The 61,405-nt window shown below is 41.3% G+C and overlaps 3 protein-coding genes and 1 long non-coding RNA gene across 8 annotated transcripts; 3 read left to right on the forward strand and 1 right to left on the reverse strand.

The window, feature by feature from the left end:
* The first annotated feature begins 26,834 nt into the window (after positions 1-26,834).
* trib3 (tribbles pseudokinase 3) lies at positions 26,835-33,826 on the forward strand. Its single transcript, XM_063910352.1, has 4 exons — positions 26,835-27,352; positions 30,521-30,799; positions 31,487-31,779; positions 31,931-33,826. The coding sequence occupies exons 2-4, from the start codon at positions 30,521-30,523 to the stop codon at positions 32,418-32,420; spliced, it is 1,062 nt and encodes a 353-aa protein (XP_063766422.1). The 5' UTR covers positions 26,835-27,352; the 3' UTR covers positions 32,421-33,826.
* Positions 29,553-46,824, reverse strand: atrip (ATR interacting protein). 5 transcript variants are annotated; one of them, XM_063910349.1, is made up of 20 exons: positions 46,535-46,824; positions 46,085-46,133; positions 44,927-45,267; positions 44,586-44,612; positions 44,066-44,148; positions 43,195-43,365; positions 42,995-43,107; positions 41,476-41,621; positions 41,284-41,382; positions 40,966-41,071; positions 40,146-40,310; positions 39,432-39,687; positions 39,190-39,243; positions 38,764-38,945; positions 36,256-36,392; positions 36,030-36,121; positions 35,460-35,543; positions 35,309-35,369; positions 34,965-35,186; positions 29,553-34,562 (listed from the first exon to the last, which is right to left on the reverse strand). In XM_063910349.1, exons 3-20 carry the CDS (start codon positions 45,264-45,266, stop codon positions 34,495-34,497), a joined length of 2,406 nt encoding a protein of 801 aa, XP_063766419.1. In that variant the 5' UTR covers position 45,267; positions 46,085-46,133; positions 46,535-46,824; the 3' UTR covers positions 29,553-34,494. The 5 variants fall into 5 exon arrangements, 4 of the variants coding, with proteins under 4 accessions (XP_063766419.1, XP_063766420.1, XP_063766418.1 ...); XR_010168173.1 differs by lacking the exon at positions 46,085-46,133 and having other exon boundaries at positions 29,554-31,808; positions 34,365-34,562; XM_063910350.1 differs by lacking the exon at positions 46,085-46,133 and having other exon boundaries at positions 41,284-41,379.
* Positions 35,180-40,461, forward strand: LOC134882571 (uncharacterized). The gene is made up of 2 exons (XR_010168174.1): positions 35,180-35,220; positions 36,036-40,461. It is a non-coding gene; the product is annotated as an uncharacterized LOC134882571 (long non-coding RNA).
* A 5,102-nt stretch (positions 46,825-51,926) lies between the features above and the next one.
* Positions 51,927-61,399, forward strand: LOC134883187 (uncharacterized). Its single transcript, XM_063911443.1, has 6 exons — positions 51,927-52,087; positions 54,743-54,966; positions 55,361-55,463; positions 55,663-55,767; positions 56,283-56,797; positions 57,419-61,399. Exons 1-6 carry the CDS (start codon positions 52,046-52,048, stop codon positions 58,899-58,901), a joined length of 2,472 nt encoding a protein of 823 aa, XP_063767513.1. The 5' UTR covers positions 51,927-52,045; the 3' UTR covers positions 58,902-61,399.
* Positions 61,400-61,405: the final 6 nt, after the last annotated feature.

Genomic DNA, 61,405 nt, shown 5'->3' on the forward strand with positions numbered 1-61,405 from the left:
GTTGGTTTAGAAAGGAATCTTAACACTAACACATTTTTGCACAATTGTATGCACAATAGTACTTTAACTTTCCAAAGTATTTTCATTTATGCTACTTTATACTCCTACCCCATCAAATATTGTACTTTTCTCTCAACAAATTCAGTTACTAATAATTTTGCAGTTATTATTAAAACCCAAAACAATACGAACAAAAAATGTATAATAAATTATTATTAGCTAAAGATAAGACTTAACTACACCTCAAACGTGAACTAGCTAACAGTGAAAACCTTTAAAATGAGCTTAATCTACATCAAAGGGTCGAACATATTAAAGCATCAATGGTTACAATTCAATGTAATGTAATTTACACAACTCTAAAGTGTTTCTATAAGTATTATTCTAATGCAAATACTAAGTAAAACTTTAATTGCACAATTATATTTTTATTGAAACAGATTCTTTACACATTTAGGTAAACTACATTTACTTTGAGTCAAGGATCTGAGTACTTCTGCAGTCATTGGGTTCAGGAGTCTGATCATTATTTTAGTGGTTCATTTTTAACTCACTGAAAATTAAATTAGCATCAAGTTCAAAATGCACATTTATGAGGCTTTTATATGACATTTTTAGGTTTATGAAATGACATTTGGACTGCACCATCTGAGGAACCTTTCTGTAATTTGAGCTTTAAAAATTCTCGTCAATGTAGTCATTCATAGTCAGCTTCTAACTTTTAGAAAGAAGGGTGCAATGTTTGCTGACTGGTAACGTTGCCTGCAATATAACCTCAACACCCGTTTTGTTGCATGTAGTGATAGAAGAAAGATAAAGATCTTTTATTGAATTATAAAGTACTTATACCTACATTTTGAAAATACTTTGTTGCAAGTAGAAGTCCTGCATTTAAAGTCTCACTTAAGTAGGTGTGCAAGTGTAACCAAATAAAGGTACTAAAACATAAAAGTACCAGCCGAGTGGGCTGTTTAGTCTTTGCACTATTAGATGCTATTATATTATATCTTTATCAATTAATATGAATGATGCAGTAAGATGCTTTTTATTATTGTAGCTGGCTGCATTGGAGCTATTTTAATATTAACTTACATCGATGGGTGGTTTCATATATCGCATTAAATCCTCCATGAAGTATAGTATTAGAGTAATTGTACTGAGTTACTTTCCACGGTTGGTTGCGTGTCATAACCCTAACTCTCTCTCTTTTAGACTGTCATCTGTCAAAGAAAAAATACCAAATTGCCCAAAACATAATCGAAAAACAAAAGTTTCTACTCAGGTAAAATGTACCTAGAACTCACTGTTCAGTAAAATAAAGGATTGAAAGTCTACTTGTTTGAACCTCTAGTATTAAATGTCTAATATAAATTAATGTGTAGCACGTTTGCATCAGTTAGGTTCAATTAGTCGATGTGAACGCTGTTAACTATGTCAAGCCCGAGCTCAGCCTCTGGATTCAGCCAATCAGAGCAGGGCTGTTCAGTTTAACTAACAGCAACTCGTCGGTCGGTTCTGTATTAATTGAAACTCCACGTCGAGTCTCATGACCTCGTACACACCTCACATGCTGCTGCTCTGATCCGCTAATGAGGCTCATGTGGGTCTGATGGACCAGACCCAACACTGCAACCAGAGAGACAGGAAGTGCCCCCCCCTGCAGGAAGACCAAACTGTTAGTCCCTCAGCACACCTTCCCCTGCAGAGGACACACAAACCAAGATCACGCATCAAAAATACGAAATTGAAAAAATCTATCTGAATGTAAATAGATGGTTAGGACGTTGGACCAGTGGTGGAATGTAATCAAGTACTTACTCAAGTACTGTACTCAAGTAAATTGCTGAGTAGTTGTACTTAACCTGAGTATTTTCATTTTATGCTCCATTATAAAAGATTTTAAAAGCTAATATTTCACTATTTACTCCTTTACTTTTATCGGTTCTACTTTTGTTATTTGTACTGAGTATTAGTATATTAGTATATTTTGATGCCTATACTTTTGTAGGAAATATTTTGAATGCAGGATTTCTATGTGTAAATTAGTATTTTTACAATTATGGCTACTTGTACTTTAGTAAAAGATCAGAGTACTTCGATCAATACTATTAATGACACATTAAGAATTTAGTACTCTACCCGAGTATTTCCATTTTATGCTACTTTATACTTCTACTCTATTACATAAAAATCTTTCAAAAACGAAGGAAAAAGATGAACTTAGAAGATCCAAAAGTTCACATGACACTGATTAATCACTGATGACGATAACTCTGTCTGTCTCCATTCTTAGTTTAGTCTCTTGTGTTTCAGTTTGGCTCGTGCCACTGTATGTGTGTGTGTGTGTGTGTGTGTGTGTGTGTGTGTGTGTGTAAGAGGAACCATGTGGAAGCTAGTTAGCAGGTTAATGAACAGAGCACAGCTGGTGGTTAGAGATATGTCGTGTAATATTGAGGACAAAATCTGGAATTTTACATGAGTAAATATCTATATAAATTTGAATATAATACATATATTTTCAAATAGTTTGAAGACATAATATAATTTAAAAAAACCGCCAGTGGGCTTTAACCACAGTATGACTCTACAGATTGGTCTAACATTAAACCAGATGGAAAAATCTCACCAAATATTGGATGTGTTTTAAACAAAATTTGGTACAGACACTCCCTGTTACCTGAGGCTAAACCCAGATGACTTTTGAGATCCTCAAAATGTTCTTATGGTGCCAACATCAGTGTTACCATTTTTTAAGTTAAATCTTGACAAACATTAAAGTGATTGTGGTGAAGTCTAGTACATGCTCCCCTCAGGATGAACTGTAATTACTTATCTGAACCCAAACCAAATTATAAATGATAGCACTGTCACATCAGTAAAAATGGAGGCACAGAGAAAAATATCTCATCCTGATACCGGTGTCGTCTTAGTTTAAAAGTCAACCAAAACATTGAATCGTAACTAAAACAACAGTGAGTTTTAGACAAAATTGGTTCTTTATGGAGCCTGTCAACCTAAATAAGTAATGATTTATTTCACCATGTTCAATTAAATAATTGGCACCTTCATTGACCATCAAAAAGGTCTTACGTTGGGAGCGGGATCATTTTCCACCTCAGGGAAAGTTTATTTTAAAATTAAAGTAATTCTTTATCTGACGTTTTTTTCAACAGAAATTGGATTAGCTTTAAAAAGAAAAAAAAGGCAAGACAGTAACTACTGCTGTTCAAGAGCTAAGCAGATAAATGTGTGTCATTTGACTTTAACGTGTCACATGTTGAATTTTCTGATATATTCCAGTTTGAGTTTCCTCTTCCGTGTGTGTTTAATGCTCAGCTGAACGCTCAACATTACTGCGTTCCTTCACCTCAGCTGAAATGTGAAAAATGTGACCATGGCCATTTAAATGTCTTTCGGATATTTAGCATTCCTACTCATATGTCTGTCGTATCCTGCACATGTTTCACTGCGGCAGCCTCGATGGGATGAGGCAAGGAGACATCCGAGTGGTATGTTTCTACAAATCAGGTATCTTGAACACAAAACATTCATTGGAGCTGACACTTTTCATAAGTAAATACAAAAACAATCATAATATAGTATTTAGGAAACGCAATACTTTAAGACCTGTGCATGGATTATTTATCTATTCATCTACAGAATTGTTTTATAAAGTTGACATTTAACTGAGATTACCTTCTTTCCCCCTGCAATACATTTATCCACATGTCATGCAGACCAACACTAATCAGAGGGGCACTGCTGTGCACCATGTGAGGGAAAGGTGGAACGACCTGCCTATCGGAAAGGACACAGGAAGTCAGTTTAATACCGAACACGGTTTGTGTCTGGTGTTTTTGGACGCTGGAAGTGATGAGAGGGTTTGATTGCAGAGGTTTTGCTTCTTCCTTAAACATTATTGGCATTTAAAAAATGGTTTTGAACTAATCACTTTTCTATCCAGACTTGGGGAGTAACGCCTTACATGTAACTACATTTTTACAGGACACAAAAAGGTAACTTTACTCCCTTACAGTTTCTTAAAAAAAAGAACAAAAAGTACTAAACATAAACATAAACTATTGGATTTTATGTAAATTGACTTTATAGAACTATTATTACACATAATAAAGATTGTAGAGTGGTTTTACAGTCACAAAAAATGCAAAAAGTAACACAGTACATTTACTCAAGTATAGTACTTCAGTACAATTTTAAAGTACTTGTACTGTACTGAGTATTCTCAGTTTATGCTACTTTATAGTAAAACTCCACCACAATTCAGAAGCCAATATTGTACTTTTTACTCCACTACATTTATTTGGCAGCTTTTATTTACTAGTTACTTTTTAGATTATACACAATATACATCAATTATTAAATACACTTTGACATATATTCATAGGTTAAGATATCGAGCAGCAGTATACACTGTAAAGTATTTAAATTAGCTCGCTGTGATAAAAACACATCAATAATCAGAATAGTAACCTAGTAACTCAATATACAGTATATACTGTATACGATTCAGAAGTGGGCAATTATGCGAGTACTTTTACCAGACATGTGGACTTGAGTCACATGACTTGGAGTCGAGTCAGACTCGAGTCATGATTTTAATGACTTCAGACTTGACTGGATCAAATTCGGCATGACTTGCGACTCGACTTGGACTTGATTACTATTAACTCGAGACTTGACTCGGACTTTGCCTGTTTTACTTGTAATGACTTGACATGTCTCGAGTCAAAAACTAAATGTCCCGATCATGGACATCCTTCCCTGCAATGCGAACTTGCGAAGCCCCGAAGACTGTAAAGTGCGAGAGCCGGCAGGCAAGCGCGAGCGATGCAATCATGTGGCGGCTTTTGGCCTTTTGGATTGGATCAGGGACTTAACCAACGTAATTGGCTAATCCCCGGTCTCCCCTCATTAATATTTACGATTTTCCCGGATTTCACCTACGGAAAATATGCAATGTGCCGCGGAAGGGAAGCCTAGTCGAGAGCTGTCCGTCCGGTCTGCATGATCTCTCTCCCTTTCTCTTTCCCGATGTGAACCGTAAAAAAACTGCCCCTATTTTTCTCTCTGCTGTTTTTGTAATGTAGTTTTGGAATGCAGATTGATCATTGTTTATTGAAATATTAAGTCTCATTGTAATTAAAGGAAAATGTTTACGTACTGTAACATGCTCAAGCACTGCTTCAAGATATCCAGCTCATATGCCTCACTGGTCAAGGCGCTACTAACTTTATGGTGACATTGGTGCCTTCCCTGCTAATACAATTCAAACCCAATATTCACTCTCACTTCTTCTCTAAGATACTTTGAAGGTCTTAGGGCGCATGTGTATATCGTAAAAGATTTCAAAACAGAAACATTGAACATATTTCTATCTGTACTATATAATCAGACTGTAGATTAGATTGATATGTTAAAATTATGATCGATAGTCTAATAATTGCAATATTAAGTGAAGAGTACATGATGACTTGTTCAGGACTTGAAAAAGATTGAGACTTGGACTGGACTTGGCTTTGATGTGACTCGGACTTGCACTCGACTCGCCCTTCTCTGTCTTTACTTGGGACTTGACTTGGACTTGACTGCTAAGACTTGGGACTGACTTGTGACTTGACTGCTAAGACTTAGGACTGACTTGTGACTTGACTGCTAAGACTTAGGACTGACTTGTGACTTGCCAAACAGTGACTTGGTCCCACCTCTGACTTTTACTAGCATTTCTTATGTACTGTGTAAGTTGTTGTCAATAGTGTTGTACTTGTTGAATTTGAATGCAGGACTTTAACATGTAACAAAGCACTTTTAAAATGTAGTATTGATACTTGTATTTAAGCAAAAAATATGAATAATTCTTCCACCACTGAAAAAATGACACCCTGCAGGTGAGTCATTTTTATGGAACTTCCTAAAAATAAATCACCTCAAAAATCTCTGCGTGCCTGCAGCTTCTCCAATCATGTCTACAGACTTGTGACCAGCAGCTCATGATCACAAGTTTGGATGCCGGCCGCGGACTGGATTTCATTAAAGTGAGCTTGTGTGTGTGTGTGTGTGTGTGTGTGTGTGTGTGTGTGTGTGTGAGAGAGAGAAACAGGGACATTGTGGCCAAAGGTGCAAAACGGGCATGATTGCAAGTGAAGACATTGTTGTAAAATTAGGACATTTGGTTGAGTGGGGACACTTGATTGGCTCAGTCAGTAGGGACTTGGACTGGGAGCTGTAGGGTTGCAAGTCCCTAAACAGAACTAAAATGGGTGTGGACTGCTCCCAGATTACCTGCTGGGCCGGACCCTTATGAAATGTGTTTTGGAAATTGTTGTCATCAAGTGAGGACTTTTTAGTAATATCTGGTTTCTGTATACAGGGACCAGATTGCCCCGAAGCAGTTTAGAGAGAGACAGAGCGCAGAGCTGATGAACTGGTAGTGTGTCTCCCTCTGGTGGATGAAAGTGGCTCTTCTTCATATCTCACTGTGTCCTGTTCAATAAGACACACATAGAGAACTTTAAACTCACGGCTGCAGATCAGAGTTTATATAAATCTGATGAAAGATGAATCACCTGGGCTGTGGCATCATCAGCAGAGTGTGTGATCCGACTGAAGTCCTTCACTTCTGCACTATTTAAGTGTCATTCATCACCAAAGTGTGTGTTATTGCCGATTGTGTGTGTGTTGCATCATGCGGACATTCAAAACACACACACACACACACACACACACACACACACACACACACACACACACACACACACACACACACACACACACACACACACACACACACACACACACACACACACACACACACACGACAGGTTTTATTACAGCAAAACACTGAAGTAATTCATTGATTGTTCTCACACTGAAATTAAACGCATTTATGCTGTGGGAACTCTACAGTGCTCTGTTAAAAATCAGCTCCTTTATGCAAATGAGCTTAAAACTGTATATTTTTCTGCGGTAAAAAGTAATTAGCAAGTGCAAATATTTGTTTAATACTTCTAAATAATGCATAGCAGCAGAAGGAAGCAGATGCCTCTCAGCCCCAGGCTTTTCTCAACACTTCTGAGACAATTGTGGGTGTGACTCCTTTTAAAACACTTGCCAGGAACATGCTGCTACAGATCATTAAACACCATCATCAATCAATCAATCAACTTTATTTATAAAGCCCTTTAAAAACAGCCGCAGCTGAAACAAAGTGCTGCACATGGATTTAAACACGTAGCACAAAACACAAAAACAATATAAAAATAACAATAAAAAATCAATCACAATATCAAAACAACAAGACCAATGAAACACAGTCTCATGCTGGGTTAAAAGCCAAGGAATAGAAATGGGTTTTAAGACAAGTTTTAAAAATGGGCAGCGAAGGGGCTTGTCTAATGTGCAATGGGAGGTCATTCCACAGATTAGGACCGGCAGCGGAAAAAGCTCTGTCCCCTCTGAGCTTCCGTTTAAGCCTTGGTACCTCCAGGAGCAGCTGATCAGATGACCTGAGGCACCGGGCAGGAATGTAAGGATGGAGCAGCTCAGAGAGGTAAGACGGGGCGAGACCATTTAAAGATTTAAAAACAAATAAAAGAATCTTAAAATGGACTCTAAAATGCACAGGCAGCCAGTGGAGGGAGGCTAAAATGGGAGTAATGTGCTCCCTTTTACTTGTTCCAGTTAGGAGGCGAGCGGCAGCATTTTGGACTAACTGGAGACATGCGAGGGAGGACTGGCTGACTCCAAGATAAAGTGCATTACAGTAATCCAGCCGAGATGTAATGAAGGCGATTACTGTTTCAAAGTGCTTATGTGCAAGGAAGGGCTTCACCTTTGCCAGCTGCCTACGATAAAAAAAGCTGGACTTCACTATTGCACAAATTTGCCGGTCTGGTTTAAAGTCACTGTCCATCTTAAAACCCAAGTTTGTGACTGTTGGCTTCCTGTAGTGCTCCAAGGGGCCCAAGTCAACAGGAGGGGGTTCACAAGAGCCACTGAGACCGAACACCACCACTTCTGTTCATGTTCATGGACATCCAGGCTTTAATGTCTTCAAGACATAACAGAAGTTGTTTCAGAGAGAAAGCATCTTTCTTCTTCAGTGGCACATAGATCTCGCTGTCATCAGCGTAACAATGAAAAGAGATACCATGCTTTCTCAGGATTGAACCCAGGGGCAGCAGGTACAATGACAAAAGCAGTGGCCCTAAAACTGAACCCTGTGGAACCCCATATGACAGCGGAGCAGGGCGGGACTCAGAACCACCAAGGCTTACGCACATGGTTCTGTCTGCCAGATAGGACTTGAACCAGTCCAGGGCGGTACCAGAAATGCCCAGTAGGTGCTGCAACCGAGGCACTAAGATGTTGTAGTCCACAGTATCAAAAGCCGCAGTTAAGTCCAGGAGGACAAGAATCGCATAGTCTCCAGAGTCATTTGCCAGGACGATGACATTAAAAACTCTTAATAAGGCTGACTCTGTGCTATGCAGTGTTTTAAAACCGGACTGGAAGACCTCCAGGACATCATGCTCATCCAGAAATGATTTTAGTAAAAGTTGTGCTCTGTGGAGCACAGCTTTTCTCCCCTTCGGTGGCAGCTGCACCCTGTAGACAACTTCCCCCACCCTCTCCAGTACTCTGCAGGGACCCATCCACTGGCTTTCAAGCTTTGGGCACCGGCCCTTTTTCCGTTGGGGGCTGTAAACCCAGACCAGCTCCCCAGCCTTGAAGTGCTGCCCTTTTGTCATGGTGTCGTAGTTCCGTTTCTGTCTCACGCCAGCACTTAGCTGCTGGCCTCGGGCAAAAGCGTGAGCTGAATCGAGGCGGTCCTGAAGTCTCCTGGCATACTCAGGCCCAGGCGGAGTGTCCAGGGAATCCGGCGGCTGACCAAACGCCAGAACGGCAGGGGTGCGGAGCTCCCTCCCTAGCATGAGGGGGGCAGGTAAACAGTCCGTGGACTCCTGAACTGCAGAGCGACATGCCATGAGCACCAGGGGCAGATGATCGTCCCAGTCACGCTGGTGCTGAGACGTGAGGATGGCCAGCTGCTGGCCCATGGTGCTATGAAATCTCTCGACTAATCCGTCACTCTGAGACCGCAAGGGGGAGGTGCGAGTTTTGTGCTTGTCCAGTTGTGAGCACATGGAGGCAAACACCCGGTTCCTCTCCTGGTCACTATGCAGGGTCTCCGGCACTCCAAACCGGCTGAACATGCCCCCAACCAGGGCATCTGCGACTGTTTCTGCCTCCTGATCAGGGACGGCATACGCCTCTGGCCATTTAGTGAAATAGTCTAAGGCGGTGAGGACGTAGCGGTTACCCCTGTTTGACCGAGGAAGAGGCCCCGACACATCAACTGCTACTCTCTCCATCGGGACCCCAACGGGAAACTGTTGAAGTGGCGCATGGGAACGACCAGGGGGGCCCTTACGAGCCATACAGGGGTCACAGCGGCGACAATAGTCTTCAACATCCCTCCTGCACTGCCCCCAGTAGCAACTCTGGCGAAGAGTCTTTGTGACGCCAAAGTGTCCAGAACCTGTCGTTCGACGCATGGCTTTGAGCACAGCCTCTTGCAGACCCTTTGGGACCACCACCTGCCACCTCTTTTCCCCCGTTGCTGGTTCCTTCCATGCACGCTGCAGTATGCCCTGGGACAGACGCAGAGCCTCAAAGTGAGACCACAGCCCCTTGGTTGCTTTGGAGAACACTGCCACTTCCTCCCACGGTGGTCGCTGCTGCGCCTCCACCCACTGCAGTGCAGGCTGTAGGTCTGTGTCCAGCTCTTGCTGTTGCTTCCACTCTGCCAAGTCCACTCTTTGGAGCTCCCAGCAAATTAACTGTTCCACTTGTTCCACTCGCGTCCATGTCCAGGGCGAATGGCAGGCTGGGGTCGGCTGGAGCGAGAACTGGGTCTCGCTCAAAGCGCGCCGAAGGCTGTCAAATGCTCCTTGACATTGTTCAGTCCAAACCAAGTCACTGTCCTTCTGTAGCAGCTGGAACAGGGGTGCAGCAGTGCAAGCGAAACCCCGTACAAACCTCCTATAGTACAAGGCCAGGCCCAAGAAACTCTTCAGCTGCTTCTGGTTCAGAGTATTGGGCCAGTCCGCGACCGCCTGCACCTTCTCTTACAGGGTGCAGATGCCTTCGCCCCCACTTTGTGCCCCAGTCTGAACACAGGTGCCAGCCACTGGTCTTCTTTGGGACCATGACTACAGCTGCGGCCCACAGACCGTCGGAGGGCTCGATGATGTCTGCCTTCAGCATGCTCTGCACTGCATCGTCACAAGCCTGCTGACGGGCCAGGGGGAGGCGGCGAAGACAACACTTGATCGATTTCGTGTTCGACTAGATGAGTGCGGCCAACCTCCTCCTCACTCATGGCGAAAGTGCCGTGGAACTCTAGCAGCAGCTGCTGCAATTTCTCCTGCTGCTCTGGATTAAGACCGCTACAGTTCTTCCTCCACACCTCCAATACTGCAGACTGATCCTCATCCACCCCTGTCCAGGGAAACTGTTGAAGAGCTGGGGCTGGGTTGGGAAGAGCTGGGGCTGGGTGGGAGAGAGCTGGGGCTGGGTGGGGGAGAGCTGGGACAGGGAGAGCTGGGGCTGGGTCGGGGAGAGCTGGGGCGGTGTGGCACAGACTGGGGGGGACAGGTGAGGAGTTGCCCTGAGTGGCGGTCACCAGGGATAAGGGCAAGGGAGGGGGATTGGTTAAAGCAGTTTGTAGGGTACTCACTGGGTGTGTTGGGGGCCTCCCAGGAGGCTCAGTGTGGTTGTTGATGCGGGTCATAGTGATCACAGGCCCCCCGTGGAAACTCACTGTGCCTGTTTGTAGATCCAGGTTGCAGTCTGTTGCCTTCAAAAAGTCCAAACCCAGAATACACGGTCCTGCACTGCTGCTATCCACACCGGGTGACGCACTGTAACTCCCCCCACAGACACCGTCAGCATGCCTTTGCCTTTCATAGGTGCCACCTCTCCCATGACTGTGCGCAGACGCACCGCAGTTGGCTCCAACTGAGTTCCAATGGGCAACACATCTGCTCCCACCAGGGTTACTGTCGAGCCTGTATCCACCAGTGCAGTGCAAGGCAACCCTTCCACAGTGACAGGGACATAACAGGAATCCCCACCATCAGCGCGGCCAACCGCGATGACAGGCTCCAAGCATGTGCTGTCATCTGCTTCAGGAGGGAGTAGAGCCTGACTCCCCTGGCTGTGCTGTGGGGCTCCTTCCACGTATGTCGTGACAGTGAAAATAAGGGTGTGGTTTGGTTGGGGGGTTTTGGGGCCTGGTTCCGCATCTTCCCCTCTATGCGGACCCCGAGTCGCTTCCCTGGGCCCTGTGTGTCTTGGGGCAGTCTTTGCCCAAATGTCCTGGCTGACCACACCCCCAACAGGCCCTGGTACTTGGTCTGCGTGTTGGCTGCAGGGACACCGCCCTTATCAGTTCTGTCATTTCAGCAACCCACAAAGGCCTCTCCTCCTCTAGGCAGCTCCTCACAGCAGGTTGACCCTCCGCTTCACCATTCCTATACCTGGACCCGCAAGTCAGCAGGGAGGAGGGCCCTGATGAATTGGTCCCACGCCAGCTCACTCTGCACTCCGGCGCTATGTGCGCTATACGCCCGCCGCGCCAGGCTCTCCACGTCGTTAGCCAACGGCCGCAGCGCCTCGTCAGACTTCCTTCAGTGGTTTACCAGTCCTCAGGGCTAAGCAGTAGCAGGCATGACAGAGCCTTGTCTGTGAGGCACATAGCCAACTGTAGTGCTTTAGTCTCTATTGACCATCCGCAAGCATGTTCTAACAGTAGTGATGTTACGTACTGCGTCGAGGATTCGGAGCGTGTGTCGAGAAATCCAGGAAGTTTTTGGTGAAGCTTGTATCGAGGCTTGTATCTTGTAAATGTGCAATCTGTCCGTCTCAAATGCAGTAGAAATGACACTCATACATTTTCTGGGACCACTATGTTGTGTTTGCATATTTTCCACAGTCTCTGGCACTACACAGGGATTAAAGCAAAAAAAAATCCTGAGCCTGAACTTTTTAGACTCATGCAAACATGTGACAATGTAGTCTACATTGTCACAAGTAGACCGGTTCCAGGCACATGCTGTGTCTGTGCAGGCCAAGCCTGAGAACACTCTTGCTGTTGCATCGTGAATTTTGTACAGTAGTCCTGCTGTATGGCTACAACACTTCCCTCGGCCAGCCATGCAGTCACACACTGCTTCGAGAATTTTGCCATCTTCTCTCTGTATGGTTACTGACACATTATGGTACGAGTTCACTGCCTGTGAAAACCTCACGACACCTTTCAATCTGATGATCTCATCTGCGATGGCATGTAGTATCTGGCCAATCCATCCGGAGCTCATGTAATTCTGACCTTCAATCAGTGCCCTGTAGTTTGCGTTCTGAAGCTCATCGCATGCCAGACGATTAATAAAATAATCCTGAATACCTGTAAGAACATGTATTTTACTGCTACAACTGGTCGTGGTTAATAGCTATTTGCAACGTGTAAAGCTTGTGAACATATTAGCAACACAGCTAGTAATGATAGCTAGGTTTTATTGTTGTCATCAATTAATACATTATGTTGTCAATACATTACCTTTATCGGTAAGATTTGGCCACTGCTATGTCATACAATATGTATCGCACATACACAACTTTGTAGTGAAGAAGTCTCTTGACATGACCCCTGTGCTATGTGATATTCGGGCCAAGGCAAGAAAACTGGTGGGATATTTCAGGAGCAGCACCAGGGTTTCCCGCAGCACTTTACAGCTTAGGCGGCCGCCTAAGCAACGCACGCCTGCCGCCTTAATTAAGGTCTTCCAAAAAAAATAAAAAATACGAGCGATATTCGCCGTGTAACTCTGTCCTGTTTTCTCTCACCCCCCCCCCCCCCGACCTTTCTTACTACTGAATAGTAATAATGCTATGTTTATGTTACAGCTACTTTGACATTTAATTACATCTTTATTTTTTGTTTTTAAGGAGAAGCTTGTATCAGTGCAACAGCAATTGGGAAGGCCCACATTCAAGCTCCTGCAGGAAGTGGAGACACGCTGGAACAGCATATTCCACATGCTGCAACGCCTGGTCAACCTCAGAGAACCAGTTGAGGCGGCAGTAGCGAGTTTGAACACAGAAATCACTGCACTGACCTCTGATGAGTTCACCACCATAAGTGGGTGCCTCTCTCTTCTGTCTTCATTCAATGATGCCACCATTGAGCTTTCGGAAGAGAAAAAGGTTTCTAGTTCAAAGGTTGTACCACTGCTCAAAATGCTGGAGCAAATGCTGCAGGAGGAGATGGATAAAACCGTAGTAGCAGTGACCAAAGAAATAGGAAGACATCTGTTAAGGCAGCTAAGAGAGGCTCCACACACTCCAATCAATGAGCATCAAGTCATTGGCAACACTTCAGGACTCCAGGTTCAAACTGATTGGATTTTTTAGCCCCCTAAAAGCTGCAGAAGCCACAAAAAGGCTTGTCATTGAGTGTTGTGCATTGATCAGATCACCTGAAGCCGTGCAGCCTCAAGACCAACCATCAACATCTCAACCTGCTGAACAAGAATCCCCAGGTAATTTGATTAATTTTAAAGCAATTTGAGGTAATTACTACATCCACCGACACTCTCTGTGTATATTTTTCAGGAAACAAACTCTGGCATAAATTGGATCAGAGTTTAAGGATGTCCAGGAACAACAAGAATGCAACAGTCGAAGTCCAGCGGTACCTGTCCGAACCAAATATCGGACGCTTGGAGGACCCTCTGGACTACAGGCAGAGACAAAAACATGTCTACCCACACTTGTATAAACTCGCAGACACTTTTTTGGCACACCTGCTTCCTCAGTCCCGTGTGAAAGGGTATTTTCAAAGGCGGGAGAAGTTGTCTCCAAAAAGGAGAAATCGCCTTAGTCACACAAGCATATTCACTGCCTTCTGGCAAGTTAAACCATTTTTGTCTAATTTTCTTTTGTCTTTATAGAAGGCAGCAGACATGTACATTTATTATAAAGATACTATATTGATCCATTTATTGTATTATTATATGTTTTAAACCTGTTGTGTGCAAATTAACCTTTTAGTGAACCGATTTGCAGGAAAGCTTCAAAGATTCAAAAGGGTTCATCTCGCCAACACTAGCTAACAGGTCAAATTGGGCCTGGAAAGCCTCCCAGTCCGACCTACCCGAGTACTTGGGTGTTTTCCCCGTGCGACTGCTGGATGCTGGGCTCCGCCATTGTTGTTTACATCCGGCGGGGCAGTGGCGCGAAACGCCGCTGAGGCAGGAGACATCCCTGCGTCCTCTAGCCATCCTCATCGCTGACTCTCTCAGGCGCTCTTTCGCCTCCCGTGCAATGTGTAAGAAATAATAATCAATGGTATGTGTACTATAACACTGTCTTATTCTGAAAACCGTTTTACTTTGAAACTGTTTATTTTGTAACCGGATGTTGGTTTTAGCCTCAGATAGCATATAGCTAATATTGTATTGTATATTGAGTAGAGGGAGAAGGACGCGTGGAGTTACATAATAAACACACCGCCTCTACCTCTCACTCATTGATGCTGCAATAATACTATTGCGTGTTTAATAACTGATAAACCTTAGAAGGATTGCATAATAGAATATCGTAGGCGAGAGCTTCAGGACATCACTAACAAGATGGCGACAGTGACGTCATAAGAGGACCCGCCCCCGACGACGTCAGCCTATAAAAGAATACGGAGAACCCCACGTGACAAGCGGCCAACAGGATCCAGCCCCCGCTACCAACCAATGAGAGCAGTGACCGGAGCACGTCTTATTTTGAAGTGGTTTATTTTATGGCCGGAAAGGGGTGGTTCTATTCGCCTTATTCACCTGGCGGCCATTTTGAAACTCGAACGAGGCTGAGGGGTACACAAACCCGGAAGTTTGACTCCGACGCATACGATCTATGGAAGATTCAGCAGCACCAGCAATGGAAACTCCAGTGTGGACCACCAACCTTTCTTGTTTGCCAGAATTAACAATTCAAAATGTGGAGCAGTGGGCCAGTACCGACTGCTCCACACACACACACATACACTGAGTGTGCAGTGAACCTTCCTCAACCCTGGATACACTGCTCCAAGAACTGAGCAACTCTTATCTTATGAATGTTAATACTTAGCTTACCTTATCACTTACCTGATAGTTATACTGTCATTATACTATCATTGTCAACAAGCAATAGCAACATGCACCTAGCGCTGTCTGGCTTTGCTAATTTGAAACAAGATAATACTGTATTTGAGTAGATATCAATGAGGCTTATGTGATATTACATCAACTAGAGATAACATGTTAATGAGATAAAATCAACATGTTATTTTCAGTCAGACAGGGAAAGGTAGGCCTACATCGTTGATAAAACTCATAATGAACATTTAGCAAGCTGGTTTAAACTGTGGCACTGCTCTGCGAACTGAGCAGTTTGCCCACTTAGCACTATGATACCTGTATGTTGTACGGTGACTCATTTTTCCGCACCGAGGGAAAAGACCTAGCCCTCACAAATATGTGTGTTGGGCTCCTATTAACTGTCGATTAAATACATGTTAAGTTTTAAATAAAATCAAACATAGTACAGTCAACAACTAGCTACTACCCCTAGCTGCTACACGCTAGCAGAAACTGAGGTAAATTAGCGTCCATTCTTACCTTCAATGTCGTGGATAAAACCTTCGATCCAGTTACTGTATCCTTTAATTAACACCGCCCGGGGGATGTTGCAGTCGGTACTGGCCCACTGCTCCACATTTTGAATTGTTAATTCTGGCAAACAAGAAAGGTTGGTGGTCCACACTGGAGTTTCCATTGCTGGTGCTGCTGAATCTTCCATAGATCGTATGCGTCGGAGTCAAACTTTTTCAGTTTCAAAATGGCCGCCAGGTGAATAAGGCGAATAAAGCATGTTTGTATTGTGTAATCGAGCTCTCTTTTGTTCCGGACCGCCAGACAGTAACTACTGATGAGCTCCACTCATTCAGCGGCCTGTGGACGCGTGTACCGGACTATTGAGCCACAGCTGTGAAACTTTTGTAAAACCTACCGCTGCATCCTTTTATTAAATACTCCTTTTAAAACTTACAAGAGGAGCTTCACTTCGTTTCTTTTGAATCGACTCCTGGGCTTCGAATCAAAGAACATTTCCCACACTAAAAATCTCGAACTCCCTAATCATGTCCTTCGACCACCCGCATGCTCCATCCTCCTCTCCGTCACTCCTTTCTTGCTTCACTTCCATCCTGCCGAACTGCTCCATGTCCGCCAGCTCACCGGCGACGCAGTTATGAGCTCCCGTAAGGATGGACGTCTTCCGTCCGAAAAAAGTCACTTCTGACGCCAATGTAATGTTCCACAAAGAGGCAGAGGCAGGACTGAAGTGTTGGGTTATTTTAATTAACTGATTGTCACCAACAGACCGTTTCTCAACTCCAGGACACGGGTTTCAATGACAAACTTCATTACCCAAAAACACATACACAAGGTCAACGTCACACATACCAGCCATCCCCCCTGCTCAGTCAATCACAGCCCCGCACACCACCAACCAGACTGTGCAGCTCTGTGATTGACTGAGAGACAGGGGACGGCTGACTGACCCACACAGCAACCTACAACCAGATCGCTACAGTATTTTTTAATCAATCACACCGCTTTTCAACACTAGAAAATGACTGACATGTTTTTGTAGTGGCTGATAAAATCAAGAAAATTATGTGTGCGAGGATTTTTAACTTTTGTGGGATGGGAGGACATAAAGAAAGCGTGGGAGAGAAAGTTTAGGATTTTAGCCTTTACAGACCATTTACATGCACTAAAACCTATACTGTATAACGCACTACAGGAAAGGGGAAACCCTAAAAGCATAAAAGGGCCCCTTAAAAATATTGAGATGATTCAGAAATTCGGAACTTGATCAGACTGAAGAATAAAGGTTGAAAATATTTCATTATTTGATATTTTTATTCTCTATAAAACCTTCCAAATGTATTTATTTATAATAATTTACAACATTTAGATCTAGTTTTGGAAATCACGCACAATGTTTTCTAAATCCCACAGAGGAAACATAACATTATATTATATATTTATTTTATTTTTGATGGTAGTGACGTTTAAATGTGTTTATTTAGTAAAATATACTGGAATAAACATATTAAATATCCCACTTTTATTGTATATGTCAGACATTTAAAAACCAACACAAATCCCCAGAGAATTACAGAATACATATCAGTGTCCTCAAAGCCCTGTGTTTATATAATTATTTATTCATTACGACTGAATGAGTTTAATCATTCAGTGTTTACGGTTGAATAAATAAATAGAAAATAGAGAAAATTAATACATAACAAAAACAAAAACATGTCTTTGATTTCATCGGAGTTCACTTCCTTGCATCAATGTTAGAAACTGTAATGTGTGTGGACGTGAAGACGGCTGCCGCTGTTAATGCAACTGTTACGGATGTGACATCATGGCAGTATGAGGTCAACACACACACACACACACACACACACACACACACACACACACACACACACACACACACACACACACACACACACACACACACACACACACACACACACACACACACACACAGAAACAAGTCAACACTCTGTAACTCTTCTGCAATCAGAGGATGACTTCATCTTTCAACCAGCCCCAGAAAGTGTGTGTGTGTGTTTGTGTGTGTGTGTGTTGGTCAGCATTGCGTGTTGATTGCACCTCGTTACGGCAGAAAGCAGCCGGATGGGGATGGAGGGAGAGTGTGTGTGTGTGTGTTTGTTTGTTTTGTTTGTTTCATTCGGAGATGGGCGAAAGTTGTGTGTGTGTGTGTGTGTGTGTGTGTTTGTGTTGTGTTTGTGTAGGGTATTGCCTCAAGTTGCATTTGATGGTTGCACAGGAGAGCAATGAAACCAAGGCTACACACACACACACACACACACACACACACACACACACACACACACACACACACACACACACACACACACACACACACACTCTCTTTGAAGTGTTAAATAAGAATGTACATTGGATCTTTCTACTATATTTACATTGTTTACGTTTTAAGTTTTCTTTTCTCTTATTTTGATAATGAAAACTTTTTTTATCGCCAATGATCCTTGAGAATTTAAAGATTTTAGCAATAATTGACATGCACATTATGTGTCCCAGTTTGTTTCCTGTTGCAGTAAATGTAAATGACAGAAAGTGTCCAGCAATCCGCTGAAAGTTCAAGGAATGGTCCAAGTTTAGGATTAAGATTTAACCAGAAAATTATAAAAGTTAAAAAAACAAAATAAAGGTAAGAAAACCAACCAACCAACCAACCAACCAAACAAACAAACAAACAAACAAACAAACAAACGTTAAAACTAGCGGTCAGGCCAGGAGGCTAACTTGTCTTGGCAAAGACTGTCGCTGTTGTTTTAAGAAACAGAGAAGTCTATTTCTACCTGGATTAACTACCGGGTTATTTTAAATGAATGAAACTATTTACATGTTGGATATTCGACAGAAGTCAGAGGACGGTTAGTTCACATCTGTGGGTTTAACTTAAATGTATCCTTTGAATTACACAAAACCAATTAGTTACCATTAGTTACCAGTTAGTTGACGTCAACATGTACTGTATATATTTTCATTTTGAGTTCAGTTTTATTTTCCATTTTGAGATGTTTCTACCTTGTATTTTCTACTCTTTTTATTTCTACATTATGTGCAATGCCTTGCTTGAACATGCTGCTGTGACGAAAACATTTCCTAAATTGGGATCAATAAAGTAAAACGTATCTTATTTTATCTTCAATGCCTTTGTGCTAAATTATCTTTCAATCAAACCATTCCTGATACTATAATACATCTATAAAATGTGGCAGACCTCAGGACCGAAGTGTCATGAATTGGCTTTCCAAAAATAATTTAACTGAAGATAAATTGTGTTAATAGCTACCATGTCATGTGATCTACAGTATTGACTCCCACTGTATAAGACATGCCTCTTTTTATAGATTTAAAGCGTTTCTTTCTATTTTATATAAAAAGTGTTTCGATATTTTTGCAGTTTTTCTTTGAAAACTCTTGGACTGTATCAATAACTTGCACCTTATGTGACCGTTTTACTCTAGATCCAAGCAGCGTTGAATTACTACACTGGTTAAGAAGGACAGGAAGTAAACTTGTATTTATTTAAAACTCTTGGATTTGTTTTCCATTATTTCTATTTCATGCAACCTTATGACTCATAATCAAAGTAGCCTAACTGGATGAGTAGGATACACTTTTTATGAGAATTGTCATCAAAATTTTACCTTTTTTTTCATTGAAAAGATTTTCATGTTATGTGACAGTTGAGCCCAAACCAGTTGAACGTTGTATTTATACACTGGACGTATAAACCTCTTTTTGATTAACTTCAGTCCTTCTTCTGTTTTATACGAGTAATGTTGTGAAAATGTTTTATGTTTTCTTCAAAAAGTCTTAATTCCTTTCAATAGCTTCCATAAATTTGACCATTTAAGTCCAAAACAATTTCACATTGTATTTCTACACAGGACAAGTAGTAGTTTTTTTCCAACTTCAATCCACTACTTTAAAGAGATTATTTAGAGTTGGTTTATGGTAATAAGCAGTAGAGACGATTGATGACATTCCCAAAGAAGAAAAACAACTTTTTTCACACCCATGTCTGTGTGTGAGTGAGGGAGTCTGTATGTGTGTGTGTGTGTGTGTGTGTGTGTGTGTGTGTGTGTGTGTGTGTGTGTGTGTGTGTGTGTGTGTGTGTGTGTGTGTGTGTGTGACATCAGGTAGCTTTTCTGCTTCTGAGTTGACTATTGTAATGGACCTTAAAGGAAACTGTACCACTCCTTCTCACACACACACACACACACACACACACACACACACACACACACACACACACACACACACACACACACACACACACACACACACACACACACACACACACACACACACACACACACACACACACACACACACACACTTCTATTTCATTGTTCTATACTGTGCCAAACAAGGCTTGTGAGGAAAAAACAAAAACTCACTTTTGACCTCAAAGGAAGGAAGGGTGAAATATCATCGATCTATCAAGTTATAAGGTAGGCTGTGGTGCAGTGGGCTAGTGCACTGATCTTCTAACCCGTGGCGAGTAGGCTCGAGTCCCTCTGCATGTATTGAATAAGTCGCTTTTGATAATAGCGTGTAAGAAGTGACATGTAATGTATAGATTGAAATCAAATTTTGTACAGATATTCATGAGGGTGCATCACTATAGCAGCACATGCAAAATCAAAGAAACTCCTTAGAGAGTAAAAATATAATATGGATTGTAATTCACTCACACTATATACTCTGATAAACACGGCCATTGGAGACAAAAAAAATGTATTGATGCACCTCCTAAATTGACATATCCTTCACTACTCCATGTTTAATAGACTGTCAGTTGTTGGCTTTAAAGCAAGCAGTGAAGTGAGATTTCAGACACAGACATTTCAGATCTAGAAAATATGAGGCATTGCATTATGGGAATTTTTTCTGAGAATATTGGATGTCGTGTTGCAGCACAGGCAGTATGAGAAAAACAAAGTTTTTGTTGCTCCCCCTGAGGTTTCTTTCACTTTTTTTTTTATGGGGGAAGTCAAATACTCTAAAGATTGTAACATGGGTCTTTATAAATAAAATTGGAATTGAACATTTAAAATGTGAGTATTTTAAAAACAAACAAAATATGTGAGGATCTGGAAAACTGTAAATGTAGGTAAGTTGTTGCGAGTTGGTTACCTTCTAAAAATAAACAACGTATTCTTATCAAATAATTCTATAAAAAAGATGAAATGCTAAACATCAGCTGTTTTTATATCATTAATTACATTTTTATTATAACTTCATTGTAGTTATTATAATAATAACAGTATTTTGAGATCAAGGTCTTTCAGTTTTCTGTAACGGACAAGGCTAGAAGGTCAAAGGTCAAACTCCTGATAACATTCATCCAAACTCACACAGAAATCCATACATACACACACACACACACATCACAGTGGATGGAGTCATCATGCTACCAGCAGACATTACTGGTGGTTTCATCACAGAGACAATCCCAGGCTGGCCTCGCTGTATGTGTGTGTGTTTAAAGAGATGTAACCCCATCACACACACACACACACACACACACACACACACACACACACACACACACACACACACACACACACACACACACACACACACACACACACACACACACACACACACACACACACACACACACACACACACACACACACACACACACACACACACACACACACATTATTTAAGGGTTTTCTTATCTCAGTTTTGCATCATCCCTGGTGACCTCTGTGTGTGTTTGTGTGTGTGTGTGTGTGTTCTATTAAAAGGTGGGATTACAGTTTTATGAGATGAGAGCATCACGAAAAAAAATCCATCACATCTATAACAACATTAACTATATTTTTTTCCTCCAGCGTAGCACAATCCTTTAAATTCGTTATTTGATTGACAGAAATGTTGTAGAAAAATGTGATCTATATTAAAGTTCTCTAACGCTAGCAGCTCTGTGGGGCTGTACTGGGATATCAATCCTCACATGCCTACATGCTGATGTGCCTCAGGTGCAATGTTCACCATCTGGTTTAACATGCTAATTAACAGTAAACACAGAACAGCTGCGAACCAAGAAAAAAGAGCAGTGTTTTGATTTGTTTGCTAAAAAGGAGTATAAACCATGCATCACTCACAATGTTTTGGGCTAATAACTGATAACCTGATAACCTGACTGCAAGCATCAGAGAAACAGACGGCGGGTAGAAATCAATGCAATCAGCTTTTGAAAGTATATCAGTTTGCTGACCTTCAGCTTCAGATCAGACAGAACTGAAGCTGCTGTTTTCCTAACTCTGTTTTCAGATGGAGTTTTATTCTTCATCGGCAGGCAGCTCTGGACCTCATCCCCCCCCCTAAAAAAGTAAAATAATATTTAAGAACAGCTATTCAAGTCATTTCATTAATACTGAATAATGTCGCAAATCACAAACTTGCCTCCAGGGGTTTTCAAATCTGCAGAGCATATGACACCCTGACAGTGAACCCTCACCTCAGATAAAGAAAAACTTCCCCCCCTATAAAACGGAGACACTTGAAATAGATGTCCTGTACAGTGACCAACATATTAATATTACAACATACGCCAAGTAACAACACGATAACGGGAATGTGAACAAATATAAATAAAGAAGGCCCCTAGCAGGATGTCAAGGGGACTCTCCATTTCTTTTAGACCCTAAAATGTACCCTTAAAATGACGGAGAATGTCCAATATGAAAAAAAAACCCTCTTGTTCAGAAATATATACTCTCCCTGCAAAAACCACAACAACATAAAGCTAATTATATGACAGCAAAATGGCATATGTTGTAGCAGTAACTGCAAACTGCTGTAAGAGGAGTGACACACAGATGAGAACAGCTTTGCTTCATGAAAGAACAGCTATTTATTTACATGCAGTCTATTCGTTTTTAGCTTATAGCATTGATCATCCTCCGTGTCGCAGTAAATCTCTTTGTCAGTGTGACATGTTGAAATTTAATTTAAAAGTAATTTCTTTTTGTAATTGTTGTGCCATGGACTTTAAGGTGCAGGCTTCAAATAAGCTTTGTGGGTGTTCTGCCTCTTCCTGCACTGTATATCATTTGACATCTGCAAGTTTGTGTATTTTCAAATTTTGCAAAACGTTAAATAAACTATAGGATTTAGAGAATATGAGTCGGGCCTTTAGGTTTCTTTGCTGCATGTCATGTAATCCCCCCTCCTAGATCTAAAATGTCAAATTAAAAACGTGAAAATAGCCCCCATTTTACTGTTAGCTGATTTAGGCTACATTTAGCAAAGACCACCAAGTGGCAACGATCGATACACTTGAGGATATCTCATTTAAGTGTGTCTTAAAGGTCAGCCACTTTCAAGATGCCCTGAAGCCAAATACAGAGAGAGAAGCTGAGGGAACAGACAGCAGGTCTCAGTATACGCACGCACACACGCGCACGCGCGCGCGCGCGCACACGCACACACACACACACACACACACACACACACACACACACACACACACACACACACACACACACACACACACACACACACACACACACACACACACACACACACACACACACACAGTTCAAAACGTAAATATCACAGAGCACAGGTGTCACAATGCTGATAGTCAAGAGAACAAGGACAGAGTGAGGAGCAGAGTGTGTGTGTGCCTGTGTGTGTGCGTGTGTGCGTGTGTGTGTAGTGAGAGATTGTTGGTCTTGGAATGTGTGTGTTCCCGGGTCGGGCCGTAGTTGAGTCAGACACTTGGCCTCTGATTTCATCACGTCGGTTATGAAAGAGACAGTACAATTTAACACACACACTTACACAAATATACACACACACACACACACACACACACACACACACACACCCTTCTGTTTCTTCAATATTTCATCATGTGGCATAAAAACACACTAACCATGCAGAGATAACCTGCTGTGTGTGTATGTGTGTGAGTCTTTGCCTGTGTGTTGTGTGTTGTGTGTGTGTATGTGCATGAGTCTGTGCGCCTGTGTGTTGTGTGTGTGTGTGTATGTGCGTGTGCCTGTGTGTTGTGTGTGGTGTGTGTGTGTGTGTGTGTGTGTGTGTGTAAGAAGGTCAGTCAGGGTTTTCTACCTGTCGCTTGGAATCTTTCCTTTGAAAGCAAAGCTGACTACACACACCGATACAAAAACACGGGTCAAAGGTCACAGAGGAAATCTACATAATTAAGATAAGAGGTTACTTCCTGTGGAGCAGCAGGCATCTGTCACCGCTTCCTGCTGGGATAATCGACATGCCACACGTGTTGTTAACATGTGAAGAGTCAGTCTCTGATCTTTCCTCCTCAGTGAACTGACACTTAACTACACTGTAACAAGTACACGGTAGTTAGTCTTTGAAAAAAGACTTCAGTTTGAGATCATTTGAGAGTTGTTTGTGAGCGGTGAAGAGATACTTCCTGTCAATTACATGTACGTTTGCAGGTATAGAAAGTATTATTTACTTTTCATATCTGCAAACTTACATGTAATTCATTGCAATTTTGCCGGCTGCTGAAATTTTGTGTGCGTCTTTTCGAAATCGGTCTAAACAGTTTAGCTAAAAAGCAAGTTTTTCTTATAATGCTATGGTTTGCTTTTGGGCACATATGACTGTTTTTCCTTATATTCCAGTGAAGAATTAGAGCATGATATGAGTAATATGTAACTCACAAGAAGCACAACTAAGTATTTGATAGTTGATTGATATATTTGGGCTAAAAGGGCATCTCCTCTTTATTTATTGAAATGCACCCAATGTGTGCACTGTCTGTTACATGCAGATCAGGTATGTATACAGAGGTGGAAAAAGTACTCAGTTCTTGTACCTAAGTAAAAGTAGAAGTACCGGAGTGTAGGAATACTCATTTCAATAAAGTAGAAGCACTCATTATCCAAATTGGTCCATTTCAGGATAATATACAGTATATGATATGTTTTATAATTATCGATCATTAAAGTGTTCTCAAAGCTGGTAAAGGTGTTGCTGGTGTAAATGACTTTGTATACTGCAGGGTAGCTGCTGAATTTACTCCAGGTGGAAGTGAAGTCTGATGTGTTGATTATATTTCACTTCATTAATCCAAATCTGTAAAGTACCTAAAGGTATTAAATACATGTAGTGAAGTGAAAGTACAACATTTACTTCTGAATTGTAGTGGAGTAGAAGTACAAAGCAGCAACAAATGGAAATACTCCAGTACCTCAAAAATGTACTTAGGTACAGTACTTGAGTAAATCTACTTAGTTACTTTACAACACGGTATGTATATGTACAGTAAACTGTATACACACAGTATATATATATTAACATATAATAAGCATACATTAACAGGGTTCCCACACCTTCTCAAACACTAAAATCAAAGACTTTAAAAGGTCTCCCTGAATCAAAATCAGGGAAACCAACTTGAAATAGTTTGATACAAAGACCTTTAAAGAAAGGCTTGAATCTTTGCGCAAAATAATATTTTATTTTACAAAATATAAACATATAGGCACATTCAATGGCCCATGCCTAGTGTCAAGAAATGTTTAGGCCTTCATTTCATCCTCAAATTTACAAACATCCAAGAACTTTCGAAGGACCTGAGAACCATGTTTTAAAATGATATTAGGACTATGTGTCAACAGTTCTCTCTGCAATGATTTTTATTAGAGCAATATTGCAGGGGTGATAAAATGTGTCGGCTTTTAAAAAATTATAGAATTATAAATAAGTTACAATATCCCATTCTCATGACACAGCTGATATAACTTAATCTATTCCAGGGAGGCAGGTGAGAAGAGACGGGGTTCAGAGAAAGGTGATGCGTGCTAACAGACTATATTTAAAGAACGAGCCACGCCTCAATGTGGATCACACTCCTGTTGAGCCTCCAACAGCAGACTGCGGACAGATTAGGGTCAAAGGTCAGCAGGTGGCTGCAGCTCTGCCGGTCACTGGTCGAGTTTTGCAATCAAACAAGACTGGGATCTGTCAATTACTTTCCTTTGCACATTACTAAAACTATTTAGCACCCTTTTGCAAAATGCAACCAGTTACCATTACTTTTAATAGTATAACTGGAGATTATTGGTAATAAATTAGAAAGTCAACCTAACTTTATTTCTCTTCCACCTTTTAAACACAATCATTTCTTGAGTCGAGAAACAACCCCAAATTGTCTATCTTTCATTAATAGAATGTTCACAAAAAACAGAAGGAAAACATGTAAAACTAGTATTTCATCAAGAAACGATAATATATCAAACGGAAATAACAGATTCCTGGTACAGCTGAATATAAAAGTTGAGCTAGGTAGTTTTAACAGTGGTTGTATGCAAAATTGGCAATTGTCCTGTTTGTGACGCAATAGAAACATTTGTTTGTTGACAAAATCTTTTGAGCATTGTTCAATGAGTATCGGGATAATTCTAATTTAAAAAAATTATTTATTGTCTTTGCAATTGTTTTGGTCAGGATAATCGTGACAAACAATCACATACCCCATGCCCAGTATGTTTGAAAAATAATAATGATTTGAACTGCAGGTTTATTATAGTAACAAGAGTATGTATACAGTGTGTGTTTTACACTTTCACTCAGTGAATGTAACAGAGCACACTTACTCAGGTACAACACGTATTTTTACATTATGCTACTTTTACTCCACTTTATATTACACAATTCATGATACAGTATTATAGCTTAAGCTAGCCAGTGGTATATAAAGTAATAATAATAAAAACATATTGTGAAGTGATAAAATGCACTAAATGCATATGGAACCAATTATAATACAAACATTGATATGCATAATTCTGAAATGGGCTTTACCGCATAACGAGTACTTTCACTTTTGGTATTTCAAGTAGGGTTAAAACAGAGTATTCTAATTGTAATACTTTTACTTGTTACTCATTTTTAAACGTAAGAAATGTTGTATTGCTTAAGCTAAACATCAGAGTACTTCCTCCACCGGAGGCTATCGCTATGTAGAGATACATCACGAAACAGCTCGTGCGGAGTCTCCTGTCTGTTTTCTGACGACTGATCCGCTCAGGATTGCACCATCGAGGCTCCGCCCCGGTGGATGAAACAAACACACCCGGGGACCAAGCGAGTCCTCAGTCCTGCTGAAAGTTCTGGAGAACAGGCTCAGAGCCGACCAGAGTCCCGGAAGTCCAGACAGGATATAAAAGGGAGCAACACACGGACATTACTTTAATTTAAACTCCCAAAGACGGACAGGGGACTCGGGTTTGTTCGGTTCAGCTCCGGATATATAGATAAACAAAACAGAACTTTTCAGTTACAAAAAGCTGTTTCGGTGGTTTTCCTGCAGCTTTTCTGTTTAGCCACGGTCTGTTTATTACTTTCATTCCGACCGAAAAAGAAACTCAACAGCTGACTGACGACACGTTGAGCAACCGGGACAATAATAATACCGAAACAAAGACGTCACCACGGACACTCCGCTCTCCTACTGTAGCAGTTTAAATTCAGAGCAAAACCTTTTTGTTTTTATTTCTTCAACCGCTTCTGCTCCATAGACAGACTGCTGCTTTGAGTCTCCTGGCTTCCTGTTTACCTGCAGCCCCTCTCTAAAGCACAAGGTAAGATAAAGAAAGAGATAATTTACTTAAGTGAAAGTAAAAGTACACAAATGTTGTGTCAAACCACCTATTGTTAATCGCATAGGATAACACTGTCAGCAAAATGTAAACATATGACATATCAAGTGTATGTCGTTCATTCAAGTCACATTACATCAGCCAAATGTACCGAAGGTAGGCTACTCATTGTGCAGATTTAGCTATATCTGAGTGTAACACTAATATTATCCATTATTTTTACTGATGCATTACAAGTAAACAACATCATTATAGTTTACCGGGTGCAGATGGAGCCTACTTTAACAATATAATTCACTTTCTTAGTAGTTAATCTATAAAATGATTACATCCAATGTGGCTGGGCTATATCAGATGCATTACAGTACAGTGATGCAATATTTTGAACTATGAAATAGTTTGTATGGTTTACTTTTACACACTTCATATCCACATGGCGGATGATTCTTTATCAAAAACGTCATTGTGTAAGTATAAGTGAGAGCAATATTGATAGAGGTATTTGCTCAAAACTATTTTGGATATCTTATTTTTCTCCATATCCCCCAGCCCTTATAATCTTAAAGTTCATGATGTTTGTTTATCTATCAGTTGAATGCCGTAGGTAATAATGTGAATTTTACTTTGATATTTGGTCAAGGTGTACATGTTAGCAGAAGATGCACTAAAGTAGAAATACCTGAAAATTGTACTTAAATGCAGTCCTTGAATAAACACATTGAAACTGTTTTACACCTCTGACAGAGCAGAGTTTATGAATTGTTGCATCCGTGTGTATGGAGATTATTGTTGTTGAGAGCTCAGTAGCTGTTTTGCTTTTTGGACTTTTCATCCATGTTAAACACAAATGTATTAAAGTGATTCAGACTCAGATATGAAAGATAGCTATTGACAGATTAGGAGGAAACAGTGTGAGCCCTTGTACATTTTAAGATGAGTATGAAGTGGCGTAAGGGAGCAGATTTCCTTCTGGAGAAATGAGACCAATCAGGACATGGGACAGAGAGTAGACATCAGACTGTCTACGCTGAGATGAATAAAAGAGTAAAACTTGTCAATAAGGCACAAGTCAGAAAGAAAATTAAATACAGACTAGTAGAGTTCAGTACATCAAATAAAGGCCAAAGCAAACAGCCCGGTTCTCTTCCACCAGTAACAAAACCTAATTTAAAACCCCATAAACTCCCTGTTTAGCTACTCCATTAATCTACATAAGGACACTTGTTATTTAACTTGATATATTATTATCATTTTTAGCTGCCTTTAATGTAACTTTGTATGCTTAACTCCAAGGCCTGACAAAAAGGTGAGTCAACGGGCAAATGAAAGTGTTGGGCTCAAATAGTTTTAACAAATATGAGCCTGACAGGAATGAAATAGTACCGAAACCAAATAATATATACATTTCTTAATTGTTCCTTCTATAAAATGCCCAGTTTTTAAAAGTTAAAAGTGAAGCCTTTAGATGTCTTGTTTTGTCAGTCCAAAAATATGTGACCTTTAATATGATTTGAAACATAAAAAGGCAAAAAACCTCCACATTTGAGAGGCTGAAAGCAGCATACTTTGCCACTTTTGCATTAAATGATTGATCAAATTCGTAGGTGGTTATTTCGGCTATCTTATCATTGCAGCTCTAGAGTAAACGTTCTTTTGTGAAGCAGACAGTAAAGACTACATGTTTACATTTACATGACATACTTCAGCGGAGAGCGTTGTGAATCATGGCTCTAGCACCGGTGCCGTTAAACTTTTAATGGAGTTGTAGTTTTGTCTCACTCTTTAAACTCAGTCTCTATAATAAAGGAGCTAGTGGCCCAACAAAATGTTTAAAATAAACCGCAATGGATGCTGATTTGTCTCAGAATATGTAGATTAAAGCTGAGAAATGTGCTTTATTGTATTCAGAAAGACAGATTACACAATGAGCTGCGTTTAGTAGAACCTGGTATCTGTCGTTTATTATTAACAGTCAGATTTTTGATTGTGAAACTGCAGCTGACTAGATTAGATATCACACAGCAGAGATTCACAGTGTGTTTCGGTGTGTGCGTGTGTCAGGGATGACGTTGCCACGGTGACGCTGTGACTCAGGGTGTTTCACCAGAGTGAAAGCAGCATTGGCCAACAGCAGGTTACAACACAGCATCACCACGGCGACCACAGGCTCTGACAAGCTTGATATAAAAACACTCAACGTGCGTTAGTGTGTGTGTATGTGTGTGGTAGGTGTTGACTGTATTTAAAGTGTGTTTAAACCATAAACTGTTGTGCTCTGATGCAACAATCTGAAAGCTGAAGCGTCTGTCAGCTTACAGGACGTTTCATCATGAAGCCTATAGACACGTTAGCAGGGTAACATGTGAGCCGCAGAGACTCGCAACACACCCAGATGTGAGATAATATAATCTAATAAAACCCATTTCTACTGTACGTAGAGATATAGCTGAGGAGGGTTGTGTGTGTGGGGGGGGGGCTCATCAGTGATGTGACCAGCAGAGGGGGCTAAGTAGTGCTTGGAGTTCCAGTTTCTTCTAGAACTATTCTGGAAATAGGACCAACTATTACCACACGTCCATTATTCAATTTATAATACTTAAGCAGTTTTACTGAATTCCTTGCTGCATTTGTGTAATTATCAGTTACATCGTTTCATTATTTTTATTTTTTCATTGTAAACTTTATTTTATTCTTGCTTTGATGTTTTTTGTATGATGCTCTGATTTAATTCTTTGGTTTTATTGTTTTTTTTTGCTGTTTTGAACCAATTTGTAATTATGTCTTTAAAAGGGTGTTAATCTAGATAACAAAGTAACTATCAAATACACAAGATCATTCCTAAAAAACACCTGAGCTTTACAATATAGGAAAACCGGAATCTTAAGCAGCTCTAATTAATACTTTTTATGATAAAAATTAAAAAATGGAAATGATGCGACTGTGAAACAGGTGCATAGATTCATAATGCATTTAAAGAAGTATTTATAATGTTTCAATAGCCCCAAAACATTAATTAATCCAACCTGCCTTACATTTGAATTCACTTTTTTCACTCATGTCACTTTTGTTTTTAAACACCTCCTCTTCAGCGTTACATCAAAAGATGTAAGTTGTAATTGACCTGATGTCTTTTGTCTCCTCCAATCACAGATGAGCATGGGCGTGACTGCAGCCAGTTCTCAGCGCTGTCTGAAGAGACTGTTGGATGAGCCCCAGGACAATTCACCGAAATGGAAAGCAGCTCGTCTGGATCCGACCCCTCCGGCCAACGGACTCTCGCAGTGCTTCAGGCCCAGAAGCCCCTCGCCCAAGCCCCACCAGAGCCAATCGCCATCCAGAGTCGGATCCTACATCCTGTTTGAACGCTGCGAGGGCGAGAAAACTTACCGGGCCGAGCACGCGCACACAAAACAGCAATACACCTGCCAGGTACAGCCTCCACTGATACTGGAAAAAATACTTCCAATACTGCTTATACTGTAAGACATACTGGTGAAAATACTATAGATTCTGCCAAAATTACAGCTTATCCTTCTATAAAAAATGTGATACTACATCAAATATAACTCTTTATGAAAAAATATTATTGATACGGTTTATATCTTTGCATGAACACTGTTTATAGTGGTAAACATAGCACAGTTACTTCAAACTTTAAAGCTTATAATAAAGAAAAAATGCTTATATTGTTTATACTGCAAAAATATTTGTATGCTCGTATTAAAGTCATTTAAACATATTTTGTAGTATTTTCAGCTTTAGTGTTGGCAGTATATAATGTCAAGGCTACATTATATACTGCCAACACTAAAGCTAAAACTGCTGAAAATACTACAACATATGTTTAAATTACTTTAATTTACGACATGTGCTGATACTGCTGAAAATACTGCTTATGAAACGACTGATATTGCTAAAATAAATACCCATAGTTTTGGAAACACCAATATTCTTGAACCGGCAAAGAATTGCTTTTGAAACACTTTTTGGAAATAATGCTGATACTGCTAGTGACATTGTAAATACTGTTGAAAATACTCATGATATTGTAAAATTATTCCACAAGGAAATTTCCAACTGTATTCATGTTATCTAACCTGAATATCATGGTTACAGGTGCTTCCTCTGCGTGGTTACCAGGGACGGTTGGCTGCTTACTCCCGCATAGGTGACCATGACAACATCTGCAGCCTGCAGGACGTAGTGATTGGCGAGGACAGCGTGTACGTCTTTCTTCCCCGTCACCACGGTGACATGCACGCGTACGTGCGAAGCAGGAAGCATGTCGGCGAGGAGGAGGCGGGGCATCTGTTCGCTCAGATGCTGAGCGCCGTGACGCACTGTCACCAGCACGGCGTTGTCCTGACAGACCTGAAGCTCCGCAGGTTCGTCTTCACCGACAAATACAGGTGAGACTGACGGACTGAAAGTAACGACACTGCTGACATCAGTAGTATCAGCAGTATTATAACAAGCAGCAACATCATAATGGTATCATTAAATGTGTGTAATACATCTACTGATGATGTATAAATTGAAAGTTTGATTTTCTTTCTGCAGGACACGTGTTGCTCTTCTCGGCCTCGATGACTGCGTCCTCCTCCAGGGGAACCATGTTGATGACTCTCTGACGGACAGACACGGCTGCCCCGCCTACGTCAGCCCCGAGCTACTGACCAATAGGCGCAAGTCTTATTCCGGCCGCGCCGCAGACACCTGGAGCCTGGGCGTGTCTCTGTACACCATGCTGATTGGACGATACCCATTTCAGGACACACAACCTGCCGCGCTGTTTGCTAAGATCCGCCACGGGGCCTTCAGCCTGCCTGATTGGCTCTCACCCCGAGCAAAGTGTCTGATTGGCTGCATGCTGAGGAAGTCGCCCGCAGAGAGACTGACGGCGTCGGAGCTGCTGATGCACCCGTGGCTGAACAATCCGCGCACACCACATCACAAAACGCAAAAGACTCATCACAGCTCACACAAAACACCACAGGCTAAACAAGAGGACGATGACCAGGTGGTCCCAACATGGACGGAAAAACACTAACACACGTTTGTACTTCTATACTTGTGAGGACCCAAAATAATTTAATTCAAGTCCACAGAGTTTCAAAAAAGTATTATTGTTTGCATCGATGCCATAAAGAAAGCCTACAGATAGCTTCTTATTTAGCAAGTTCTTCAGACCTCTCAGGAAAAAGTGTATTTGAATATATTCTGCTCAGAGTGATGTAGTCAAGACACATTGCTTTGTGTTTTTACATTTCACTGAGGTTGTTCCACCGTACGCCAAATCCGCCCAGGGTAACTGTGGATACACACATTGGAAAATAAAAACACCATCCTCTTATGGTTTTGGTGTTGCAATTGTTGAAGCATGTCCTTTTCTGTGGTAAATCAAGTATTCATTTACACAGGAACTTGAAAGAGACAGACAGGATTGCATAATTAAAGGAAGGATTATTATTGGGAAACCAATCTAAAATGCTGATAGTGTCATTCTTCTACAGCCCTCACATTCTGCAATGAAGGAACATTTATTTAATCATAAATGTATTCCATAACTTGTCTATTGCCACTAAGTCAATTAGCCCCAACCCTTGGGGGACCTTAACCCGATATTAAGTATAAGAAAAAACAAAGAAAAAAAAAGCCAGTCAAAAATTGAAGTAGTCCTCACAAAGATAGACATACAAGAACACACACACACACACCCCTGGGTTACTTGACCAGACTCACGTGTGCCTTCCTCAACAAGCGACTTCTAAAGAACAGAAATGCCCAGTTCCCTGAAACAATGTAAAGTTGACATTAATGTTGGGACAGCAACTTCCTCTCAGTGTTTACACTTCCTGTTTGCTCCCTAGAATTATAAGACAAGGATCGATCCGTTTGAAAATCAGCAGACATCTGTCTGAAAAACAGAAATACCCAGAGAAACTTAAAAAGTTTAGATTGAGCTTAAGTCTGTCTTTAAATGAACAACTCGTCCCTTTCTTTTCTGCTGATCCTAGTGTAATGGAAGCTATTTTTTCATGATTAAACCTCCATTCACACTCCATTGATTTCTCTTTTTGGGGTGCCAATAAAACTGGTTATCCAAAATAAAAATAACTAACTATTTCCTGGATGTCATATATATTCACCTCAGAAAAAATAGCAGGATTATTCTGGGACACTGAAAGTGTCTCTGGATCGACCAGCATCCCAAAATAACAGTGCTGATGTGTGTCAACGGAAGGGTATAATGACATCTCAGAATGAAGGATTGATTATAAGCACTGTGTGTTCAATCATAATATGAAAATAGCGATGTTGTAATCTTAAAAAAAAACAATTCCCAACTCTCAAGTCTTTGACAGACCGACCATGCAACCAGCCAATAGGATGCCTTCTTCTGAATGTGTCACACCTCAGTTCCAGAGAAAAAATAAAAGATGTTTCACCAACTGATTTGCCTCTCACTAGTTTGTGTTTACGGAAACATTTTAGTACACAACCAGCAAAACACACAGCCAGCACAAAGCAGGTCTGTATTTTCCTTTTGTTATTAGAATGTTTGGGATGTAGAGACCTGTGTCTATCTAACTTTGTGGCAACATGAGCACAAGGGTCTCAAGATACATACCGATATAAAAGTGATACTGATAATATCGTCTTAACTTGTAGCCAAAAAGCAAGACTCTCTTTTTAAAAATAGAGTAAGATTACAGATTGTATGTGATAGGCTATGGGACGGGACATCTCTAAGTTGCTGACCAATCACAACAGAGCTGGCCAGCTATCCAATCAGAGCACAAAGGGCTCTGGTTTCAGACGGAGGCTGAAAATAGGTGCAGCAGCACAGGCAGTATGAGAAAAATAAAGAGCTTTTTGAACATTAAAGCATGTGAACATCAAGTCATAGTAGAGGCACTAAATATAAATCTGAAAACAAGCGGGATATGGCCCCTTCAAGGAATGAAACATGAAGCTGTGATGTTTTTCTCACCTTCATGTTTTATTGTTAAATCTTCTGAATTTTCTCTAGTCCTTTCCAACACCCGCTTTAGTCTCTGTTCTGTCCGGGAAATATCCAATCAACACTCAGGAAAGTGTCCCTCGTCAATGGCAGCAGCCAATCAGGAGTCAGTGTCCATGTCATCAGCGTCGTCACCCTCTGAGCGGCAGATCTCTTCCAGCGCCAGCTCTGACAGGAAACAGGAAGTGCAAGAAAAAGAATAAGTGTTTATTTCAGAATTTGCAACAAGTTCTGATTGGCTGAAATGTAGACATCTGAAAGATATTTATTTGAGTTGAATTGAATAAGAGAGGCAAACATGTCACTCATTAGACTACATTTATCAATCTAATATCATAAAAACAGCATAAAATTAAACTATTTTTGACATTAAAACCATGTTTACAACAAGCAACAACGATTATGAAGAGAAATAGGGGAAGAGACTAAACTGACCTGAAGGAGTGGATAAAGTATCAGCCATCATGTGACAGACACGCATCAAGTTTAGTTTCCATGTCAATGTCATCATGAAATCAGTGTTAATAGATCAGTGTGTGTGTGTGTGTGTGTGTGTGTGTGTGTGTGTACCCTCGCTCTCCCTCAGCACGGGGATCCTCCTCAGCGTGTCCCGTACAGCGGGGATCACCTGGTCATACATGTGCAGCAGCGGCCTGCAGCTCTCGGAGAAGCTGCCGTGATGCAGCAGCAGCCAGTGCAGCAGCAGCAGACACTCTCTGAGCAGGGAAGCCGCCGGGCCGCACCACCATGGCAACGAGGGGGCGGGGCACTGTGGTGGGGGCAGGGCCAAGCCTGAAGGAACAACGAAAAAAACAAACTATCAACGGTAATCAATGATTTTTAAGACACATTGATGGGTGTTATAAATTGTTTTAGGGAGGAGGTGAAATAAAAAAGTCTGAAATGTGACTGACCTGTTGAACCATGTAGATCCAACCACTGACGATGGAAGACAATCACCACTGTCTGGACCAACTGAGAGAGAGCGAGATTAGAGGATTGTGTAAAAAGTTGCAACATTTAGTGTTCTATCTAAAAACAGAGCAGAGGAACAGACAGTCTTACCTCGGTGTAACATTGACAGGTGCTGTGATGGTTGGTCCAGCTCTCTGCTCTCTGGGTCATCAGTTGGCTCAGCAAACAAACCACCTGACACAAAGACAACCAGGGCCCAAACAATTAAGGTCACAATACAGCAGCCAAAATGTAAAGAAATAACATTGAATTGTCAACAACGTATGCCTTCAATGTTTAATTGCACACTGTGGAGAAATACCCTAGTAGGAGGGTTTGTGTTTTGGACGGAACTTCATATTTGCATTGTACAGCGTTGAGTTTGTCATTTTACTTATTGTAGATAAAGGTTGCTTAAAAAAAATAATAACATACACGGTTTCGTAAGTACAGACAAGTTCTTTTAGCACCCCCATGGTCTTTTCCCATTTAGACATGTAGTGGCATTGAAGCCACAAGGACACACACGACTCGTTGAGATTAAGAACAGAAAATGTAGTTTAGATGTAGTCGGATCACAAAAAAGCAATAAGACCAAGTCCAGTCGTCAACTATTATACGATGCAGAAGTCACTACAACTCTGCAGTATGTGTGTGTGTGTGTGTGTGTGTGTGTGTTACCTGCAGGTCCAACAGAATCCAGTCTGTGTGTGTAGCCTGGTTGTCCGGTCTTGTTCTGATAAACTGGAACAACTTCAGGAAAATGCACGGGTCTAAAGAAATCAACAAAAATCAGAACAGTGCTGCAGTCACATCGTGTGGAGCAGGAACCCAAACAATGCAGAGAACATTTGAAGCAAAATAACCTGATTACAAACATCAAAGAGAGGTAATTGTGGAGACTCACCGTGCTGCGAGCAGAGCTGCTGGGCCAGTGTGCGCTGGTCGTACATGGACTTGAGGACGGACACACTCCCCGACACTGTTTGCAACCTGCAGTCTGCTGACAAACACACACACACCACCTGCAACACACACTGCAACCTGAGAGAGAAACACAGAGACACATTTATTTTTTATATAGTTTTTATGTAAACTAATACATAGTCATAAGCAGAGTGGGACTTTCACGGCGGCCATGACGGCGATGGCCTTCATTGCCCCTCGGTCTGGCCGTGATGCCCCGAAAATAATTGTACGTCCTACAGCCACCATGGCCGTTGTGCCCTGATACTGTTAAAATCTCCAAGTTGCTTTAAAAGTGTCAGAGCGGTGGTCTGGGCCCTGAAATGCATTAGTCCTTGTAGCTTGGATTGGTTCCGCACACCTCACATGTCATCATCGCCTCATTCAGTCATCATTGCAGCGTCTCGCTATATGACTACAAGGAGGCCTCGTGTCTCTTTTTGTCCGTGAGTTTATTCACTTCTGAGACAGGTTACTGTCGTCCGGAACCACGGCAAAACAACAAAGAAGTACGTTAATTATTGCACACACATATACCGTTAGCTCTCCCATAGCATTCCCCCGTCTCTCTCTCTCTCTCTGTGGGAACCTCCCTTCTCCTCACCCAGTGGCATTTTTATATGTACAAAACTGGTGGGGCACGAACAACTTAGATATATAAAGGCTTTCTGTACCTTAATACATGGAGTAAAGAGCGCTATCACAAAGCAAAACTTAACAATAACAACGACCGTGATGCCACAGACACTCGTCACCGTGGTTACAATAGCAATCATCCATCGATACATAAACTGTACTTCCGCTCATCAAAGCTCCAGTAGATGGTCAACTTCTTTCATTTTCTGTTTGTATTATTTACCGCTGGTGATGTAGTCTAAGCCCTCTCATCTCCTCTGCATAACTGCACTTTTCGCACACACACTTACAGCCAATCAGCTCTGACTTATGAGATGACGTTTCAGTGGGGCAGCGAGCGCTTTGCTCCAGTTCTGATTTGTTTTTTGCCGCACACATTGAATGAAAAACTACTCTATTCAATGCGCAGTGTAGTAAAAAAGTGATTTGTTTTCCATGTCATTCATGTGTTTTTATTATCAGAAAGTTAAGTTGTTTATTTGTAAGCTCAAAATCCTAATTTTTCCCGAAATGGCCTTTGTGCCCTGGCATGTGGCCTTTGTGCCCTAAAAAAATTTGTGACACAAAAGGCCAAATGGCTTTGCCCCTGAAATGACGAAATTCCAAGCCTGGTCATAAGTCAACACAGAATTGGACTCATTCCTGGAGTAAGAAATAAACAAGTGGCTCCTTTTTAATTCTGATCTCATGGTCAGACGGAATAATTCATATTTTATCAGTTATTTATACGCTCCGTTTTGATTGTAAATCACTGAGGATGGTTTTCGCTCAGATATTGCATCACGGACAGTCAGTGGAAAAAATGCAAAAACCACACACTCCCTGCTCAGGCACTCCTCTTTCTCCAGTGGTAGTCCTCCAAGGTGTGTGTTGCATCATGTGTTTTTTGTGTGTGCAAGCGTGTGTGTCTGTAATGTAACTAGAGGATTGTGGAAAAAGAAGGTGTGCTATAAAGAGTTTCACAATGCTAGAAGCTCTCGCAAAATGAAGACGAAAACTCTGAAAATCTAGCAAACTTGTAAATCCATCATCAAGTGACAACTCATCATCATGATATTGATCTTCATGATGACTCTTATCCTTGACTCAAGATTTGGATCCCTACCAAGACCACAGTTAACATATTCTGTTCATTTTCAGCTTCATATTTGTATTTAGTGTCTCTACTGGGACATGTCTCCATGCTTTAATGTTGAAAAAGGTCTTTATTTTTCTCATACTGCCTGTACTGCAGCACCTCTTTTCACCCTCTGTCTGAAACCAGAGCCCAGTCTGTTCTGATTGGTTAGCTGGTCGGCTCTGTTGTGATTGCTCAACTGCTTAGAGATGTCCCGCTTCTTAGCCAATCATGTACAATGTGTTGGAGCTCTAGCCAATAAAAGTGCAAGTTGTACATAGTGATTTCATTATGCTATGGATGAAACCCCCCAAAATCTCAATAGGACCTCTTTAATTGAATCTTTTAGTTAGGGCTGGGTGAATAATCAAATATATTATGCAATTATTATTTTGGATTCCAACTAAAATCCAAACAAGATAACGAGATCAAGCAATTATTGTGACGCATTCCATTTCGCCATGATGCTCTTGTTTTGTATTGCGTCAGAAATCCAGCACACCTCTTTCCACTATTGCGGTGCACTTTCACCCAGGCCTGACACCAAAAACTTCCACTCAGCCATGCTGTTGCACGTTCAGTTCAGCGTGCCAAGATGACGGAGCGAGAGACGGTGGTTAACAAGAAAAGACTAAGCAATTCAGCTGTTTGGAAACCTTTTGTTTCCAAGGATTGTGTGTTTGATCGGGTGTGTACCTGTCAGCATGTGTGTGTGGCGTCCTCTCGATAAGCACGCGCAGAGTCTTCATGGCATTGAGGACGAGCTCCTCATTCTGCGAGGCGCCTTCACTGCCTTGCCCGGCTTCACACAGTCGCAACAGTGACTCCAGCAAAGCATTCTGGGAGCACAAACCCACACCTGCAGTAGAGGGTTCAGGCTAAGAACAGAGGGGGTAAAAGAAAATATCATTAAAGGTTTTATGTGATGGGAAAACAATCTCTGTTAATCATAATAACATAATGATGATAATCCTTCTAGAAGCCTCCTGGAAGTTATATATATATATATATATATCATAAAGTTGAAATGTTCTAAATGAATGAATGAATGAATTAGTACAATATAAACCATATCTGAAAGTGGAAAGGTGTGTGTGTTCATCAGTGTGTTCCTGTTTGTACCTTTATGTCTGGAACTCGGCTCTGACTCTCCTTTGACAGCACAGCCTCCACCACCTGGAGATGAGAAGTAACTGTTGTCATCTATACTGCAACTTTAAAAGGGGAAAACCATTCATACTGGGTCGAGAAAGCCTACATCAGAAAAAAATAAACTACAGATGCATCACCTGTGTGATTTCAATGTTATTAAAATAGTGTCTGCAGGTTCATTACAGGTGTTGTTGTTGTTGTTGTTTCATCACCTCGTCACTGTGGGCCAGCAGCAGGTTGAGTAGCCTCAGAGCAGCCAAACCAGTGTCCTCCACACTGAAACCAGTGGAACCAGCCTCCTCCAGTCTCCCCAGTCCAGCTGCAATGCCTGCAGGGAGTGAGCTGACAGCAGTGGAGCTCGAGCTGTCGCTCCCAGCGGGGGTGGAGCGCAGCGAGTCCAGAGCCTGACAGAGCCGAGACAGGTGGAGGTCCAACAGAGGGAGGACGAGCACAGCTCCAGGACACGACCTGCATAGACAAACACACAGAGTAATTTAGATCAAACTAAATATAGAGTTTTGCTTGGATTAATGATGGTTTCCCAAGTCCCAATGAGAGTCTGCATTACTGGATCTTACACAGTAAACATCTAAATGATTGCATCTTAAAAAACTTAAAAATAAAAGGTGTAATCAAACATGTTTTTTTATGTAAATAGTGAACCCTTTTTTTTATAAATGTTGTTGACTTGTCAATGAAACACTCACTGGATCAACTGTTTTATATTTTCTTGGGGGATTCTGTAAGTATCTACATTAACATAAAGCTGTTAACTAAAGTGATTTCAGTGCTGCTGTGACGTTTGGCCACAGGAGGGTGCTGTTGTCCACAGAAATGTTTATCTTTAATGTGTTTCGTTGTTGTGGATTCTTCAGTGAGGAGCAGTTAGTGCAGTTCATCAGAGCAGCTGCAGTGTCTCGGTCTACCTTTTGTTTGTGCTGCTGGCTGCTGGTCGGTTCTGGCTCAGCATGTTGAGTCCAGTTACAGCCAGACTCTGGACCGGGCTCAGAGCCGCTCTGGGGGCTCCGCCTACACCGACATTAATGCTGGCTGCAGGAGCAGAGTGGAGCAGAAAACCTGAAGACAGCCCGCTGAAATCACAGAACACCACATAACAGCACATTAGCTGCTATTTTAAAACCGTCATGTGCCTTGGAGCTGCGAATACTAATAGTCCTACAACCACAGATTAAACTGCTGGATTAAATTCCTTTTATTAAAATTAAAGTTATTTACATTCAAGTTTTGTGTCTGAAGATTTGCATTTCAGTTGATTTGGTGCCCCCAAGTGGCAGTTGAGGGGAGTTGATGGCATTAAGTAACTTCAAAACGAGCCTCTATAAAAACATTAGATTAACATTTGTGTGTGTTTTTATTGTCATAGAGGAAGGTTTTTTACCAGTAAATAATTGTGCTTTAAATCTCACAGCATGATGTTTACTTTTAACTTTATTAAACCTGAGAGACTTCTCATGAGCATTACAGCCGTGTATGGCTCAAGTGTAGCTGGGGGTTAAATGCCTTGCTTGAGAGGCATGTTGGTAGTGCTAATGAGAGGGGGAGATAGCTATTCTTTTTCACTACCTGACCCACATTTATTTTCCCACTACAGATATTGAACAACTATGTTTTTTTTGTTTTTAATACTCCAGCAAATACCTTCCTGTAACCCCCACAGTGCTCTGTTTTACATATGAGACTGCATTAGTGCCAACATTGTCATGGCAACAGGTGCTGAGTGTTTACCTGGATTTTAGATGGATGTCAGGCAGACTCATAGACAGCAGGTGAGACAGGCCGAGGCTGCTGGGAGACAGAGGCTGCTGCAGCAACAACCCAAGCAGCACACCTCCTGGAGGACAACACACACAAAAAACACACACAAGCTTTAACTATTGACTTTCAGTCTTTAAAAAAGTGGCTCTTAGGAAAACATGACCTATTATCTCTTAATTTGTTTAGGCAGACTGGCTTAAAAAATAAATGGTTGAGAAAACCAAGGGAAGTCTGTGTAAATCTCAAAGGTCTTTCCACTGACTCTCATGAGCAGCGCTGCAGACTGACCTCTGTGCTGCAGGTGTGCAGGTCTGTCGGACAGGAAGGGGTCTGGACGAGACACTTCTTGTCTGTCACCAGATCTGCCGCTGGATGACCCTCTGTCTACTGAAAACACACATTCACACACCTTAATCAAATGTCGGTTTACATTAACACATCCGCTTTAACACCAACTGTCGTCCTCCACATGTGACCCACCGTCTCTCCGTGTCTTCACTGGTGTCACTTTGGATGGAACATGGGCTCCAAATGTCTCCTTGGTGATAAATCCATTTCCTGTTGGGGAGGAGGCACTGCCGCAGCTCCCATGATGCAACTGGGCGAGACTGCTTAGTACTTTAGGACTGAGGAGAGATTTGAGGTTTAGCTAGTCAGACTCACTGTACGTAGTAGCAACTGTGTATCCCTACATGAAAGGAAACCAACAACCTACAAGCTAAAAACCTATACGGTGATAGTGATTAGACTAAGATGGGGTTTGTTTACTGGCTTCTTCAGTAAATAGTTGTAAAAAAGTGTGTTTAAGGACATGTTTAGAACATTTGCTGTCTATAAGATTCAACTTCAAGCATGGCTTTGACCCATACGTCATGAGAAGCCCCATTTTCTTTTTCAGTATAGTGGCATTTCATTGTTAAAATATGTCTTCTAAATGTTTTATCTGGCGTTTTGTTTTGTGGGGATGAAGCTATTTAAATTCAAGGTCTAATGTAAATGCTCCCCAAAAAATAATTCCCTGCAGACCACTGCGGGCTGGTGAAAACGATGTTAGGCGGGGATGTGGAAGATGTTGACCAAGCAAGACTAGGGGGGAGTTTTTTTTAACTAATTGTGTTATTAATAACGCGTGCATACTTAGCAATGTTTTATATTTGCTGTTGTAATAATGTAAATGTCCTGGGACATTTAAATTGTTTTCTGATTCTGTGTATAATAATTAGTGTTGGGTATCGTTTGGAGTGGTGGTGTGGTTAACTATTAATCAAAACTTCCAAAAACCTTGTCCTGGACATAGTTTATGTATTACTGTACTGTATAACCTGTACAAACTGGGACTGTATAAACTGTTTAAACCGGGACCAAAGTCCGAAGTCTTTAGAAGTACTTGCACAAGCAGCCATATTCATCAAATACTGTTACGCTACCTCAAAGTATTCACGCACAGACTCCCTTGGGCGCTGACTTGGTCTCCCTTTGCTATCAGATGATTGGCTGAAATTGGCTATGTTTTACTTGCATAGTTTTCAGGTAGCAACGGTCAGCGATTGGTTGGCTGCTGCACTTTTCTGAGCGCCCCAGCGAGAGAGGGTAATGAAAAATACCACAACAGGGGTTTAGATTCTTTACATTACAAATGATTGTACATTTAAAATCATACATTCGGAGGATATTCAGTAACGTTTCATTTAAAAAACTTTTTTTTTTTTAATTTGAAATACACTTTCCACCGGGGAGGCAGGGGGGGAGGAGGCGCCCTAAAACCCACTATTGACCAGCCGCCCGTGCTGCAGACACAGTTTGAGAGCGCAGTCGCTGCATACTGAATATCTGTATTTTATAAAACTTCACAACCTCTATGAGTTCATTTATATTAATGTGATGCATTCAAATGTTTTGTTGTACAAGATAACCCAGAGCCAAAGACGTTCAGTTTATAATGATATATAACAGAGAAACATATTTATAATATTAGATTATATCCTTGGTGATGACTAACCTGTTTCTAGGCAGTGGAGAGGCCGTCTTGATTTTGTCTGAGCTCAGCAGTTTAGTCTTCATCTCGATCATCTCGGCTTCTTTGAACTGCAGCTCTGACTGCAGAGACTGAACCTGAACACAGAGAGCATGTCTTTACCATGTTATTCTGAGAGCACATGTACACTGTGATGAACCTGTGGGTGTGTTTCAGCTCCTTACCTTCTTGTTGAGCTCCTTCTCCCTGTTCTCATGCTCTTTCTCTTTCTTGGCCTCCAGCAGGATCTGGTTCTGTCTCTGGGCCTCCTTCTCCTGCTGAGTTCCTCTCAGAGAGTCCCGCAGGACCCGGATCTCCCCGTTCTTCATCACAATCTCATCCTCCACCTCCTTCAGCTAATAACATACAAAGTCACCAGGACGTGTTTAACAGAGACTGTTTTCAGCTGCTACAGGTACGTTTCTATATTTGATATCAACAGTGTCCTTCTAGGTGTGGACATCAAACAGCACCATTTTAGGTCCAGACTGAGATGTGCAACACCGACAATCAAACACTGGCAAGTAAAAAAAGGTAACATACATATGATTATTTAGAAGCTTTCATGTGAAATTGGAATGCGTTGTTTGTTAAATTCAACTCCCATTAATTATATAGACTTATAGACTGGGCTTTTGTTTCTCAGATGTGAAGTGTGTCATTTACATAAAAAAAAACCTCTTAACAAGTGGCCTGGTCTCTATCAACATTAGCATGCAAGGCAATTTAAAAAAAGGGAAAATCATGTTTTTAGAATACATTTACTAATAAATTAAGTAAGAAAAAATACCAGTCTTAAGTTTATGGTGTCAATGATATAAAACCACTTCAAGTTATTCTTATTTCACTTATTTTTTGCTCTCGTAATACTTTGTATTTCAACTGTTTTACATCAAAATGTGAACAGTTTGATCTCATCTTAAACACCCTGCTTAACAAAAAATATGAGGTTGCAGACAATGTATAACTGAAAGTGTATTTATGCTTTAATCTCATGGGTGAATGCAATATTAAATAGATTTTTTTTTAATTAATTGAGAAGTTAGCGAAACTCACCTTCCTCTTTAGCTCCGCGTGCTGAGACTCCAGCAGATTGCTGGAGTCTTCTCTCTCTGACCCAAACCGCTGCAACCTGTTACCTGAACAAACAAAAACAACACAGGTTTGTCAACACATTCAACACAAAATAATGCAGAAATAAGAACAAGGAACCAGTTGAGAGCATAAAAGTTTACTGTAACAGCACACATCAACTGACCATGCCGTCATTTCTTTTTTTGAGCAAGCTATTTCCCTTCAACTATGGGTTCATTATACTCACTCATTTTCATTTAAGGTGATTATTTTTTTTACCTCAAACATTCCAGTCTACACCTTTATTCAAGCATGAATCCACATATGTTCTCTTTCACATCCCTTAACAATGATGCAACAGTCTGTGGTCAATGAAGTTGTTTGGACAGGGTTACTCCAAACAACTTCAGACCTTTATTCTTCGTCTTTTTAAAGGGAATTCTAGAAAAGCGATTTTGTGTTAAGAACAAAATTCTCTCATTTCATTCAAATGTTTACATACTTTGGGATGTACGTCGGTCAATTATACCTTCAAAAAGACACAAAAGATTAATCAGCAGGTATTCAAATATGTATGTTTCACAGCCAAACTGACTCACACGCGTTGTTCTTTTCTTACTGTGATAAAGAAGAAATATAACAGGATCTAGGAGATTCACACTTTGAGACATTTGGTAGTGTTTTCAAATATTTAAATCACTGTCTTGGCAGATTTGATGCCAACAGAGGAATATATATATATATATATATATATATAATATTCTCCTCTAGTGGTTATTTTCACCACTGCTTTCGAAACAAAAAACACAATCCCTTCAGTAATCAGTTGCTCTCTAAACTCACCGAGGGGCTCTCTGCCTGGTGTCCCAGAATTCCCTTTGTTGCTGCTGCTGCTGAAGCCAAATGTGTTCTCTCTGCTCTGATTGGTTGTGGCTCTGCTTAAAGTTCTGCTCTGCCCTGCTGACGGCTGACAGGTGGATCCGCGCGCCAGCTCCATCGGTTTAGTTCCTGCTTTAGACCCAGGTGCAGGGGCAGGGTTCGATGTAATGGCCTGTGAGGCGAGGATGTCAATCTCATTAAAGTCGTCCTGGGTGAAGTCTTCGTCATCTCCAAACGGGTCGTCAAAGCCCATTGGTGTCACTACATCCGGGCCGCGGAGGCGCTTGGTGGGGGGGCAGTTCATGCTTTGGTAGAAGAAAAGGAAGGGAAGGAGGAATTATCAACAGCAAACAACTGCAGTGTAGCATCAAACCTGTCAGAGCAGGAAACCACCTCTAATAAACTTAGAATCCTCTGAGGGATGACACTTCCTACACTCAAAAGAAGAACCAGAGCTGCTTCAATGTGACAAACTTTGGGAAGTATATAAAGTCCCACAAGAGTAACCGTGTGGCAATGGTAAGAACAGAATTTCTTGTATTGTTAGGTCATTCATTAATGTCCAAAAATGTTATGACTTGCCCTCGTCATTTTTTTCAGAGCTGCAGAAATCTCTTGTATCATTGAGGAACGTTAAAGAGCCAACGGATCTCTTCAGCCAAAGGAAATTGAAGGTATTAATTTGGTTGCTTGCACAAATGGGTGATCATCCTGGGTTATCCATCATATTTATTTATTTATTGTTTATTTGGTAGGGACAAATAAAATATACATTGACAGACTGAAAACAGCTATCCGATGCAAGTATCATAGTGTTTATAGCGAACGCTAGTTTGCAACGCTCGTCCCTAGAAGGGCTTTTATGGAACTAGAAAATTACAACAGTGAGGTAAAATAGAGTTGAACAGAATACAGCAAGATACAATAATGCATACATTAAAAAACGTTAAAACTAGACATGGGTACATGTTTGTTGTTGGATTAACCATGATTTGGTAGCTCTCTTAAAAGTGGTGAAGTTAGCAGCAGATTTCAAGTGATCAGGTAGCAAGTTCCAGGACTCTGTTCCTTCCACAGAAAAAGTTGTCTGCGCAAAAGATCTTTTGCAGAATGGGACCTTACAGTTGCCACTAGAAGCTGCTCTGGTGGATCTGCCGCAGCTCTGTAATCTCTGGATGTATTTGCAGAGAGAGAGGAGCAAATCCATTTACACATTTAAACACAAGCTTTACATAATGAAAGTCAATACAATTAGCAAAACTTAAAATGTTGTATTTCCTTAAAATGCGGCAATGCAAGTATCTAGCCTCTGCATGTTGATTTTAATTGGAGTTAACTTAAACCAGAAGTTAAAGCCTGGAGGTAAGGACATCCATCTTAACATTGATGAGGAGTTTAGTGCTCTACAGGAATGTAAACATTTTATATTTTAGATAAAATTACAGCAGCGATATGGTCCAACTTTGCAAAGACCAAACAGACTGCGTATTTCCTAGCTAATTTAACATTCCATGAATAAGTTCAGTGTTTTTTTATGTGTGTTACGTTAGTTCATTTGGGTTATCCCGTTACCTTGTCTCCTGGTGGTGTTGCTGTCGCTCCTGTTAGCCGCTAAAAAGTGAATGCTGAATGCCTAGCATTAGCTGTGATTCAATAGAAACGTTTACCTGCTAAGCTAACACAGCTCCCTCCGTTACATTATTAGTTAAATGTCAGTTAACACTTTATAAAAACGACGTTGGAGGTGTTGCTTCAAACAGTGCTTCAGCACTAAATAAAAAGGTTAACTTGGTTAAACGGTAGCCAGCAGCTAAACAATAAATAGTTGTCAGGATGAGATAAAAGTGTCTTGTTCCGCCCGCTCCGGTGCCGCTGACAATCTGACCAATCAGAGAGCGGCTATGATAGTCCGACCAATCATAGGCAACCATGCGCGGAGCTGGTTGCTGTACAGGTCCCTGTTGCAGACAAACTGTACTAAACGCGCAATAGACAGGAATGAGCCAAGTCGTTTAGCTGAGAGGAGAGGAGCTAGGTGTGGAATTTTGACGCTTTAATAAAAAAAATGAATTAAAGAAACAATATTTATTAGATTAAACAGGATACCCAAATGAAATGATTGTGACACTGTAAGGCATAAGTGCATGGTCTGTACAGTGATTTCAGGATTTTATCAAATTTTGGTTTTGGAGTAGATGAATCTCTTCTTTGCATATATCCAACCAGGGAAATTTAGTTGCCACCAGGTGTAAAAACACATTTAACCAAAAACAACCTTGAATTCAACAATCTAGACAGATGGCACTGACAAACAGTACTAATCTGAGTTTACCTCAAATGTAAATAATGCAGAAAATACTACATGCATAAAGTGCTTAGGTTCCGAAAGCAAATCTGCAAATTCAGGCTGGTAACCTCCATTCAAAAAAACAAACGTGGTATCTTTTTGTAGGAGCTCAAACTCCCTCTGAAGGGGTTGATCAGGACATACCAATAACACTGGGGCATCCCTTAAGGACCAAAGCCTTGTGCTATATTTAGGCACTCTGACGCAGGACAATATACAACACCCTGGCAGTTATGTTATAACATTTCTATTAGCGTTAATCAAAAAAAGAAATAGAAAGGAAATAGTACAGAGAGGACTTGCCTTCTCTAAAACAGTAGCAGGACATCGCTGAAGATAAGATATTAACATACACAAATATTCGGAAGATCAGAATAACAGCCTTTCTTGGAAAAACTTTGAATAGTGGACTTTTTATAAAACCCAGCACAAAGATACTACTAGAACTACAAGGAATAATGTGTACCAAATGTGATATACTTCACTGACAGACGTTTGTTTTTTCAGTATTAACAAAATGAAAAGCAATACAAATAAGTAAATAAATAAATAAAACATTCTATATCTTATAATAACAATCAGAAATGTATCTGATCTTATCACAAAAGATTGGAGAAGGGGAAAGACCTTTCAAACTGATTCAGAGGCAAGAAACACAAATAAATTCAGATATTGCAAAAAAAAAGACAGAAATATAAACTATACAATCCTCACAATATTTCCATTTTTAAGAACTGTACATGTTTTGGCAGATATAATGACCAAGGGATGTGCAGAAGTGTGAAGGTCAGGGAATATTTGCAATGTACAGAGCCAAGCCTACTCACAAAACAACGGAAGCATATTTAGTCAACTAATTAACACGTATATGTTGTTTAATCAGTGCAGAAAACACATAGTAATATTAAAATGTTTTTTTTACAGGGGCTAGTGTCTGTGACTATTTATTGGCCAGGTGCGGTACCTTCTTGGGATCTCTGCTGGTTGCCTGGCAACCTCCTCCAACCTCCAAAACTCCTATTTCCTCCTTTTTCTTAGCATATTTTGTGTTTGTACTCGACAGCATCACGTTCAGATACTCCATAACCACGAGCCCCATACAATTGTTGGAAAAGTGAGGATCACATTTCCCTGTGTCCCCAATAAAAATCACGTTGCCTTTATTTTATTAAAAAGATAAGGAAGATAATTAATTAATTATGCTCTTATATCATCTGTCATGTAATCTGTTTTTATCCATGTGTCACTTGAAAAGGCTGATGGATGTTTATATAAATCTCTGTATGTTCTCTTCCGATATAGAAACGTCTTGTGGCGTCTCAGCAACAGCAAGACTGCTTTCCATTTTTAGACACAGACAGGTCTGTGTGTCGCAGCTGATGCTCTACAGTGTGTGTGTGTGTGTGTGTGTGTGTGTGTGTGTGTGTGTGTGTGTGTGTGTGTGTGTGTGTGTGTGTGTGTGTGTGTGTGTAACACTGACACATGCTCACTCTCTCTCCGCCTCCGTACTTCAGAACAGAAATGGCAGATGCACCCATCATCATCGGCAGCAGCAGGAAGATATCATGAACATCTGCAGCACCACAGTATCACCGCTGTCCCTCACAGTGGCAGGTCTGCTCTGCACGTCTTAGATAAGATAATTCATTGAATGAGCAACACACACATATTTGGCAGGCAGGTTGGTTGCCATAACGACAAAACAGTCAAAGCAGGGTCACTGAGTGAATCAGATGAAATGAAGCCTACATGCAGTACATGTGTTACTGCAGAGCATTGGAGCGGCTGTAAAACTCTCCTGGTTCTGACTGTCCTCTCCTGCAGTATCCTCTCAAGAGGCCCTGTAGAAGGATTCTGACCGCTGTCCAATCAGAGTGTGCGCTGTGTTCACACTGAGGTGGGCAGGATGTCCCCTGTGATGTGATACTCACAGACAGATATGAACCTTTCTGCATTAGAAGTCACCAAGTAAAAACACATCAAGATGAACACAACAGTTTAAACTCCCTACCTCAATCAGCCATTTCCTAAGCCCTGCCCTCCTTCGTTACTGTTGCTATGACTGTAACAGACAGTCAGAGAGACAGACAGAGAGAAAAAGGTAGTGAGTTAAAACCTTTTATGTGTGTTTTCTGGTCAGAATATGAATGTTGTTGTAAACCCCTTTCACCCAAGTGGACAGACCTAAACCAATGAAAATGTGCTACTTCATTGTGTTTAATGTTTTTATTACAATTAATTTCCTTTCTTTGTGCTTTAGCGATGAGGGTTAAGATTATATAGTTATTAAAGTGATGTAAGAAGGCCGAACAATATATGCATTTCAACTTCATGCTGCAAACTTTATTATAAATGTATGGTATTTAGAGTTCTGCAGTTTTGACAAAACCACCATGTTTAATTTGTCAACATGTTAAAGAGGACATGATGCTCATTTTCAGGTTCATATTTGTATTTTGTGCCTCTACAGTGACATGTTTACATGCTTTAATGTTCAAAAAGGTCTACATTTTTCTCAAATTGCCATGGCTGCAGCATAGTCTTACTCTGATAGGTTAGCTGGCCGGCTCTTTTGTGATTGGTCAACCACTTTGAGATTTGTCAGGAATGTCCTGCCCCTTAGCCTATCCTGTAAAATGTGTTGAAGAGCTAGCCAATAGAATTTTGAGAGTTTCATATCTATGTTACGGAATCACTGTTCTGAATATGGAATCTCACTAAAACACACAAATCAGAGCACATCACCTCCATCCCTTCACTCACTCCACTGGCTCCCTGTAACCCACTGGATCACCTACAAAGTACTCATAATGGTCTAAAAAGCCACCAACAAGACTGGCCCCACTTACCTCCAGGAACTGCTTACAGAACAACAATAAAAGTCTTCACACAAATGCAGGTCTGGCAGCTCCAATCTCCTTGTCCTGTTCCACGGACAAAGCTGGCCAACATGGGAGACCGTACTTCTCGTCCTCGGGTCCACGCCTGTGGAATCAGCTCTCAGGCAGGGGGGGATTGTGCGGGACTGAAACTACCTCTGGTGTGAACTTTGGGATTTTAGCCTTTGCAGACCATTTACATGCAAAAAACCTTTACAACACTACAGGAACAGGAAAACTCCAAAAAGGAAAATAGGGCAAACACCAAAACACAAAAGCCATCACCATGGGTTTTGCAGGTGGATGGGTTTTGTCTCCAGCTGACATTTGCTGTGTTTCCAGTTGATTAATCTAAAATGAGAACCCTGGAATAAGGTTTTAAATATTTACATGCGTGACATAAATGTCGACCGACCTTGAGGAAAATTGAATGAGCCTACAGTTGACATGTGAACCATATTGTACATTAGTGTTTCATGTTGACAATAGATGATATGCTGAATGTGTAAACATTCTGTCAAGTTGCACAATAAGAAGCACATTTAACTGAAGCACAAAAAAAAGTATAAACAAAATGAGCTTCACTGTTTTATAGTGTCTTATTGCAGACTCATTAGCAAAAAGTGCTTTGGAATAAGTCATTAACACCTGCTATAATTCCTACAAAGCATCACATTCTTTATCACTTTAGTTGCAAATGTAACGGTTTATACCATCTGACAGTTTTTTACTGGCAAAAATGCAAAAGAGCAGTGGTGTACAGCGGCCTGCGGCATTCAGCTGCAAACTGCGGCCAGAAAATACCATCACGTTAACAGTACTGTGACGACTTTTGACCTGTTATTATACATTTCTTTCTGCGTTAAACACATGAACATACCTACCGGCTACAGAGAAATGTTATCATTTTAGCAGGCTGCACTTGCTGCCTGGTAATTATTTTGCCTAAAGCTTTCTTTGCTCATTGCTAGTCAATTTTAGGTGAAAGTCATGTTTTCAATTCAAACAGTTATCTGGTCTAGTTAAGGTGATGAAAACAATGGATCTAGACTATAATACCAGTGTGAAAACACCCTTATATAGTATCAAGGCACCACAGGTCTGTCTAGATCACAGACTATCCTCAGGTCCCTTTCAGTGATCACTTTTTTGTGTACTGAAGTTCTCCCTAATACTGACCACAATCTGAAGGAGAAGACTTCTGCTAGACATGAAGGACTACATTTCCCAGTGACCCTTGCGCAGCATCTGCCGGAGGATCCTAGGGGATAGCTGTAAGATGGATGGTGTGTTTCCTCTGTTACTGTGTGTATCGATGCAGCACAGGCTCCCCTCCTGCACACGTCGAGGCTTCATGAGGAGTTTCAGTCAGGGAGGAAGACATCCAGAGGGACACCACTGCCTCTGATTGGCTGATGACCCTTAGCATGCCACCAATCAGGCACCATCCTCACCGTGTGACTGCGTGTGTTTCCCTCACCATCTCTGAACGTCAGCCTGCGCATATTTTTATGTTTGCAGAGCCGAATGCTTGCATGAGTGTATGTGTGCGTGAGTGCAGGATGCTAAAACCTGGAGCTGTAGAGGGGGGGAGGGGAGAGAATACAGAGGCTTGAGAAATAGAAGAAAAAAGAAAGAGACTAAAATTAGGAACAGAAGAAGAGGGGAAGATTGTGAGCACAGATGCTGAGGAGAGAGTGGTAGTGAAGCGCAAACTGAGGAGAGAGTGAGGAGGAGGAGGAGGAGGAGGAGGAGGAGGAGGAGGAGGAGGAGGAGGGGGAGACGATCTGCTGGAGGAAGCAGCAGCATCGTTGATTTTTGCAGGAGCCTAGGCAGCTGTCCTCCGTTGCCGTGACGATGGGCTGCTGGCTCTCTGGACCTTGGATGGGGGACCAAACGGTGAGCATCAAAAGACGTGCCTTAATGTTATAAATGACGTCTCATTCGAAGATGAAGATAAGTTATGAAAGAGCAGTTCAGTTTTGTGTTTGTGTATGTGTGTGTGTGTGTGTGTGTGTGTGTGTGTGTGTGTGTGTGAGATTGTGTGTGTGATCGTGAGCGTAAGCGTGCGTGTGTGAATGCAGATACAAAATGGCTTAATATTATGATTTTTTAAGGACTATGCATTTGTGTGTGTGTATTAAGAAACCTAATTTATGCGTGTTTAAATCTTTAAATGTCATGTCAATTTTTGTACGTTTCAATATGTCGAATTTTCATCTTCTGTGCGAGAATGTGGTTTATTTTCATCATCTCTATTTGCTGATGGCTCACAGTCGTTTTACTGCCCTCCTCTGTAGCCACACACAGGTGCCATTTTGTACTTCTCCGCTCATGTTATCTGTGTGTGTTTTTGTGAGTCTACGTGTGTGCCTGGTTGAATGTAGCGGAGGGTGACTCATGGATGTGATGTGCTGGATCTAACAATACTGTTCATGCGTCTAATTTGAATGCTGCTGAGCTGCATGTGTGTGTGTGTGTGTGTGTGTGTGTGTGTGTGTGTGTGTGTGTGTGTGTGTGTGTGTGTGTGTGTGTGTGTGTGTGTGTGTGTGTGTGTGTGTGTGTGTGCATGTGAGTGCGTGTGTGAAACAGGATGAGACTGATGATAGCTCGTAGGTGTTAACCCTTTAGTGGAACCATGTCATGTTTGATTTAAATGGCCAGATATTTGACTGTTATATACCAGTAAATCCACCATCTGTCTGCAAGCAGAGCTGTGCCTTGTGACCTAGTTGCATTATGTCAAGTAAGACAGAGTTTTCATTCCGTATTGTGTATCACACTTGCAGTTAAAATGGCAGCGTTGTACCTCAAATTGTATTGTGGTATCAGTGATGCTGTTTTCCCACATTGCAAAACTGGACCAAAGCATAACTTGTAATTTAAGTTGTTGAACTTACCAGGGAAAGATCTAAAGACAGTGGTGCAGCAGAGGCGGAAATATGTTGGCTTTAAGTCCTTCTTATCAGTCACACCCACAACAGCCACAAACTGACACAACCCTGGCAATATCACCATGAAATCATCAGGATTGCTGTCGTCAAGATGGTGGAGCAAAGAACAACCAAACACTGATTAAGACTAGGTGACCAAAATGCTACAATTAACTTTCAAGAATTGTAAACATACTGTGAAAGGTTGGAGTTGTAAGACGAAAACGTGATTGTACGAGGGCCCAAACTTAGAACAAGTGGTCTGTCAATCACCAGGTAGCCACACCCTAAAGCATACCCTGCTTTATCGTCTATTTTACTCTAAATATCAACATAATGCTGTATTGAAGAAGACTGGAAACTAGGAGTTGAGACAACAAACTCATTAGAAATTTGTTTACTAAGGTAACAAATGAAGTTATAACTAGGGTCACTTTTTCATAGACTTCTATGCAATCGTACTTCATCAGGAGTTGCCCAATGCTGGCCATTAGAGAGAATGCTACTTTAATGCGCTTCACTGTTGGTGCATGGAGTTAACATACTGTAATGGAGGTCATCTAGGATTTAATGCATTTTAATATTGACATACATACATCCTGCTTATATGATTTACTTTACCAACAATTGTTAAGGATCGATTGTACGAATCTTGTATTGATCAACTTTAGCAGTACTCTTTCATGTATTTTGGGTGGATGGCTTTCAAGTGAGGTTTGAAGGAAGGCTTGGGAATTTTTCTTCAGTTCGATAACTTTTAAAATCTAGTATACTAGCAAAGTGTTTCGAAAGTTGCATACACCAGCTTTAGATGAATAACAAATCAAATTGGTCAACAGAGTTGCCATGAGAAGACACATTTATTCCCTTAAAGATTGAGAAAGGTTTAAATCAGAAGCTCTGACATGATCACAAGATAGAATGAAGCTCCACTGATCAGTACTTTTATATAAACATTTAATTAAAGGAGAAATGTGTAAGGGCAGTATGTTCGTGGTATTTTTTTAATTCCCAGAGAACATACTCTACATCTTTACTTTTTAGCCTCTTTAAGCTTGTAGTTTTATGACTTATTTAATAGATACTAAAAAAAGGCTTTTTGGCACCTCAGACTCATAAATGGTTAAAAATCCTTATCTATTTTTGTGACAGACTGTATAAATAGATGAATGACGTGTCTTTACTGTACAAAACGGAAGCCAACTTTCCATATATGGGCAAAACCATCTCGTGCTGTGACTTCATTTAAAGAGTTAGAGCAGTACAGGGGGTGGAGTTGATGTATCCAAACCCCGCCCATACACTTACCTAGCAAAATAGCAATCACAGTCACAGCTTATTATCATTACAGCCACCTACTGTTCTTACAAACTGACATTAGCACTATCAATGCATTAAGAATTAAATGAATGCATTTCCGATTAAAGACTATTCTTGTAATATCTGCATACCTCTATGGACACCAACTTAAAGCAAAATGGATAGTGAACAGTGCACTGAAACTCTTTAGGTGAAAACAAACATGGCTCATCGTGTCCACTAGGTCTGCCGAGTGCAGTAATGGGAATATGTTTGCTAACCTGCCATTGCTTCTTTTACCCTGTTTGTGCTTTTTTTTCAGTTGAGTGGGCGGAGTCTTGCAAACCTGAGCCAGCGCGATGCTCTGCGGATTCTGGCGGCCACTCAGCGTCCAATCACCATGCAGATCAAGGGTCAGAGGGGGTGTGGCACCGAGGCAGACAGGGCAATTTGGGAGCCTCTACCCCTCAACCTGCAGCACCTTAACCTGCCACTCCCAATGATGGGGGCGGGGCACAATGCCTCCAGTCCCTCCTACCAGGACAGGTATACAAACAGAAAGATATTGTGATAAAAATCCAAACAGCTTAGTGATACTCTAACTACTGTGGAGCTGGCTGCCACTTCAAACCGCTTCAAAACAAATACAATTTTCAATGAATGTCTAAAAATTGAAACATCTTCTAAAATGTCAGTAAAGTATATACGTTTGGGTCCTTTACACAACAACTACAACAAGTAAATCAGGTCACAGCCAAACCAACAGCACAATGTTACAAAAACTCATGCCATAATCAGCAATGCCGCTAGTAAGTAAGACATATTATGATCAATAGGAATGATGGATAAAAGCTGTATATAGGATCTTAGGTTCTACTAAATAACAGGATCTTAAATTAATAATTTGGTCTTAATTCTGTGTTTTTGTCTCCATTGTCAGACTTTATTACAGCCATCTTGCTCTGCCACAAGATCACTGTGATGCAGGACGGTACAGCTACCTGTCCAGTTCCCCACGGGACACAATGGACATCAGCCACAAGGTGACACTAAGAACCATAAATACACACATTAAATATAAATGTTAAAATGTAACTGTATTAATCTGCAAACAAATACTGGATGTCACTTTGGCCTCAGCAACAGTTTTCCAAAAAGAATTCCTGCATCAGCAAGAAATGAAGAACCCATAAACATACCATGCTTTGTATTGTTTCTAATTTTCTTTGTTTCTTATCATAGATCCCTGAGGACCCAGAACTGATTGGCCGTGGACAAAAGGGACAGAACTGCCTGATGGGATGTTGCAATGCAAACTTAGAAGAACCTAACGGCTTCCACAGTCAGGTATGCTTTGTATCTAATAGCTTATGTTGTAATCTTAATAACTGCAGATTAAGATGCTGGAGTTTCAGAACTAACACTAAACATAATAACTCAGTAAAAGTAAAAGAAATGACAGGAACTGAGAGTGGTTGCAATTGTTTTGTTTGTTGCAATTGTTTTGTTTGTTGGAATTAAAAACAGAATAACAGCATCTACGTATAGGCTAGTCTTTAACCCAATACCACAAACTATGCGTGTGTATGATACATTTTGTCCAATTGGTCAAAAACATAAATGTGCCTGAATAAATGATAAAAAATGTATTTAAGTAATGCAATATCAGATCAAAGAATAAGTCGATTATGAGTCACTTATTCAACTTTAATATTTGACAGTTTCATACTGCTGCAGATGCATTTAGTCGCCCCTAAAAGGTACGGGGGGAATAGACATCTGATAAAATATGTAGGCATGCTGTTATTTTGTGTATTGCTGTGGGAATCTTACCTTGGGACTCAAGATGTGTGTTGTTGTAGACTGATGACGAGGACTTCATGATGGAGAAGCCACTGGGCTTCATGCCCCTCCACCATGAGCTGGACAGCGGTCTGGGCTGGACTGATGGCTCCATCCACCAGGGGGACCTCTCTGGGCTGGAGACTGAGGAAGGAGGCCTGGAGGACTGTCATTCACATGGGGCCCTCGCCCCAGGGGGTTGTGGGGGCTTCGGAGGTGGCGGCTCTCCCTCCTCTGAGTCCTTTATTTCTTCGGAACTCAGTGACTCGGGCTTCTACAGCGTAAGCACCGGCGAGTTCAGGCATTTCCAGAGGCTCCTGGAAAAGCGCATGCGGCTGTACAACGCCAGGCTGCAGCATCAGGGCGAACCCTGTGAGAGGCGGGAGCGGCGTGACAGCTGCCCCAAGAGTCACCGGGAGCTGCTGGAGGCCATCCCTGAGGCACTGACCATGCAGCCTCAGTGTCAGCGCCTGCAGGTCAATATTGAGGACAGCACTGGGTCCATCATGGATCTCCCACCGCGGGGACTTTTCAGGTAAAATGACGGTTAAGGTGTGACAAGAAAAATGTAATTTCTTAACAACAGCATCTGAGACTGAAGTTGAAGTTGAAGTACTAAAAAGACACAGAATTGCTATTAGAGTTATCTAACATTAGTTTATCAGTTGCACCTGAATAACAATTCTATATTTCTATGGAAACACTCATAACCTGTTGACAATACCAGAAGAATGATGGCTCACCCAGTGGTTTAGTAACAACATTGTGGAGCTAAAAATAAGATGCCAGTAACCCATTAGGAATTTGTTGATTTTGTTCTGCCTTTACTTCACTCACAAAGGACAGTTTTTACCAAAGTAACAGCCAGTTATTCCCCTAGTTTTAAATGTAATCTCTTGTTTAAAAAACAGTCTAAACTAGACCATTAGTAGCAAAATGTACTTCATCCTTAACCAGTTACAATTGTTAACAATGTTTTCTGGTATGTTTGAAGCTAATATTCTTTGAAATCTATCAAGAACACCAATCAAATTAGTCCAGAATATCATAGCTTGTGAAATAGACATATCTGAAGATAACATATTTATAACATTTTTGCTTTAATTATTTCAACATGTGTCAATGCTGCCTGTTGACTTTACTGTTTGATTGTCAGGGTTTCATCGGTCCAGTTCCACAAAGCTGACCGGCCCTGTCTGAGCCGTCACAGCTCCAGCAGTGGAGCCCTGTTCAACCCCTCCCACGCCCATGCTGCACTCTCACGAATTAATGCCCCAGTCCTCTCCACCTGCAGCACCCCCTCCAGCCACCGGAGACCACTGGTACCCATACAGCAGCAGCACCACCAGGGCTCCAGTTCAGTAGGTATGCTGAGAAGAAGTAGAACTCTGCACCATCGTCCTCCTCCACAGGAGTACCGCCGCCGGGCCAGCCACCCAGCTTCCCCCTCCTACTGTGCAGAAACCCTGCATCACTGTGGAGGTGTGCCCCAACATAACGTCCTGCCACCGGGCCTGCCAGAGGAAGGTGAGCTAGTAGCTGGTGTGATGGCTTCTCACCCAGCAAGCCTGGCTGTCCCACCACAACAACACCCCAATGCTTTAGGGCATATCAGGAGTCCCAACACCCATGAGCGATGCTACGACAACAACACTAATGCACAGATTGCTCACCATGAATGGTGGCACTCGCAAGAAAGAAACATGATGCCAGAGCAACTGATGGCAGAAAGGGAAAGAGAGAGGAAGAGGGAACTGGAACAACAGAGGCAAATTCATGAAAAAGAGCTGGAGAGGGAGAGAGAGAGGGAAAGGGAGAGGGAGAGGGAAAGGGAGGCAGAGATTCAGGAAGAGATGGACAGAGAGAGGCAGCAGGAGCTGGTGAGGAGCCGAGCCAGAGAGCAGCAGCACCTGCAGAGTTTGGTTAACCCTCCTCAGGCTGGTGACGTCAACGACACCTGGCCGAAACCTGCCAACCGTCAGTCTCAGGGTGGCGGGGGAGGAAGAGGTCTTTACAGCACCCTGGAGGGCCACACAGGGGCTGGCTGTGCAGTAGGATGGGACGCAAAGAAAGGACACATAAATGAGAATTCAAGCCCTAATCCCTGTTCTGGTATTCAGCCAAAACCCAATCCATGCGCAAAACCCAATACAACCTCACGGGTCTCCAGGAACCAGCTCTTAAGAGATCGGGCGTCTCAGCTAGCGGATGAACGCAGTGGAATGAGCACAGATGAGGAGACCAATACCGACATGCTCATGGGTCGTTACTGGAGTCGCATGGAGAGAAGGGAACACTTTCTGTTGGCCCGTGAGCAGAGGCAGCAGCAGCAGCAGATGCAGGCCAGAGGAGCGACTCTACGAGACGCTTTCGTCAGGGGTGGAACAATCGCTGGAGGAGGAGGAGGAGTCTCTCTTGGAGAAGGCTCTATGCTGGACAGCAGAGGAGGTGGAGCTTTTACAGAAGGGAGGTGCAACACAGTGCTGGAGCTGAGTCAGAGGAAGCTAAGTCGTCTGAGGAACAGGAAGCTTTTGGATGACTGGACGACAGTAGAGGAGCTGTTGACTCATGGGACCAGGCTGAACAACCATGAGGACAGGCTGTGTACCAGCTCCCTGCTGACGGTCACCACCGTCTAACTGCATGGGCACCACGTCTAAATATAACTCTGTGAGAGTGTGATGTCAGGCTAACATGACCACATTTTAGTGATTCCTCTTGTTCTGTCTTTTCCATGTCAACGGTTAGATGGATATCAATTTCTTCTGTGTGACCTGTACCAGCTTAATCTTAAGTGGGAATAAAAAAACTCCTATCCTGTCTGATTCAAACAAACAGTTTGATTCATTCCCTACACCTTTCACAAAGCAGCACAAGAGACTGAATACAACGTCTTTGCACCTTAATTTGTGCCTAGGTTATACACCTTTTTCACTAGCAAAAGTAGAGTAGGGACCCTAAATGTACTTGGCCATGCACTTTAGACCATGCAGGATAGATAGTTTTAAAAGAGCCTGCACATTCCAACTTCGTAAGTCCATGCAGACCCCTCTATGGTTGTATATACAAGTATGCCACCCCAAAACAGGACTTTCCATAAAGTACGTACCTACATTATAGTTCCACTGTGTGTCATTCAGCTTGCTGTCTCTATCCTTTTTGGAGTATTTTTGAGATTTTAGTCATCTTCTAAAGAAGAACAGGGTCCTCTTCATCTCTGTACTTGAATCTCAAAGAAGAAACTGATAACCATCTTCTCATATAACTGTGGGGATGGCAGTGAACAAGACGACTTACAGAATGTTGGACTGTTCCTTTAATGAATATATGTGTGAGACTCACTACATCACCTCAACTGATAGCTTTATGTGTGGGTGTGTGATCACTGTACAGCACTCGGAACAAAATGTGTGTGTCAGTGCATGACGTTTGTAAAGACAAAAAAGGTCAGATAAGCGTGTATGTTTGCATCATGTGTTTCATGCTACATCTTCTGCTACATTTATTTCACAGAATCTTTGACAAAATGACAAACAAAATCAAATATTCAAACAGACAATGATGTTTCGGGGAGCAATACTGTTCTGCATGATGAACCTGGCTGTGCACTAATGATTGACCACACACGACTACTTTTACATCAGGCCCACAGAACACATCAACTGTAGCAATGCAGAAAATGACAACTGAGATTTGATACCAAATCCTGAAAGGTTTTTATAGAAACTCTGTTTACAATTAAAATATCAGTCCAGAGAGCTTTTGTAATGGAAATGAGAAATGCAACAGGGTTTACTAGGTTGTGAAACACTAGTGAAACCGTGTTGATCAGGCATTGGGAACAATGTGCCACACAAAACAATTTGACCACAGCGTTTATGTATAAAATCAGCTGATGTTGTACTAAGAAAACACAGTAACGGCAAACACTGAGTTGTAATAATTGGATGGAAGATGAGATGATAGACCTTAAATATTTTCAAAATGAAAGCACCATAATGTGTGATGTCGTAATAACAAAAGTCATTATTACTTTTCTGCCGACATGGCTTGAATGCAGCATAAGATTCACTGTTTATGGCACAAGGCTCCCTGTTCCTGCTGGTGTCTTTACTGTTGGCAGGATGTTTACATATCTACCTACCCAGCTAACAGCTTATGCATGCCTACTGAAATCTGTGTGATGAGTTGACAGTGTGGAGACAATTTCAAAGAAAGAAGATAAACTGCGAGTCAACCATATGTTAGGTTGTCCAGACTGCTGCAGCATCTGGACAGTCAGGATAGACACTACAGCACTACAGTCAGTGTTGACATTCCACTAAAGACAGGTACCGTGTGAGTTAGTCTGAAATCTACTGATTCCAGTCTGCAGTTCGGGAAAATGTGCAATAATACCTCAAGCTAGTTTTACAATGACAGTGTTGTGTGCACTTCCTGTCAGGTGTCCATCAAATGCAGTAAGTTGTTTAAATCAAACAGATGCACAAACGTGGCGAGTCACCGCAAGTGTACAGTAATCCTAGAATCAAAATGGTTATGTACATATTTACATTATTTCTTTACATCGTTTTCCATGAGAGGGACCTAAGAAAACAACTTTTTGCACATCATTTTTTATACGAAAAGTTTTCCCTACCTTTCTGTAACAGGGACTAAGGCCAGTGGAACGACTGTAGATAGAACGACTGTGTGTTGATGTTTCTTTATAAACTATCATAGTGATTTATGAAGGACAAAATAAGTTTATTGTCATTGTGTTGGACATATTTCAATATTTTTCTTGTGATGGTTTCAAAACCAATGTGAACAGTTTTATGACTTTTAAAATCTACTTAATTTATTAAAAAGCTGAAAAAACTTTGATTTACCATTTTCGGAGAGTGAACACAAAACGTGAATATTATTGTCTCTTTAAATGGCTAAATTGAATTTTACTGTTGTTTTGTGTCATTATGACATGTACATATTGATTTTTTCAGAAGGTGCAGACGAGGCTGGAGTTAGTAATAGGACATGCTGGTGCCACCAGACATCTCCAGTGGTTTATCATGTGACTCTGTAGGTTTATAGCTGTGTTATGGAGGCTGTATATATACAGCCTAGAGATTAACATTGTAGTATTAGTACATTTAACACTCAC

This window comes from Eleginops maclovinus, chromosome 20, assembly GCF_036324505.1.
Source record: "Eleginops maclovinus isolate JMC-PN-2008 ecotype Puerto Natales chromosome 20, JC_Emac_rtc_rv5, whole genome shotgun sequence".
In the NCBI taxonomy this organism is placed as follows: Eukaryota; Metazoa; Chordata; class Actinopteri; order Perciformes; family Eleginopidae; genus Eleginops; species Eleginops maclovinus.

Bases quoted from the DNA above. Each gene is read 5' to 3' on its own strand.
- atrip (XM_063910348.1), bottom strand. From the start codon at position 45,266: ATGAACTGCCCCCCCACCAAGCGCCTCCGCGGCCCGGATGTAGTGACA. The intron at 38,946-39,189 runs GTACAAACAGGA...CTCTGTTCTTAG, and splicing joins GCCGAGTTCCAGACATAAAG to CCTGAACCCTCTACTGCAGG. The intron at 35,370-35,459 runs GTAAGACTGTCT...GCTCTCTCTCAG, and splicing joins CCTGTCAATGTTACACCGAG to TTGGTCCAGACAGTGGTGAT.
- trib3 (XM_063910352.1), top strand. From the start codon at position 30,521: ATGAGCATGGGCGTGACTGCAGCCAGTTCTCAGCGCTGTCTGAAGAGA. The intron at 30,800-31,486 runs GTACAGCCTCCA...TCATGGTTACAG, and splicing joins AACAGCAATACACCTGCCAG to GTGCTTCCTCTGCGTGGTTA. The intron at 31,780-31,930 runs GTGAGACTGACG...TTCTTTCTGCAG, and splicing joins GTCTTCACCGACAAATACAG to GACACGTGTTGCTCTTCTCG.
- LOC134883187 (XM_063911443.1), top strand. From the start codon at position 52,046: ATGGGCTGCTGGCTCTCTGGACCTTGGATGGGGGACCAAACG. The intron at 52,088-54,742 runs GTGAGCATCAAA...CTTTTTTTTCAG, and splicing joins CTTGGATGGGGGACCAAACG to TTGAGTGGGCGGAGTCTTGC. The intron at 54,967-55,360 runs GTATACAAACAG...CTCCATTGTCAG, and splicing joins AGTCCCTCCTACCAGGACAG to ACTTTATTACAGCCATCTTG.